We start from the raw sequence: 70,226 nt of genomic DNA, 5'->3' as shown, positions 1-70,226 counted from the left end.
ATCCTGCATACTTCTATCCTGAGGACACTTTAAATAGGATTCCCCATGGTACCCCTTGAAGAGGATTTTTGATGGAGAGGTGTCCTGGTCTTACCTTTGGAGTTAGCAATGCTGGCCGACGTGTTGAGATCTTCTTCACTGGAGTTTAAACTGCTCCCAGGAGACGTGCTGGTACCTGCAGACAGAACAAGATCAGTCCCGGCATCATCTAGCTCCAAGAGCCACAGGGGCATTATAAATATGCCAGCAGGGGACAGGGGCCAACATGAAGCAACATGGATTCCCAAATCTAACTGCTGGGTCCCACTTTCTGCCAGCTGAGTTGCTGAACTGCATCACTCTTGCTACAAGTCTCAGCTACAGAAGGGAACAACGCTCTTTTACCAGCCCAGCAGAGGCCAAATTCAATTCAATCTAACAGCATCTTCTGTAGTCTGGGTGTGATGGTGGAACACCGTGATCTGGAACTTCAGTGGAATTATCCCAGGCACATGAGGGCAGAGAAAGATCAGAGAGGTGGGTTTTGGCCCAAGACCCTGGCATGTTATGCATCAGTGAAGCCATTAAATCCCTTCTCGCATGGGGGATACAATGCAGAGGCTGACAAACCCTTGACTTTAAAGATGCACCTGTCAGGCACACAGATACCACAGCCCCTCAAAGCACAGATGCTATCAAACAAAGCCCTAGAGGGAAGAGACCCATGAATGTGTGGCCAACATGGGGATGCTCAAAGACTGAATGACCTGGAAGTTTAATCACTGAACAAACCAGAGGTGCAGCCACAGACCAAATTGCAGGAGCCCTGCAGCCATGTTCAAGGGATCTCCAGCAATATAGTAAGCAGTTGGGTGGGGATGGAGGTGGCAGACATGTTCCCCTTGTCCCTCCCAGTGGGGTTTTCCCCAGTGATGAAACCTCCGCCCCAGGTGAACACCATGACTCCTTTTATTCTGCATCGATAACCCCTAAAACTCACTTTCTAGCTCATCGATGCCGCTGTCATAGACACTGGGGAGGGTCCTTCTCTTCAGCTCTTCCAGATGCTGCTCATACTGACAGATTTCACCCTTGTCAAAGTCTTCAATCACCTCGTCAAACTCCCTCAGGAGGTCATGGAGGTCATCTGGCAGCACTGAAGAGTCAATAGATCAGCTTGGTGAGTCATTCGGAGGCAAAGGCAAACAGACACACAGACACAGAACCCTGGAGTACTTCTGGGCAGGGTGGGAAGGGGGATCAGGATATCAGAAGGAGAGGGAAATTATGGGGAAAAGGAGGAAAAAGGTTTGCTGTGAAGCTTGAAAAATCAGATGACATGGGGAGAAGACAGTAGTTGTCCTGGGTGGTGGGAGCTGCATGGGGGGAAGGCTCTCACATCAACATTGGCCAGATTTTGGGGGAGAACTGGGAATTCAGTGCCCTGAGGAGAGCAAACAGACTAGGAGCCTGAGGTCAGTGATGTTACCCCAGTGTAGAGCCCATGCAAGAGTAATCAGAGTCAGGCCCTGGATCTGAGTAATGGGAAGAAACTAGAAAAGCAACTTTAAAGTGATCTGTAGAACAGAACAGCATTCCCATAGGATGGCCATCTTTAGCCACGTACATAATGGAACACAGGAGGAGCTGCTGCCTGGGTGTGCCTTTATCCACCCCCAGCATTCCCCGCCATGTACACTCCAGCAGCTAATCCCAGTTATGCTCTCAGCATCATGGGCTCATGGGTCAGATATGAGCATCAACCCCTTGCTCTCAGTTATCCATGTGATTGACTGGCCATCATGTCCTAATCAGCCAATGACTGTGCAGCCACTCATTTGCAGTAGTGCTCATGAGTGTGACCTGAGGACACCAGGGCTCTGTCTACAGAATGATTGAAACTGTGCCAGCAACAGCACGGATGCAGTTGTGAAGCAGAGAATCTGAGACAGATGCTGGGCCTGATTCTGATCTCACTTACTGCCTTAGCCTAGTGTAATGTCACCAATTTCAATAGTTACTGCCAGTTTACACCAATGCGAGATAGGAATCAGATCACGCCAGTTCATTGGATTCCTCCAAGTGGTTTTTAATGGGCATGGGAGGGGGAAAACCAAGGGATGTAAATTTGTAGAGGAAACTGTCAGGATTTTAGAGGAGCCCTGTATTTACTCCTTGGGAGCTGAGTGAGTTTCCAGGACCAGCCCTCCAGCTAAGTGCAAATCAAGCAATATAAATACAATTGGCAGAGTCTCCTCTATAATTTGACTTCCTTGTTGCAAAGCTATGAGCTGAGACTGTAAGCTTTGGCAATTCTGTAGGAGGAAAAAAAACCATCTGAAATGCAGCAGGGAGTGCTGGGAAAGCTGTGCAGTAATCCCAGCCTGGGGTAGAGCAGCAGATGTACTCCAGGATGTGTCTGAGCAGACCCCAGGCCACCAGCTTCAGCACTTGGACAGACAACTCTTCCTCACCCCCCTCAGAACTTTTTCAGCCTCACTCCACCCAACTGCTATGGTCATCAGCTTTCTAGCGAAGGAGGGCTGTAAGAGAGCCAGCAATTCTAGCCAGCTAAGGAGTAGCAGGGTTGCTGATGGATGGTGCAAGGTTCTTCTTCCCCCTTGAGGAGTAAGCATGTCCCTTCTGCAGCTCTACCACCAAGAATGTGCCAAATGCAGCTGGGAGCAAATAAAAGCTACTTCCATTGAAGTCAATGGACATCCCACCAGCTGGTGCATCAGCACTTTGTGGCTTGTAGCCAAACAAATTGTCACAATCAGTCACATCACCACTGACTTTGACCCATTGAGCCAAAGTTCTCCCTGATTTAACTCCATTGCCTTCAGGAGAGTAACAGCAGGGAAGACACTAACCCACTGCCATTTCCCCCCCACAAAGCTGGCCTTGAGAAACTTACAGAGTAGCCTCGGAGTGTAATAAAGAAACAACATTACAGACTTGCAGAAAGAAGAGCTGAGCTGATGCACTACAGGACCGCAAGAGAGTCTTCAGCACATTTACAAACCACCTCTCTACACTACACAGAGCCAGATTCTGCTCTCCCTCAGAGTGGGGTAAGTCAGAAGTCCCTCCACTGGGAAGCTGGTGTCTGAGCAGAAACAGGCCTGTCAGCTGGGTCTCTCTAGCCACCTGTATACAGGCCCATCACCATAGTAGATGGCTGGCTCACTAACATTAAGAGGCCAGATCCTCAACTGCTGGAAACCTGTGTAGCTAATTGCCCAACAGATTTGTCCTCACAACACCCCATGACAGCACTGACACCCCCATTTTACATATGGAGAACTAAGGCACGGAGAGACCAAGAGACTTCTCACAGGAAGCTTGTGGCAGAGTCTGGAACAGGACTCAGATCTCCCAAATCCCAGGTCCATGCCTTGACCCCAAAAAACCACCTTGCCTCATCATTTCCCTCCAGAAGAGGCAAATTATCTCCAGAAGGCATGTAATGTTCTTGGGATCACATCAGCACACACTGCAGAGAGCTTAAAATAAGATCTTAGCTTCAAAGTGTTTACAGTATAAACATTTGCTCTGTGAGCTCTGAAAGACTATTGAAAGCTTCTTCTGTTCACACACACTCCCTCCTCAACTCACAATAGAATATGTTTATGAGACTCAAAGGTTTTGATGCAAGTCAACCTGAGCAAGGAAAAGTTTGTCATGATTAGATTTTGTATGGAATATACTCTCCTCTGTGAGCTGGAGACCCCCTGCAATACTCATGAAGATTAGGGCAAGTTTAAAATGGAAAGCCATCCTGCTCCTTTACCCATCAACCTCCTTGCTTTGCTGGCTTCAAGTTCAATCACATCCTTAGCATCACATACAAGAGCCTATTGTCTATGTGTTCATTTCCTCTGAGGTTTTCTTGACAGTAGACTTTAAAAACAAAACAAAAACAAAAAAAAACCACAATCAAAAAACCTTTCTGACCTGTATGATAACTGATGTACTCAACTGAAATGGATCCTGGTGAGCTACTGGGATCCACAAGCTGGGTTCTGATTTCATCTATGCTGGTATAAGTCAGGTTTAAGTCCACTGAGTTACTCTGGATTTAGCTTAGCTGCAATCCAGCCCTATATGTGTAAATTCATGGCTATTTATTGAGAGTACCACTCTCAGAGGAAGATCTCATCGGTCATCCATGAGTAACAGCTTTCAGAAAGATCAGAAAATTCTCCTGCTGCATTTACAGCTTATAATTATAACCACTTACAAACACAAGCACAGACAAGATAATTGAGAATGTAATGAAGCCCGACTTCTGTGTGGGTGTGCACAGGCACGTGCGGGTGTGTGCGTATGAGTGAGAGATAACGGCTACTGCCCCGATCCTTGTGCCATTTCAAGAATGAGGCTAACGGTACACAGGTTATCTGCAGATGGCAGGAAACATACACAATGCAACTTCTATCAACCAGCAACTGTTTTTAGTTACAGATTATGGCAAGAGGAGGTAGAATTGTGCTGCAAGAGTGCCTTCTGAGTGACATATCTTGGCTCTCTGAAAGTCCCTAATAAATAACTTGTTTTGTGGTTCTTACCACAGTTTAGAGGGGAAAACCCTTATCATATTTCCCTAGTCTTCAGTAAAGCAGTCCACCTTTTTTCCCTTCCATTGTACAACATGCATTTACTCTTTTGGGCAGAAATGCAATGCAGATAGGCTTCATGGGGAGAAAGCTGCCGAAGAGAAGTTGCTGCTTGGAATAATTAATGGCTAGTAAACAGTTTACAGGAGTGTGATTCCAGGATGGGGTTTTTCCCCCCCACAGCCTTGGAAGGAATCAGGATTAACACTGGAGACAGCTGACTTGCCTGCTCATGAGAGAGGCGCTACAGGCTTTGAGGTTCAATGCTGCAGCCGCTGCTCTGTACCCTTTAAGTCTGGCAGCTGGAGCTGCCTCTCATGATCAGTGCCTATCAGTAGATGATCAAGAAAAAAAATTGGGGCAGGGGGGATTTTTATCAAAACGTGGCTGTGTTTGGATACTGCTCCCTGCATGCAGGGACACATATCCACAAGAGCATGGATTATAGCTCACGAAAGCTTATGCCCAAATAAATTGGTTAGTCTCTAAGGTGCCACAAGGACTCTTCATTGTTTTTACCCATCCTTTAACATTCATGAGAAGAAGGAAGAAATATAACAACATAATCCGATCCTGGAACCCTTAATCCATTGAAGCCAGTGCAATGAGCTGAGGATCAGACCATAAAATTCTATCCAAAGGATGAAAACAGTTCCACATGGAAGTTTACTCTTTAGAAATGTTAAACAACTCACACTAGCTTTGTAGAACAGCATAATAGGTTGCAGAAGGGGAGGAAAGCTTGCCGGGCTTTGGGGTTGTTGGTTTTATTTATTGATTGCGATCCCACAAAAAGTAATGTTAATTGAACCCAAGTTGCAGTTATCTGTAAACATAATAAAGCACTATAGGATTCGTGACATTTTGGATGGCTGGTTACTGATGGTTTTTTGAAACCAGACAGATTTTTATTATTAATGCCAGTTGATTTTTTGTTCACATTGTTATTATTTCAATAAGAGAAAAGGAATGTCTCTTCACGACACAAACCTGTGACCTGGACTTTTAGGAACACATCTATTTCTTTCTTCTTTTCTTTTGAAGTTTGGTCTGAAGTACATTTGTTTTCTAGGGCTGAGAGATGCTGGGAAGGCACTGTTGCAAGATCATAAAGATCAGAGATATATATTTTAGTTACTGTGTGATGATTTATGTTAATTATTGGGGAAAGAGTCTATTTGTGTAACTTTATTTTTAAAATATGTCAAGGATTACTTAAGGCAAAAGGTAGGCACTCCTTTTTTATTGACTGTGTACACAAACAAAGTAAATACACATACAACATGTATATCTAAGATAACACCTTTCCCTCTTTAGTATGAGTGAAGAGACGAAAGAGCAAGCTCACTGTACTTGGTTTAAAAATAAATGAGCAAGTCTGGCATTTTTCCTCCAATGAGGTTTTAGGTTAAGGGCAAATAATCAAAAATACACACCGCATATTGGATTTTTTAAAATAGCATGTGGAAATAATTCTTGTGATATGAATTGTTTTCAATAAATTTTTTTTTCAGTTATTTAACACCATTTATGATGATGCTTTATTGTGATTTTAAATCAATCTAGAGCAACAAATTATATTGAATAGAGAGAAGTTCTATAAGCGAGGGTGAGGAGAGATCTTTTAAAAATACAAAAAAGACACACTGAACAATTATTTCTCCCCACTCAGAAGATCAGAGGTAGCGATGCAGGCAATTCATACTATAGCATTCAAACCGATGCACCAACCTCTTCGATATTATCCCTTTTTAAAAACTGGATTTTCCAAGGATGACAGGCAAGGTTAAACATATAAAGCGCTACAAGGTTTTTAAACAAAACAGAAAAGGTCAATAAGAGTTTTCAAATACATTAATGAATAGAAACTCATTTGCATTTCAATGATCAAACCTTGGGGGGCGGGGGGGAGGGATAGCTCAGTGGTTTGAGCATTGGCTTGCTAAACCCAGGTTTGTGAGTTCAATCCTTGAGGGGGCCATTTAGGGATTGGTCCTGCTTTGAGCAGGGGGTTGGACTAGATGACCTCCCGAGGTCCCTTCCAACCCTGATAGTCTATGATTCTATAATTGTAGGTTTCAGAGTAGCAGCCGTGTTCGTCTGTATTCGCAAAAAGAAAAAAGGGGGACTTGTGGCACCTTAGAGACTAACACATTTATTCGAGCATAAGCTTTCGTGAGCTCCAGCTCGCTTCATCGGATGCATTTAATGGTAATAACTCACAGGAGAAGGGGGAAAGTTAATAGAGAAGGAGGCAGCACCAACCTGCATGGCTCGTGTTCCCTGGGGGGCTGGCCATGGTCAGCTGGGAAAAGGCTCCGCTCTTCTGCGCGGGGAGACAATCGCTCACGCTATGAACGCGCCTAAATGCCAAGAGCTGTTTTCACACAGGCGCGGCAAGCTTTGCGCTTTCGGCCCCGCCCCCCTCCTTCGCGCTAAGCCAATCAGAGGGCCGCCCGCAGCCTGTCACGCGGCGGCGGCGGCAAGAAGGGGCTTTTCTGTGAATGGCGTGGAACGCGCGCCGCGGAAAGAACGCCGGGGTGTCCGGCCCAAACCCCATAGCGCCGCGGCCCCGAGCGATCGCTCACGAGCCTGCCGACGGGGCAGTGCAGGCCACCGGGGGGCTCCTAGGCCGGAGGCGCAGGAGTATTGAATCCGTGTGCGTGGAGGAATTTGCAGAAGAGAATCAAGTCGTGCAGGGCGTGGGGTATGGCAGACAGGATGAGCACCTCGATGACTCGCCAGTGGAGGTGTTTGCAGAGAGGACTGACATCTGGGGGCGGTGCCTGGGTGTAATAATGCCTTGGTGAGGCAGTGATGTCTCTGGGGGGGTATGAGGAGAAGGCGGAGCCATTGTTGGCGGTGATTCGCAGGGTATCTGGACAGAGCGAGGACGAAACATTTACGGGAGGGAGGGGAAGAAAGGTGTCCAGGACTGTTTGCAAGGGATGGGAGACTAAAACGTGTGTATGCACGAGAAAGAGTGCTCAGTCCGGGCGCTAGCAGAGGGGATGGATACATCCCTTAGCGGTATGCGGAGGCATCTGAGAGCAGGAGCTGGGGGACGGGCCCTTTTCAGCATTACACAGCGTGGATGAGTCGTGAAAAGTACCCAAAATGTGTTACATAATTTATGGACGGCCCCATAACATCCTCCTACAGTTGAGAGCCCATGTAAAGAGGGCTTAAAGTGTTCCGGGCAGAAATGGCATATCCAGACAGGTGAGGGGGTGGGGGACTTCACCAGTCAGTAAAATCACCCTTTTCTCAGTGCCTTCTTTGGTCCCAAGTCTCCAATTAACAATGTCAAAAACAAACTAAAAAGCAAAATCACTTGTCAAAGAGCTGAGTTTAACATGCTTACTTCGTTAGGTTTCATGTTTCCCGTAGTTCTTGTTTCTACCAGTAAATCCCAAATTGTTCTGTTTGAAAACACTGGCTTCCTTCTGTGTCTGTTCATTGAGGGTGTAAGTTCACAATTAAGACACAGATCTGAGTATTTAGGATACATTCCTAATCTGATTACATGAGCTGTAACTACTGCTGGTACAATGCTATGCATTTCTTGTAATTAAATCAAACTCAAAAATTCAGGACTTGGGGGAAGGTGCAAAGAAAAACAATTCACTCAGTTTCTAAGTGGAAACTTGCCATTAATGTCACTGAGGACCAAGGGTCTGGCTTGGTCTGGAAAAAAAGGAGCCACATTTTAAAATGATTCATGCTTGGTGTGCCTTGATTTTAAGGAGTCCAGTCTCAGCACTATAAATGATTCTGATTTTCAGAAGATGAGTGCCCAACTCTGTCTGAAAATCAGGCTCTTTAAAGTCTCTCCAGTTGGGCACCCAAAAATCACTAGTTTCAGAGTAGCAGTCGTGTTAGTCTGTATTCGCAAAAAGAAAAGGAGTACTTGTGGCACCTTAGAGACTAACAAATTTAGTGATTTTTGAAAATATAAGCCCTGGTTTGTATTTAGCAAAGACAAGAAAGTCTGAAACCCACACACAATGGGCTTTTCTATATGGGGAAGCTATTGCAAAATAAGCAAGGGTGTGAATTTAAAGAGCAATAACTTTTCCACATTAGCTATTCCAGGCTATTTCCCTGTGTAGACAAACCCTTAACATAAACGGTGGAACATGTCCTAAAATCTACCCTGCTCCTGCAATCAGTTACACATGAGCAGATGTTTATGCCCACACAGAGCTCTATGCATGAGCAAGTGATTGCAACATAGATCTCAATTCAGGATCGAGGTGTTAACCATATGGGTGCTGAGTGAGTGACCTCAACACTCTTGGTGCTCAGCACTAAGCAGAACTGAGTCCTAAGAACACACCAGCTGGTTCAAAGAAGTTAAAAACTCTGTTGGCAAAATGGAGAAAGCCTGTAAGTTCTGCAAGTCAAGTAGAGCTCTAAATTAAAGAATTTACAAGTTTTACTGATAAAACCAATGAATTTGTTAGCTCCATGAGCTGAACAGCTATAGAGATGGGAGTTCATATGTGCTGCAAGACTGGGAGCTCCATATTTTTCTTCTTTAAAGAAACAAAAAACCTAATAAATCAAGCCAGCATTTATGCAACATTAGGTTACAGAGTTAAAATCACACACAATGAAGGCATCTGATTCACCATTGCTGCAGTTTTATGCTGACATAACTCCATTACTTTCAGTGCAGTACCACTGGCAATGTTGCCAGCTGTGATGATTTGATCTCAAGTCTCATGATACCTAGTGTTTTGCTTCAGACCCCAGCAGCTGGAGTCATGTGATGGCAGGAGATTCTCAGCTTCCATTTAAAAAGCTCTGCTTGTGGAGAAAAGCTTGAAAATGTGACCTGAATGCTCTCTGAAGACTCAGAAGGCAAAGAAAAAGAACCAAAAAGTTAAGTTTTTATTAAAGAAATCTTGTGATTTTTTAAGGCAGTTTTATGATTTTGGGGAGAGCTGACTCTTCACTTTTTGAAAATTTGGGATTGGCCATCCTGCTCTGGTGTAATGTAGAGCAGCATGATGAGATGCCAGAGATGGAAAATGCAAGCTCCCAATATGCGGGTGTTTCACATATGCTATTTTCTATTCCTGCTGGCTACTCTTGCTGCTGCAGAATGCACAGAAGATGTGCAATGCGGGTGAGCACCTGGTGTTGCTGGCTTAGGGCTTTTGTAGTTCCTGGCTATCTGTAATTTTGCTGTGCAGCCTCACAGCTGCCTTCACACAGCTCTTTGGCTCCCATTCAGAGAGACAAGTCCATGCTTACCTCACCAGGAGAGGGAGAAGATGAGCTCGAGTTAGTCCTAGGCTCAGTCAGAAGAGCTGTTGTAGCAATTCAATCCCCTCCAGCTTGTGTGCAGGTCCTAGTAGATCGTGGGACATTGACAATACTGAGTGCACCCTGATTGGCAGCCTCAGCAAAGAGGCCCAGGGCAGAATGGGCCATAAAGACCACAGAACTCCTGTCTCAGACCAACAGGCCCTGCCCACCTCCACATTTGCTGCTGAGGCACATTGGTGTGGGGGAAACTTGTCTGTCTGCTGACCTTGTTTGGTGTTTAAACTGCAGCAGTATCTACAATGTGCTGGGCGGAGCCCCTGCCCACTAACCTAGCAGTGGGAAGAGACAAATGAACAGACAAAGGAGGTGGGAATGAGATACAACATATAGCAGCGGTTCGTGGGGATAATTGGCATGAGTGGTGACTGGCACGGGTCTGGGGCCAACCAAGTGACATGGGTGGTGGCTGGCACAGGGGCCTGGGGCCAGTTGAATGACACCAATGGTGACTGGTACAGGGGCCTGGGGCCTGTCCCCCCTCACTGGATACTTGGCGCATTAAATCCTGACTGTAGAATTGGAGTTTTATGAAGACCCAGAAAAGAAGTGAAAGGGGTCGTTTGCACCCTTTGCAAGCCTATTAATTGTAATATTTATAGAGCACCTTTCATTTGGAAGGATCCCAAAGTGATTTACATGCTGCGTATGTAGGGATCACTCACTAAGCTCTTAAGTGCAGCACCCTTTGGGGTGGAATGCAGCAGCTGACATAACTCCATTATTTTCGATGCAGTACCAAGGGCAGTGTTTCCAGCTGCAATGATTTGCCAGAAGCCCCATGCAACAGTTTTCAGGAGAGGAAGTGAAGAATTTGGACATTAGGAAAAACTTCCTAACCATCAGAGTGGTTAAGCACTGGAATAAATTGCCCTAGGGAGGTTGTGGAATCTCCATCATTGAGGATTTTTAAGAGCAGGTTGGACAAACACCTGCCAGGGATGGTCTAGATCAGTGCTTCTCAAGCTATCTGATTTGGGGAACCGGCAATTTTTTTTTCCAATGTGCGCACAGACCGGTAGCTGATGGCTCACGGACTGCCCTGGTCCGCGGACCACCACTTCGAGTAGCACTGGTCTAGATAATACTTAGTCTGCCTTGAGTGCAGGGGACTGGACTAAATGATCTCTCAAGGTCCCTTCCGTCCTATGATTCTATGATTCGATCTCTGATTGAAATGACATGGCGATGTCCACATGGACATGTTCCCCAAGACAGAATTGTGGTTGATGCCCCCATTAAATGGTTCCTGGGCTTTTTAACTTTCACGAGGTCAGAGCCTTGGTTTTATATCTCATCTGAAAGATGTGAGTTATCACTCTTTTGCCAGATTGGATCTATGCCTTGGAATACTAGCAGCTCAGCTGTTATTTCTGAAGGAAGCAGCCTTTCCTTCAAGGCAGGACAAGTTGTCCAGAGCATTAGCATGCTCAGAAATAAGGCCTATGTACACAGATTGCTTCATTAAATCCTTTGGTTCACATCCGTCCTGAGTATTGCTGGATGCTCCAGATGTTCGCTGCTCTCTCCTGTGCCAGAGGCAAAAACAAAACATCCTGGAATGTGGAAAACCCCCTACCTGCAGCATGACCTGACAACACTGAGGCCCTAACACAAGGTGACAATGTGACAATATCCCTTTCCTTTGAAATGAAACTCAACTCCCTGACTCCTGAGCTGCCTAGCCCAATTCTGTCCAACTCTGACACCCTGTGGCAGGAGGAGTGTATGACTCCTCTTTGTGACTGAGTTTTCTCTAAAAAAGAAAAGGAGTACTTGTGGCACCTTAGAGCCTAACAAATTTATTTGAGCATAAGCTTTTGTGAGCTCACGAAAGCTTATGCTCAAATAAATTTGTTAGTCTCTAAGGTGCCACAAGTACTCCATATCTTTTTTGCGAATACAGACTAACACGGCTTCTACTCTGAAACCTGAGTTTTCTCTGGGGCTCTAAAGCAGCCTGTGGTTGAAAAAAATCAAACGAGCAGGTGCTATTCTCCCGCAAACACAAGAGTTCCCAGTTCAACGTGTGAAGTGTCACTAAACAACTCCTGTCTCATCCAATGTTGCTTGCAGTATCCACATTTCACCTCTGTGCATTGGGATATTAAAGCACCACAACAGAAGCCACTGAGCTAAATTCTCTATGGAGTGAAGTCAGCTCCATTGATCCCAATGGAGTTTAGCAGAGGATTTGGCCCCCTATATTTAGGAGAGAGTTGTTTATCCCACTTCCAGCCCATATTTTCAGCTGGACTGGTGGCTTTAACTATGGGCTGGATGGGCCAAGGCTAAAGACAAACAGAAATGAGGGGGGAAAGAGAGGAAAAGGTATCCATTTCATTTGGTTTTCTCATGGCTGGAGTGTATGGGGGATATTTTTAGTCTTGTCCCTCAGTGACAAAAAGGGTTCATTCATCACTGCTAAGAGTACATGTGGTGGGCTCTTAGAGGCACCATCTCTCAGAGCAGACATTGCATCACAGTCCTTTATGGTGTCAATTAAAGTCCCCAGGGCTCTGAGAAGAGAACAGGAGTTAACCTTAGTGTCTCGGATTCTCTCACTAACAAGGATTCAAGGTCGAAGGCCAGGTGGGAGCCATGGCTGAGCCTGGGCTGGTGGCAACGTTTGCCTGAACCATGACTGTGCTCTCAGCATTTAGCTCACCACTGTATTAAGAGCTTTTGGGAGACCATGGATATGAAATGCAAAACCTATTATAGAAGCCGAACACAGAACTCCCATTAAGAAATGGGATTAGCACAGGCTCACAGGCGGACTATGAAATCAGTTCTAGATGCTCAAAGCACATGCCCTTAACCCGGTTTTGTGTCAGCTGTCCCAGGGGATTATGGGACCACAACGATCTCCCTTCCACGCCACAGACCAGGACTTTAAAATAATCAAAGAAGAATGAAGAATCCAGCCTGGGTTTTACACCAGATCTAGTGCATGCTAGGACAGGACACTTTGGAAGGGATTGGTTAATTTCACATAGATAATTGGCCGTGCTTGGTGCGATCCATATCCTAACTTGTTCTTTAATCCAGAATCAGTGTATGAAAGAAAGGCTCCCAGTGCCTTCGAGAGTTTAGCACCACACAATCCAGCCTTAGGATGATTTCATTTTTAGTGGACTGCTTCAGGGTCTATACATGAAACTGTATGAGACTGCACCTTAACATTTTCAGGGGTAACCTTTCCCACTGCAAGGAAAGGTCTCTAACCTCTCTGCCCCAAGCACACCCTTAGTCTTAGCTTGTTAGCTGGTTGCTATACTAGCTATCAACATGCATCTAGACTCCAGCCAGGGGTCTGAAAAATCATGTTGCTGGAAGGTAGAGGGGGGTGAGGGTTTCCCCAGGACATCCTGGTAAGTTTTGAAGAGCCCCGGGACAATGAGGAGCAGAGGTGAATGGAGCGTCATTATTCCTACCCGCTTACTTTAGTGGGTTGCAAGCTGCAGGCCAGAACAGGAACTGGCCCAGACTGGATGTGCCTCATGGGAGATGTAACTGCCCAGCCTCCAGCTAACACTCTCCTCACAAATGTGTTTGTATGTCTTCAGGCAGAAACTGACCTTAGTCAGGAGGAGATTTTTGATGTTTTAACAACACTGAGCTTTTCACTCCCACATAACCTGAATTTTGAGTAAACTCCCATCTAACGTTGTTGGTTTGTCTCCCCCAGCCCAGGAAGGACCAACTCCATGTTCAGGTTTCTTTCAGGCCCTTCCCTCAGGGCACGGTTTACTGGACTCCAGGACCCAGGGGCCTTTCCCTTTAGAATGCTCTCTGCTCCAGCGATGAATCACAGGACACAGCCTCCCTTCCATCTTTAAAGGCATCACCTGATCCCTTCCTAGATGGGTCTCATCATTGAACAAGGTTGGCTAGCACCAAGCCCCAAGCTGGCCCTTAAAAGGACAGACCGCCCTGTTACACTCCCTTGAATGCTGACTTTCTGGGGATGAAATCAGATCATTTTGATGAAATCGCAATGAAATGCCAACACCTCCTATTCAGAGGGGTTCAGATTTTGGGGTGACTATTTCACACAACCCTACATCAGTCAAAGAAAACACAAACATTGTTGCATTTAAGAGAACATGGATGCAGAGACCATCTAAATATTTCAAATCTAATAGAGTTTAGTCTTTAGAAAGGACTTGTCTAGATTAGGGTTTGAAGGTATGATGGTAGAACCTTAGCTAACACATTCTAACTAACACATTTGAAAGATCTGATGTAGATTGCCTTTACCATGTGCTAAACTGGTCAAATTGAAGCCAAGGAAGGAGCCTAGGCTTTCACTGGATCAGTTTAACATGTATTAAAGGCTACATGGCTTTGTCTACACTAGACTTTTCAACTGTTAGAACATGTTCTGACGTCCCTCCTTTAAATCTTAGCCTAGACTAGGCCTTCGGGCCCAGTCCTGCAAACCTTCCAGACATGGAACTCCCCTGTTGACAATGGGAGTTGTAAACAGACGGATTTTGCCTGGATGTGTGGCCCCAGGCTAACCACCCTGCTTGAAAGAAGTTGTGACAGCCCCACGTCCAGCAGCAGGGAGGAGGGAAGGAAATAACAACAGCCACTCCTCTAATTCAGATCTAGCCAGAAGGCGAAATTTATGGGGGCTCTTCAGCCATAACTCACAATGCCAGAAATTAGTTAAATTAACAACTTCCTCTTCCATATCTTTCTTTCTCATATACTTTGTGCTGCTGTAAGGCTTGAAGACACAGAGCACAATCCCCTAGTGTAGGTACAGCTATATGGATATTAAGACGTAACTATCACTTTTAAAAGATATACAGGAGGCACCTTGCCACTGACTGACCAGCACAAGACCAGTCTGCAATATGTTACCAACCATCCCCGCAGTGGATGCGGCCACACTGTGGCAAGCAGAATGGGAACCAGCAGCTCCCTCTGTAAGAAATTCCTTCCTCATCACTCAGCCTGATGAGAGACTGCCTGGTTTTGAGCTGCCACGCTAGCTCAGCTATGTCAGAGGTGTGGTGGTCAGGCTAGTTTATCATAAGGACTTCCTAGATGCCACACTGCTGACCCCAATGCTTTTAAACAGTGACAATGTCTGTGATTCCTACTTATGTCCTTTTGACACCTATTATATTTTCTTCTTGACTTATACACTTGTTTTAGTTTCCTACTTTATACTTTGTTGTTTGAACTATTCTCCATCTTTATTATACCACTTGTGCATTTGCAAAATAATAAGGTGCTTATACTGGCATAGCACTTTACGGTCATGGTGAGACAAAGTGCACATTTTTTGTAATATTTTTAAGAAACCTGTGTGTGCCTCAGTTTCCCCTTTGTGCTGCATTATTACCTGGCAGGTGAGAAAGGACACAGCTAAGAGACATAGATATGGGTATCACCTAGCTAGGTGGGCCTTAATCCCCATATCACTGGAGCATCTGAGAAGACAATGGCAAATCCAATTGCCCAGACACTGATACCTAACAATTGACTCAGAGAGATATAGACTTCCCCGCCGGCGGGGGGGGGGGGGGGAAAGCGGGTCTGAGCCACATCTCCCCAGTTCAGGAACAAAGGACTGGAGAGAGGTGAGGTGTGGGATAAGTGTTGGCTGCTGGAGGCAGTTGGGAGGCTCTGACCTGGGGTTCAGCCCAAGGAGATCAAACTGACGGACTCACGGAGCTTGCACAATGGGTTACAGCTTGGCTGGGTGCTGGGCTCCCCAGATTGGACTTTGCTTTAACCTACATTCCTCTATGCTAACCTAAGGACTTCCTATGCTCTGTTCCAGATGACTAATAAACCCAACTAGTTTGACAACGCTGTGTAAGTGTCACTGCAAATGCTTGGTGAGGTGCGTTAGTCTCTGAAGAGTGAACAAATCTCCACCGGGGTCTGTCTCAGTCGGATTTCCTGACTGGCACTCACAGTGTGAAGCAAGAGTGCTGCAGGCTCAGAGCTCCAGTCAAAGGAGGCAGTGAAGATGCATGGCTTACCTTGGAGGACGTGAGAGACCCCACAGGGGACCTGGCACATGGAAGGAGTTCCCCCCAGAGACTGTTCCAAAGCCAAGGCCATAGCACCAACGACCTTGGTGATGGGACACTAGATGGGGATGGCTCTGAGTTACTATAGAGAGTTCTTTCCCAGGTGTCTTGCTCAGAGCCGGCTCTAGGCAGCAGCTAAGCAAGCAGGTGCCTGGGACGATCCTGCTAAAAGTGCGGCACTCCGGCTGTTCTTGGGGTGGCACTCCGGCAGCAGCCCCGGTGGCAATTCGGCTGTGGCTCCTCTCCATTGTTTCTCGTCTGTGGCAATTCGGTGGCAGCTCCCTCTGACGTTCCTGTTCTTTCCGGAGGTGGTATATTCAGCAGGTTGGGTTATTTGGTTTTTTTTTTGCTGCTTGGAGAGGGAAAAAACATAGAGCCGGCCCTGATCTTGCTGTCTGGTGGGTCTTGTCCACATGTTCAGGGTCTAACTGATTGCCATATTTGGGATTGAGAAGGAATTTTCCTCCAGGTCAGACTGGCAGAGAAACGTAGGGGGTTTTAGCCTTCCTCTGCAACATTCAGCATGGGTCAGTTGCAAGTTTAAACTAATGTAAATGGTGGATTCTCTGTAACTTGAAGTCTTTAAATCATGATTTGCAGACTTCAGTAACTCAGCCAGTGGTTATGGGTCTATTACAGGAGTGGGTGGGTGAAATTCAATGGCCTACAACTGCAGGAGGTCAGACTGATCATGATGGTCCCTACTGGCTTTACAGCCTATGAGTCTGAGCACCAATCCTGTGGATCTGTGACACATGACTACACTCAAAAGTGGTACCAATATAATTAAAGTGGTACAACCGTGTAGTGTAGACACAGTTATACTGGTATAAAGATGCTAATGCCAGTCTAGCTTTTTCCCACAAATTTCTATTAGGTACCTTTACACCAGTATACCAGCAGCCACACTAGGGCCAGGCCTACATTACTAGCTTTGCTGGCATAGCTTTGTCAGTCAGAGGTGTGATTTGTGCCCAACGTAGCTGTGCCAGTAGCAGCCCTAGTGGAGATGCAGTTATAGTGGAGATGCAGTTATACTGGCACTTTTACTGGTATTGTTCATTTTGCTAGCGGGGTCTGGAATAAGCTACTGTATATGACCAAAAGTGCATTTTTGCCAGTACAAGTTGTGTCCATACTAGGAGCCTCTGCTGGTGTGGCAAAGCAGCATAGCTATGTTGGCAAAACTCTCCTAGAGTAGACCAGGTCTACAGGTTATAATGATTAACTATTTTGGTAGAAAATCACACCCTTAATTGAAATAATTAAGTAGGTGCAAAAACTGTGTATGGACCAGGCCTTGTTACCATAAATTTACAGTATCAGACACCTTTCTCTCAGTCTAACTGTATCCACACTAGGGGTTGTACTAGTATAACTCTACTGGTATAAAATCACACCCCCAGCCTACACCGATAAATCAGTACAAAAACTGTATGTAGACCAGACCAAAGTGTTTGTGAAGCACTCAACAAATGTAAAGACGTGCTAAGTATTGTTGCATTTAAAGTCAAGAAATACAAAGGGCCGAAATGCTCTCTCTCCATTGTCAGTGATGCAGGAGCTCAGGCAGTAGAGCAGTGTTCACAGCTCGGAAGGACGTCTGCCCTGTGGATGGCCAAGATTCTTCTTCCTTTTTATTTATGTATGTATTTTACTACGGATTCTTCTTTATGTATGTAGATTTTAAGCCCTGGGGGGGGGGGGGGGAAGAGAGACTGCCTTTTGGTTCTGTATCTGTACAGCGCCTAGCACAACGAGGTTCTCTTCCTTGACCTTGGCTCCTCCTGGGCACTACTGCAAAGAGCTACAGTGCAGGTTCTGCATGGATCCAAAGAAGACAGGGCTGAGAAACTGTTTCTGCTTTCCAACACAACCTGTGCTGGAGGTCACGTGAAAGCAGCCAGGATTTCCAGATGCAGCACCTCGACCTGGGATGGATTTTTGCAGCTGGGGAAAAGTTGGGAACTGGTCTCCTGATCCCTGCCCATATCCCTCCTGGGGGAGCTGTACCAAGGAGGAGGAAAGCACCCCAAATCTACCCGAGCTGGTTTCCTTAAATCCCGTATGGGCAGTTTGCCAAATAAAGTGAAATCATTTATCCCAAATCCACCAGTACTAAGAGGAAATCAGCGCAGGTATTTGGTATTACCTGCATCTCAGGTTGCAAAGTCAGAGCGCTGAAGAGTCTCTTCCTATTCCAGCAAATACGGACGAGCAGGGAGCGGCGCCCCAGCAGGCCCTTGCGTGGCTCGGGCTGTGCAGCTAGCCGCCTGCATGGACCGCCGCACCAGCGCCATCTAGTGGCCACGTGCCGCCAGCGTCCCAGCTATGCCCCTTGTTTCCAAGCCCGCGTCGCGCGGGTTTTACCTGCTTAAAGCACCGTGGTTCGCCCTTTGAAACGCGGAGTATTTGTTTGCGGGGTTAGTGAACCCGCTTAAACATAATTTTGTAAACTGCGCAATTATTGGGGGGGGGAAAAGTGAAACTTCCCATACCGGGAGTCGAACCCGGGCCGCCTGGGTGAAAACCAGGAATCCTAACCGCTAGACCATATGGGAGGCGTTGAAGCACGTTCTCTATCCGCCTCTCTCATAGCTTTCTGCTGTTTCATTTGTCCTACTTGTACTTGATCCGCTAGGTCCCTTTCTACTTGCATTTGGCTCTTGCAAACAAGCCTATTATATGACTGTAGCACTTCCTTATAGTGGCGATAGGCATTAGGACTAATCATATCATCCCAGGTAAAATTGTCCTCTGTATCTAAACTGAGGAAAAGTGATCAGATGGGGAAAAATAGATGCCTCTTGAATCATACTGAGTTTTTCGTAAATGCAAACCTGCAACATTCCTGTTGTGTGCATGCACAAACCATGTCTAACCAGTTTGACTTGCCCTAATGCACACCATCTAGACATGCCCATATGGGATTATAACAAGCATGGTTCTACATTGGCCTGTATTCACCCCAGCCATAGGTTACATTGTATTAGCTGTGGTATTGGATGGAATAATCAATATGCTCCCAGGTTGGGTGTGAACTAAAGTCCCGGATTGAGACACCCATAAACTTGGATCCAAATTTTGCAACTGGACTGGTCCAGTCTCTGTCATGGGCCAAATCAAAATCTTGGAGCCAAATACCCCCAAATGGTGCTAATGTTTGGAAATGTTTGTTTAATGGCTGAGACAAATCCTGTTTCCAAACAAAATCTTGGGAAAATTTGGATCCAAACTTTGCAGCTAAGGCCCATCTCTAATATGTATACTTGGGGCCTGATTCTGCAAGGCTCCCCTCTCCCACAATGATCTTACACCTGAGGCCTGATATCCCATATGTGAAAATCCTACACTCTGAGCCTAATTCTGCACTTTGTACATGTGCCTATCCTATGTGTGGGACTTGCTTCTATGCCCTAAGCAGGTGAGAGTCATGAACATGGAACTGGATCCTGCACATCACACACTATGCCCCCACAAATGCACCAGTCATACCCCTGGGAACTGATCATACAGCACCAGGTGCATGCACCAATCATACACACAGTGCCCAACCCTTCACTCCATGTGCTATTTATTCCATGCATGTTCCAATCATTCCCACAGGGCCCAATCCTGTACCCCATCAGCTACAACCCATGCATGCTAATCATACATATGACCTGATGCTGCACCCCATACATGAATCCATCAAGACACAATATCCACTGCATATGCCACACCCCAGATATCCCCCAATCAAACATTGGGGCCCAATCCCGCACCATATACACAGTCATATAGATGGGGCTTGAGTCCGCATGCTACACACAGTTCACCACAGGTGCCCCAGTCATGCAGACAGGGCCCATGTCTGTACCCTACATGCACCCCAGGCTCTCTGCAGTCGTACACTTGAGCCCAGACTTGCAAGGTGCTGAGCACCCATGACCCCCATTGACAACAGCGGGCTTGGTGGTGCCCCCCACTCCTCCGGGCCAGGCCGCCAGTGATCGTGCCTGCTACTGAAGCAATGCCTCGCTTATGGGCACTTTGCCCCTACGCAAGATGGCCGCCCTGGCTTCACCCACCCTTCGCGGCCCTGCGGCAGTTTTCGCCCTTCCGCCTTCAGTCACCTGACGGGCGGGGGAGGAGAGGGCTGGGCGGCTGTTCACGTGACCGGCTGAGGCAGCCTAGTCCCGAGTCTCGTGAGCCAGGGGCGCAGGGGTGTCCCGGGGGCCGCGTCCGAAGGAGGCGAGATCCCGCCGGGCGGCCGGCTCAGGCAAGGCCGAGGCCTCGGGGCCTAGCGGGGGGGATTGGCTCTCTGTGCGCGCCGAGCCCTGCCCCCCAGGACCCCCCGCTGGGCGCTTGCCGGGAGAGACCCCCGCGCCCCGCCCCCGCTCGGCAGGGACGCGGCCTGGGGCGCAAAGCAGGGACCCCCCGCCCCAGCGCGGGGTCGGCCCAGGAGGCGCCGCGCTCAGAGCCAGAGGTAACGGGGGCGAGGGGCCGGGGTAGCAGGGTATGGGGTTGCTGTGGGGAGGCAGTGACTGGGAGGGGGTCAGTGTGGCGGGGGTAATGGGGGGTATGAGTAACTGGGTTTAAAAGGCGTGGGGTCGAGCAGGGTCACTGACATGAACGGGGAGTTACGATGGGCAGGGCTCAGTATGTGAATGGCTGTGTGATAACCTGGGGTGCGGGGAACGCTGTCTAGGGGGTTTGTATAGGGCTAAAGAGTCATTTGTTTCGGGTGTAATGTCAGAGTTTGTGGGGCGGTTAGAGGCTAATGGGGGATATTGGGGTATGGGGGAGCATGTGACTACTTTGGCTTGGGGTGGTTAGTGTGTACGTGAGTGACGAATGGTGAACGGGAAGGGTCGTGGGGGTTTGTGCGTTTGGTTGGAACTACTTACTGTTGGGGTTTAGAGAATGGGTAATATGTGGAACAGTAATGTGGGGGTTAATTTAAATGTGGGAATAGAAGTGTTGCCAATTGACAGTGCTGCAGGGGAATGGAGAGAGAGAGAGAGTGTGTGGGTATTCAGAGTTTGACGTGCTGGCGGAGGGTGTCCGGTTATTTTCCACTACACACTGAATTTATCTTGCTTATGTCTAATTTAACTACATCAAGAGAGGTGTAAGCATGGGTGTTTTTAAGGATCTCTTTATGATAGGATGCTTTTCCTAAAGATCCCTTCAGTTCTTTTGCCTGGGACAAAAGTTGTAAAGTGCCTTCTGTAACTGGCACTGTTATCCGGGTTGTGATGAAGTGGTTAACTGGAGCAGAGGAAAGTACAGCAGTGTAACAGGGATGCTTGTCTTTGTCTTAAATCTGTAGGTGGGTGATGCCAAGCACAGCCATGAAGAAAAAGGTAAGAACTGGATTACACACGCTCTACTTCTTTGCTACCTATGTTGGCAAATGCTGATCAAGTTTCTCTTTGAATCTAGCAAAATACCTTTGAGATCCCAAAGTGCTCATCAGATACCTTCTGGTGTGGGAGCCCATTTGGTGTGAGTGCTTGCACTAGTCTCATGATATGATCTTCATGATTGTCAAGTGACCATTAATACTCAACGACCCCTTTCGCATCCTGTGGTAGTGATGGCTGCTGTGTCCTTCACTTAACATGATAGGACTTGAAAATTAGTATTTCTCAAATATTCTGATAATCAGAGCAGCTGGGCTTGTGCAAAGTGGAACCCGCCATAGTAACCACTAATTGAATACACCTCACTCATGGCAAATACTTGGGTAAAAATTTAGTGTTAAGGAGAGAAAATGTGTTATGCTTTAGTTTATATGTATATATGTATTGAAATACTCCTGATCTCTGTCAGAGAAATGTGCTTTGGAAGGTTATATTTGCATTGAGAGGTTCAAGTGATATCTTATCTGGAGAGGGAAGTTTGGTTGTCTTGGATAGTGATTGGAAGCCAATGGTGGAAGTATAGCTCCTCTACTCAGAATTAGGAGTGTAGATATTACAGTGATAACTGTATTAGAAATGCCTAAGATTGCTAAGTAAAGAATGTGACTACTCTTGTATGCTTTACTTGGATCAGATTTCTCTTCTTCCCCCACATATTGGGGTCTAGTCCCTTTGAAAAGCCACCAGAGGGATTGGAGGTAGAATCTCACACCTTTGAATTTAGATTTGATTTTAAATTGGATAGCGCTATGTCTAACTATTACAACAGGCTGACGCTCATACAGACATTACTTCACCAATTTTGTTGTGAAACAAGATCAGATATCTCTCCTTCTTTTGGCCTCTTATATGCAATCACCAGAGAACACTATACTTGGGGGTTAGCTTCAAAGAGTCTGAGACACATTACAGGACCTGTCTGCCTCTTTGCAGAAGAGTATGTTGCCATTCTTCTGCTGCAAAGTCCACCAAAGCCTGTTATCCTGAACTCTGTTATGCTGTGGGAGCACTTCAACTAGTTTGTACCTTAACAATGTGGTGAGCTGCTTTTGGAAGGGAACTAGTTAGCCTATAAATGTGATTCTTCTCAGAAAAGTGACTAAAAATGGCAAGGTGGGATTCCATGTCAATTGGTTAAGTCTGAAATTTGTTTTCTAGTTGTAAACCATGCTCTGAGACTTGTAAACTCTGGGATCTGAGAATCAAGAGTCTTCCTGACTCATTGCCGGTCAAAGGTTCTGTAGAACAGCTTCAGCCTAGAGTTGCATATATATATATATATATATATATATATATATATATATATATATATATATATATATATATATATTTAAACTCTGCTGTTTATAATAGGATTTCAGAGGTGTTGCCAAAGGCAGAACTTTGTTTTGGGACTGGAACTTGGCTAATGATTCTTTTGATAGTGTGAGCCAATCCCTGTGCTGTAAAATCATTTAGGGTTGCTACAGAGCCATTCAGATTATTTTTCCCACAAAAAAACAAAAACCTAATCACAACGTCTCTCCTGCTCTTTCATGGCCTGCTGACCTGGGAAGCAAGAGATTGGGATTGCATCTGTGCCTCCTGCGTAGCAGTACTGGGTAGTAAAATTATACTGGTCTGTCTGCTTTTTAAACTTCTTTCTGCCTTCCAGCATGTTCACATCTAAAAGCCAGATGTGGATTTCATTTCATAGTCAGGGAGGAGAATCTGATTCTTGTATTGTGAGGTGGACTGTACAAAACATAAGAAGAGTGGTGGGGGAGGACAGAGGACATTGAATGGTCAAGTGCTTTTTTAAAATGTTTGGGATTAAATGTTTTTGGCTCATCAAATCCTTGTTCTCTGATGAATCAGGAAGAGCAAGCTTTCATCTTAAGGCCAGTGTGTTTGGAGAACATGTGTGGAGGCTGGGGAAGTGAAAGATTAAAAATTACTTCAAAAATAAATCTAGCTCTTCACTGGATGTCTGAAATCCAGCTGTGAACTCTGCAGAGTGCCTTCTCAATGTATGTAGCAGAAATGATCTTGAGCTGACTTTCTCTGTGACACATTCATGCATTGTGATTGGTTTTTATTGGCATGGGGGTCAAGATGAGGAGAATGAATAAGCTTCAAGAAGCACAGTAACGTTTCTTCTGGATTTTAGGAAACTATACAATCAATACTAGGGACAGGGTATGCAGCTCCCAGAGAGTGATCTGACTGTGGGGAAGGAAGAAAGCAAAAGCCAAGGCGAAGAGGAATGGTCCTTCTGTGTGTTGAGTAAATGGAAGGCATGTAAAGTGACAGTGAGAGTTTTATAGTGTGTAATGCTGGTTAATTGACCATGAATATCAAGGAATTAAGAACACGTCTTCCAGTCATTCAGGTTTAAGACTTTTGTTTGCTAGCCTTTTCTGAGGCGGCCAAATCACGATATGCACAAGTCAAGTCCTCTGTGCATGGGGCTACTGAAACCTTTTGTCTTTACGCCATTAGTATTTAGGTATTAAAGAGCCATGGAGAAGCCAGTGTTCACTGTAGTTTAACTCTTCTCTCTTGCCTTTCCTTACCAGGTGCTGTTGATGGGTAAAAGTGGGTCTGGAAAGACCAGCATGAGATCCATTATCTTTGCAAACTACATCGCCAGAGACACACGGCGCCTTGGTGCCACAAGTAAGATCTTGGTCTCTTATTGACTCCTTATTGATGCCTGTGCTCTTGAACTTGAGTTAACATTTAAGACCATCGTCATAGAGATGCAAGGTAGTTACCCACTGAGTCTCTCCCCTTTCCTCTGTGGATGGAGTAATAGGGTGTCTCCTTTGTCTGCTGGGCCCCTCCATGAGGGGTCTGGCTGAAAATCTGAGCCAGAGTACCTTGGATGTGGGTGAGGTAGACTGATCCCTCTCCTTTAAGCTGTGGGCCAGAAGGTGACTTTAAATGTTGATGCAAATAGTTTGGAAGCTAATGCTTTTCCATTGACCCTGCCTGCCCACGAGGAAGTATTCAGAATTGCTGATAAGCCCTCCAGAGAAGACCTGACTTCTCTATGCCAACACAATGATTTTGGGCAGTAATAAACTTGCTAGAGAATGGGGCTCAGTGGTCTTAGCAGAAAGACCTCTGCGTAGATGATTCTGCAATACGCAATACTCCATATCCATTGAAGGTAGGACGTGGAGTCTTAATCTGCAGCAAGGGAGATTTAGGACAGATATTAGGAAAAAGTTTCTAAATATAAGGGTAGTTAAGCTCTGGAATAGGTTTCCAAGGGAGATCCCATAACTGGAAGTTTTTAAGAACATGTTGGATAAACATCTATCAGGGATGGTCTGTTTACTTAGTCCTGCCACAGCACAGCGGGCTGGACTTAATGACATCGAGGTCCCTTCCAGCCCTACATTTCTGATTCTATATTCATCCATGGCAGAATATACCTAGTAAAGCTGAGTAGCTGGAATTCCACACTTACAGCTCTGGGCTTCAAAGAGTCACCATAAATCATGTTTTCAACTGTGTTGGATGGTAACTTTCCAGTAGTCCTCCTTTTCAGTTGATCTGTGTTTCATGTACATGTGGTATCAGATTACAGAGCCTGAGTGTTGGTCTCTGTTGGTGAGGTGTTCGCCCCACACCGGGGTTACCAGATGTCCCAATTTTATAGGGACAACATAAGAACAGTTACTAGACTTCTCTTGTCTCTTTCCAGTTGACGTGGAGCACTCCCATGTTCGATTTCTGGGAAACCTGGTGCTGAACCTGTGGGACTGTGGAGGGTAGGTGTTGTCTGTTCTTTTGCTTGTGAAACCCATGGAGGTAGCTGTGGCAACTAGGATGGTGGCCTGATACATTAGGAGGCTGTCCTTTTAGCTACAGTGGGGTAGGAATGCTTTCTGTGTATTAAGTGAACTGTTGATGAAGGCTTATAGAACTGTAGATGGTACCATATAATTAATAAACCACATCATAAACTCGGACATGGGGGCTGGGTGAAGGGGGCTGACTTGATGATCATGGAGCCCAAAGGAACCTCTCCATGGGATAGGGGGAGTAAACTGCCGCTCCTTTCCCTCACTGCTTCTTTATCCTGTCAGGACAATGTCTCTGAGCCTTGCAACATAGATGAGCTACCTCTAGGGCTGCAGAAATTGTTGTTGGAAATGGATTCTAGAACTTTTTGTTTTGGGGTCATTGTTTCAGATTAGACCAGACTGGTAGTGTTGACCCACTGGCTTTTGTTAAATGAATTGGGGGTGGCACTATGGTTTCTGATGGGTAGCTGTTCATAGAAGAAGCCCTCTCGTTGGCACACAGCAGAGATGGGAAAGGCATAAAGGCTGAACAGCCTTCTGATGAATGGACTTGGTTTCCTATAAAAAGTTGATATACTCAAGTGGGGCAAGGATGGGGCTCATTTGAAAGAGTAAGCTTACACCTCCCATACTGTACCTGTTCTGTGGCTAAGTAGAGGACGTCAGTTTCTACAGTTGCTGTATTAATAGCTCAGTCCTCATACATAATAGACTTTCTTGGCAATGCAGACAAATGGGTAAATGAAGCTGGTCTGATTGATCTAACTGGAGTCCCTTTGCCTTGCTGCTATGCCCCTTCTCAGACAAGACACCTTCATGGAGAACTACTTCACCAGCCAGAGGGATAACATCTTCCGCAATGTGGAAGTCCTGATCTACGTCTTCGACGTGGAGAGTCGTGAGTTGGAGAAGGATATGCACTACTACCAGTCATGTCTGGAGGCTATCCTGCAGAACTCTCCTGATGCCAAGATCTTCTGCCTAGTGCACAAGATGGATCTAGTGCAGGAGGACCAGCGTGATCTGGTAAGGAGCTAAGCATTGCCTTATCAGTGTGGACTCTGTAACAGAGAGCATGCATAATGTTGTTTCCATCTTTCACTTTAAACATAGTCACACCAGCACTTTCTGGAGAAAGTTTTTTTTTTCAGGTTTGTGTGTGGGGAAAAATCTCTGAAAAGTTGAGTTGCTCCCAACCTCCAAACCTGTAGTCTCCATGCTGCTACTGGCCCATTTTGTATAATGCCTGTCTAATGACCTACATAAAGAAGGTTTCAGAGTAGCAGCCGTGTTAGTCTGTATTCGCAAAAAGAAAAGGAGTACTTGTGGCACCTTAGAGACTAACAAATTTATTAGAGCATAAGCTTTCGTGAGCTACAGCTCACTTCATCGGATGCATTTGGTGGAAAAAACAGAAATCTCTCCTCTGTTTTTTCCACCAAATGCATCCGATGAAGTGAGCTGTAGCTCACGAAAGCTTATGCTCTAATAAATTCGTTAGTCTCTAAGGTGCCACAAGTACTCCTTTTCTTTCTACATAAAGAAGAGACTCTCCATGCCAAATTACCTGTAATCTTCTCCTTTAGGGTGTCAGTTTTAGCATCATTATCAATTTTTGGGATATGTGGCACAAAGAAAAACTCAAAAGGCTTAACCTCCCTGTTGTACTTCCAAGGTTTAGGTGATCGACTCTATCACCACTATGCTGCTGGTTCAAATTCAGCTTAGCTGTGTATTGAATAAAAATAGTTACCATGTGTCAGCTGTTTAGCTTGTGTTGTAAATTGGGGAAGTCTCAATCTCAATCCTAGTGCACAGATGTCCACATCACAGTTGGCACTAGCCAACACAGAGACTGACAGTTGTAAGCAAAGGGGCCACGGACTATGAACTGGCATTGAGTCTGACCTGCCTTCTTGCTCAGGGGTATGGGCTGGCTGAAGTACAGCCAAGTATTTTCAGCACTCAGTGCAAAACCTGCAGAGACACTTAAGGATGGAGTTCCAAAGTGCCCAGCAGCTCCTGTTATTCCTAGGACAGGAGTGAGATTCCCACTATTCTCAGTGGGAGCTGTTGCATGCTAAGCTCTCTCTTCAGTCTGGGCCATGGTAATCTTTCAGCGAGAAAGCTATACCCAACTCCTGGTGTTAGATGAGAAATTAACTTTGTGGGTTAGATACATTTCTTTATGACACATGCACACCCCTAGCTCTGCGGTTGATCATCAACCTGGTTCAGACCTGGAGATCACTTCTTTGGTCTAGTGCAGCAGTTCTCAAACTTTAGTAACCTGAGGACTCCCATTTTGATTTAAAATTTTTGCCACTGACCCCTAAGCCTGCTGCTCAGCCCCGGCCCCATTCCCACCTCTTCCTGCCCCCACTCCACCCTTGCCCCTCCTCTTCCCTGCCTCTTTCTGCCACCTCCCCCAAGTGCCCCCATCCCCCTCCTCACCCTCCCAGCACCTCCTGCACGCTGGGGAGTTCCCCAGCGTGCAGGAGGCGCTGGGAGGGAGCAGGAGGAGTTTCGGGAGGGAGGGGGAGGAGTTGATCAGTGGGGTCAGTAGCCCTGGACATGATTCTTCCCACTCCCTCCCAGCGCCTGCTGAACGCCGGGCGGGGGAGGAGTTGATCAGCAGGGCCTATGGACCCCCTGGCGGACCCCAGTTTGAGAAACGCTGGTCTAGCGTACTCAACACACTGAACTCTTTGTCACTTCCAGCTTGATGCATCTCTGTCCAGATGTGCAACGAAGGGCTCAGAAAAAAGCAAGTTGGCCACGTGAGTGAAGCCACAGGCTGATCTTCCCTGGGTAGATAAACTTCTTCAGTGAAACAAATTGGCTCACAACTCAGCAGATACTGGCTAGTTTTTTGAGCCTCATGTTGTCACTCTAGCTCGACCTCGCTGTAATTTAAAGCATTTTCCTTCTGGAGCTTGTTTGAATGTTACCTTCCATTCTCCCTAGCAAGGAGTCAGGAATGTCCTGGACTCTGCATAAGTTAAATGAAAGCTGGTTCCATAGGGCTGTGATGCTTGATATTTCAGTTTGCTGTCCAGTAATTATTAACATCAGTATCCATATGTAGTTGGTTAGTGTGAATTCTAACCATTCTCTGAAATAAGGAAGGGCATGGGGGGTGAAATCGTGCAGTGACACAGCTTGAAAGCATTGCAACCCCTCTAGTAGGAACTGCTTTGAGGTATTGTGTGTATTGGGTTACGTAGTCGATCAGGAAGTTTCTGGATGTTCCCTGCTTTCACGTTCCTGAAAACAGATTAAAAATAGCTTGTGGAAATCAGGACAATAAATCCTGTGACATGGGTCAGCTTTCAGGTTGGGGCCTTCTTGAGCGTACGAATCTCAAATGTCTTACAGTTGGGGTGTCTTGTGGATTGGAATATCCAAGAAAGAGAGGAGAAACCTCAAAGAAATCAAAATGCTGTTGATCTTCAGCATGTTAACACACTGGGCTGGGATAGAAATGATTTTTTCCTTATCCCTGTTCATTCCTAATGTTCACTTCTGAGACTTCCTGCCTCATAGATGTGGGTGGAACAGACAGTCTGGATTTTGCCAGTGAATTTACTATGAATAATTTACTTTTTCCACACCGGGGGCTCATTGCTAGCTGTTTACCTTGCTTTTGTAATGATTTCTTAAGTTCTGATGTCTTGGAAAGTCTTATTTTGACCCATCTCAGCTATTTTTAAACATAATCTGTAAGAGCAGAGTAAGGAGTGGGACAGTGGAGTTTATGCAGTGACTACTTAACCCATGGTAACTTAGTTAATGCAGCATACTTCATTGTAAGGGTTTTCTCCCCTTCTCTTTTAACCTGAACGCTTATTAAGTCCTTGTTCACATTTGTAAGCCTATGAGTAGGGCTCTACCAAATTCATGGTCCATTTTCACAAATTTCACAGTCATAGCATTTTAAAAACCTTGAATTTCACAGTTTCAGATATTTAAACCTTAAATTTCACAGTGTTTTTCACAATAGGGTAGGGCCCTATCTATGAGTAAATTTGGAATTCATGAAATATAACATGACTAATGATCATTGCTGGAGCCAGGCATGTACAAGCAGCAATTGTGCACACTTCTCCTGCGCGGCTCTGCCAATTCACCTGGTTCCTAACCTGTAGCACGCACAATTTTCCAGTCCTGGGTCCCTCCCAGCTCTGCTGAAGTAACTCAGTCTTGATCTGCAGCCCCCTGTTTTTCCAGTCATGGATCCCTCAGACAGCTCTGCTAGTGCACCTCCATCCTGGCCTGAAGCATCCTCAGCTGCTCTGGCATTGGAAAATATTGTGCGCCCTTGAGTTCTGTTTTGAAATGCAAAGTTCTTACTATAAAGGTGGTAAAATAACCACAGCAGAAGCATTCACCAAAAATAGGAATGTGTGTGTTCTTCTAGGACACTGGTGCTCAGACAGAGGCTCGGGAGCTGCAAGTGGCTCTTCAATGTGTCTTTTGTGGCTCTTTGCAGCATATATTAAAAAAAACTGTGATTTTAATTATTAATCAATCAGGATGCTTTCACTATGTTAACCAATTGTTGATAAAATAATACTTGGTCAAAATAACCAAGAAAAAAAACATGTATATAAAAATAGTAAATGAAACCATGAATTAACACTGCTGTTGCTCTTTTGGGTAATGTTAATTGCTGATTTGGCTCCTGAACCACTAAGGTCTGAGTATCACTGATCTAAAAATATAAAACTTCTGTCTTCCAGATTTTTAAAGAGAGGGAGGAAGACCTGAGGCGACTGTCCCGCCCCCTGGAGTGTGCATGCTTTAGAACGTCCATTTGGGATGAAACACTTTATAAGGTTTGAATGGCTGCTTCTCATGTGTGGCATTTCCCTTCATCTTCCTCCTGCTCTACTGTTGTGTAAGCTGCATTGTCAGTTGCTACAGAGTTCCATAGCTTGACGGGACTCCCCTAACCCTTTAACTTCTAAATGTTTGCTGAAACAAGTGGTTCCATTCTGGCTGTTCAAGGGGTGGGGCTCATCACAGTTAAATTGCTGGCTTCATAAAATCCACCTTTCCCTTCTCCCATCAGTATTATGGTTCATAGTCCTGTTTCTTCCTGTTAATACTGCCCACATACTCTCTGCCCAATTCATTTAGAAGGAACCTCCACCCCACTTAACACAATAATGTGTTCAGCCAGTGCAGAATTGTTTCCATGTTATATTTTCTAGGACATTGTCAAGTATTCGATGACTCAAGTGACTGGGCTTCCACACATCTGCCTGGGAGACTACTTCATAATCTGGAAGCTTATCTTGATATCTAGCCTAAACTTTCCTTACCTTCATGCTTCCCAGTTACCTATTAAGATCTCCCTCCAGATATTGGGGTCATGGATGTTAAATGGATCAGACTGAGAGAAAATTATGGTTCTCCAAATGTCACAAATGTGCCACAACCCCATCTCAATGGGCAAAGGTAGCAAGAGCCCATTATCCTTCTTGATACTCTGATGTTCATAGGAGTCGATTTTCTGGCAGTCCCTTTGACTTCCGTGGGAGGTGAAGCTGGGCACCTTCTAAAATCTATGAGTACAAAGAATGCCCCAGCCCACAGTATGTGGCATCAGCCTGAATGAAGCTGGTCCAGGCTGCACCCTCCTGAAATTAGTTTTTCTGTGTCTTTAGTGTGTACACTGGTCCCATACTGTAGGCAGTTAGCACATTTCCCTTTTGAGAGCCAACTAGGTACAGACTGGCTAACCTTTCTTCTTAAATGGATCCCTGCAGCCAGCCAGTCAGTCATTGTGGATGCTCTTATTTATACTTCATATTGAAGTGCCCAGAGGCAGAACTGCATCATTCTAGGTACAGTCCCATAAGAGCTCTTTATTGAAAATGAATATTTTGGACCTTCTGCCTTCAGACAAGGTGAAAACTCAACTGTTCCCTTGAGCACCAGAGACATGCCAATTAAATGTATAAAAGCTTTGGTTTTGCCCAATTTGCTTGTATGTTGGAATTCTAATACACAAGCAAATCACTGTCTGTATACTATGCTTGGCATAGGCAGTGAGGTGAAGCCCTCACAGACTGAGGGCCTGATCCTGAGATGTGCTGAGCACCTGTAACTCCACTGGAGCCAACTGTAATTGAGTGCTTGGCACCTCTGAGGATCAGTCCCTTAGTTAATGCAGTGGTTCAGAGCCTTCTGCTGTTAATTCTGTGTGTACACAGCAGAGATCTGCTTATTTCCAAGCAAGAAAACAGAAACCTGTGAGGCTTTAGCTGGGAGCAGTAAACAAATGCTTCTCCTCTGGAAACATGGGTTCAAATTCAGCCCAGACATCACCTGGCAAATAGATGGTATCAGACTAGTCCCTGCAAGATTTTTGCCTGTGTCACAATTTGATGTGGCTGGTTGGTAGATCAAGAAAGTGTGGGACTGGAACACCAGTAGGGGCCATAACCATAATTGAAGTGTGTGGGCACAGAGAGATGGGGGAAGCTTGCATAACTCATATCTCTGCTATCATTGACTGTAGCCTGAATTCGCTGACTCTTAGAAGCACTTTGCATAACAAGAGAGGGAGGATGGGGACACCCTTATGCAGTCCTCATAGCACTCACTGTACATTTTTGTCTTCTGACAGGCTTGGTCCAGTATAGTCTATCAGCTGATTCCTAATGTCCAGCAACTAGAAATGAACCTGAGGAACTTTGCTCAGATTATTGAAGCAGATGAAGTTCTTTTGTTTGAGAGAGCCACTTTCCTGGTGAGAACTGCCATCCCTGCTCTTTGCTGTGTCCATTTGCTCCTTGGCCCTGTCCCTTAAGGAGGCAGATTCATGATTATCAAATGCATAGGGTTCCTTGTATGAAAAGCACTGTAGAGTGCAAACAACTCAGGTGGGGTTGATGACCATAACACATGCTAGGTGGAAGTTCCGAGTTGCAGAACTTTTCATTCAGTGCCTTTATGACAGAGGGAGTAAGGGCTTGCCTACACAGGGAAGCTATTCTGAAATAAGGTAGGATGTGAATTTAAAGCACAAGAGCTATTTATGTGGATTAAGCCAAACCAAACAAAGGCACACTCTGTGTGGAATAAATGTGTCCACGTGAAGAGTTATGGTGCAGATTTTCACTTCCTCCCAGGTGGTACTTTAACCGTTCAGGGTCCCTCTGTTGCTGAGTACCTGATCCAATATAAACCTAATCCTGAGAGCTGGTTGAAAACTTTCCTCAAAACTTTCTTCCGACCAATGTCCTACTTTCTAAATGAAAACTTTTGTATAAGTTATTTTGTTTGGAACTTTCCACTTAAACAACAAAACACTTTTTGGTTTTGTTTTTTTATGGAAAATGTAGGGAACCACATCTCTCTTAAAATTGCCATCTTTTCAATATGCTCTACTAGTTTCTGAGGGGTTTTGTAAATTAGTATGGCATTAATGATCAACGTGATTGACAGCATTTGTAATAACGCCTATTTTCACATAACTCTTGAAAACTGCTATTTTTGGGACAGAAGCTTCTCATGCTCACAGCTTAAAAGTGACTTTTTTACAGAAAATATAAATTTCTGGATTTTTCTGCACTCATATATCTTTGTAACTTTGCCATGGACTTAGTCCTCCTCGAGGAGAAATCTGTTTGACACACTTGAAGAAACTCTGTTCAAAACATCGTTATGCATATTTGGTAATCGTAGTGGACATGCTCTCTCAGATCTTGGGAGACAGACCAGTCCTTGCTTACAGACAGCCCCCCAATCTTGAAGCAAATACTCACCAGCAACCACACACCACACAACAGAACCACTAAACCAGGAAACTATCCTTGCAACAAAAGCCCGTTGCCAACTCTGTCCACATATTATTCAGGGTATACCATCATAGGGCCTAATCACATCAGCACACTATCAGAGGCTCCTTCACCTGCGCATCTACCAATGTGATATATGCCATCATGTGCCAGCAATGCCCCTCTGCCATGTACATTGGCCAACTGGACAGTCCTCTACGTAAAAGAATGAATGGACACAAATCAGACGTCAAGAATTATAACCTTCAAAACCAGTTGGAGAAACACTTCAATCTCTCTGGTCACTCGATCACAGACCTAAGAGTGGCTATCCTTCAACAAAAAGCTCAAAAACAGACTCCAACGAGAGACTGCTGAATTGGAATTAATTTGCAACTGGATACAATTAACTTAGGCTTGAATAGAGACTGGGAATGGATGATCATTACACAAAGTAAACTATTCCCCATGGTATTTCTCCCTCCCCCCCACCCCCCACTGTTCCTCTGATATTCTTGTTAACTGCTGGAATTAGCCTACCTGCTTGTCACCATGAAGTTTTTCCTCCTCCTCCCCCCCCCCCCCCCCCCCCGTTGGTGATGGCTTATCTTAAGTATCACTCTCCTTACAGTGTGTATGATAAACCCATTGTTTCATGTTCTCTGTGTGTGTGTATAAATCTCTCCTCTGTTTTTTCCACACCAAATGCATCCGATGAAGTGAGCTGTAGCTCACGAAAGCTTATGCTCTAATAAATTTGTTAGTCTCTTAAGGGTGCCACAAGTACTCCTTTTCTTTTTGGCGAATACAGACTAACACGGCTGCTACTCTGAAACATGCATACAGTGTGAGGATTTGGTGCGTCCAGATACATGCACATTTGTTTGAATATGCAATCAGATTTTTTTTAAAAATTAAATTTAAACTATTTAATGCATTCTTGACAGCTTTCTAAAAGACATTCTGCCTGTTCTTGTCTCAGTATGGGGGCATGTTGAAGCATGGGCAATTGCAGGGCGAGGAAGAGGAGATCCTCAGGACTCATTAGGAGATGTGCTGGTGGGTGGGAACTTCTGCTTTGATTGCTGAGTTAGTGATTTTTCCTTGCAGGTTATTTCCCATTATCAGTGCAAAGAACAGCGCGATATCCACAGATTTGAGAAAATCAGCAATATTATTAAACAGTTCAAGCTGAGCTGCAGGTGAGATGAATTATCTGTGTATTCACGTTACTAAGAACTGGAAATCTTTAGACTCTGGGTGAGTGCCATCAGCCCGACTTGGCTGTGTTGATGTCCATCTACCCTGGCTAGACATAAATGATAACTGTGTCAACCAGACATGCCTTGTAAATTCTCTGCAGCACATCCTGTCCTTGAATTGAGTAATGGTTCTATGGATAATAGGCCACCAGAGAAGTTCTCTTATTCAGAAAGGTATTAGAATGTATCCTATTAATCATGACTCAGTTTTCATGCCTTTCATCTTTTTGGGGGGTGGGTGTTCATTGAAAGAGGTTTGTTCTGAAACAGTTTTGCTCCCATCCTTTTTCTTTGGGTTCTGCAGAGAAGTTATAGTACTGAACTTGTGACCTAATGGCAGTTAATGATGACACGTAGAGGCATTGCAAATCTAAGAAAAGCACTTAGTTATGGGCGCAAGAACCAAAAAGCTGGTTTGAGAGAGGAAGCACTTGCTCAAACAAATTTAGCAACAGTCACAAAAGGAAAGCAGAAGACTTAAGACACAGTTAAACTTTGAAATAGGGGTTTGTTTTTTGTTTTTTTTTTCAAAATTGCTCCACTTTTGCCCTTCCATCCCTAGTACTTGAAAAGATTTAGAACGCTAATAGGGTAGGAGCAGCTGAATAGCTATATGCATGCTTTAGTAGGCTGTTTCCAGAGTCTTCAGTTTACTACCCTTCTCTTGCTGGTCCACAAAGTCATTCTGCTATTGTTGACTTTTGGTCTGTGCTGAATGGTTCCAGCATGCACTGGTCAGGAGGCACTGACTGTTGGGGGTATAGCAAACTCAAACAGGTGTCAGTCACTACTGTGCAGTGCAAAAGCTTTTTTTATTAAGTGTAAAAAGAGAACACTAACCCACCGTGGCTAGTCAGTACTGAACAGAGGGCCTTGCTTAAATTGTGTTCAAGTTTTGTAACCATGAAGTAAATATAGCCACAGATTTTGTATCTGTCAAAAAACAAAAAACCTAGTGTCACCTACAGGCTCAGTTCTTATTTTACAAAGAAAGCTGTGAAGTTATGAACACATGATGTGACTAAAGTGATCTCTAGATGTGGGGTGCTTTGTAAATAAAGTGGTTGCTTTTGAAATGGTCACATAACAGGAGTTAACTCTCTTTTCTTTCCTCCTCACAGTAAGCTGGCTGCTTCTTTCCAGAGCATGGAAGTCAGGAACTCTAACTTTGCTGCTTTCATTGACATCTTCACATCGAATACATATGTGATGGTGGTCATGTCTGATCCTTCCATACGTAAGTTTAATAGAGCATAGGCATCTATTGTGTCACTTTTACAGGGATCAAGAGCTAGTTAAACTTACATTTGGCTCTTGGTACCATAAATGAGCACCCACCTACACTGTACAATCAGCAAAGCCCCCAAGACAGTTAAAACAGTTTAATTTTGGAATTGTGGATAGGACTTGCATGTTAAGTGTGCTGCACCATGGTTTGGGAACATTGGTTAAAAGATGGCTTGATCATGCAGTGCAAACAGCACCAGACTTTGCAAATCAAGTTCTTTTCTGCTGTTTCTCAACATGGTGATTAATACAGGTAGGAGTTTATTCAGGCAATGTCAGTTAACATGTCTGTTCTAGTAGAGCTGCACACAGTAGATATTCTTTGCCAGATCTATTCTGGCAGCTGGGCTGTGAGTTTTAGGCCTAAACTTGAATGAAGGCATTTTCTAGGTGAATTGTTGTGCTTTGTTAGTGCTCCAATTATGGATGCATTTTCCTTTCTAACTCAAGAAGAAAGTGTTAGATAAAATTACCATTGCTTACAGTCAAAGAGTACAGGCCCTTGTATGTTCTTTGGTAACATGTTTTCCTGTTGCGCACTATGAAACTGCTTTTTGTATTACACTATTTGAGGATTTTAAGTGAGACAGCCATACGGCACATGGGCCTAGTGCTGTGATTCCCTGAGAGCAGAAAATACCTTTTAAAAACTACTTTACTGATTTGGTTAGCCCCATGCATTTAATCCTACCAGATTGGGGGCTTACTACCAGCTGTGACATTATCCTTTGAAAGCCCACAGATGGGAAGCTAAGAAAAAGCTAAAGCAACTTCCTTCCATATTCACAATTCCTGTTAACAAACCTTGCATCAATACAGTATACCTTCACTAGGGGCTCCCTTTGGGTCTCAGACAGCACCACTCTGGGATCATCCAGCAGGGCAACCCAATCTTGCCTGCTGTACCCCTTATATTACATCCTCAGTGGCCTGGGAGTAGCAGAACAGACCTGGTAGAACTCACTATTTAGATTAGTGGTACTTTTTCATAAACACTAGGCCCTTTAGAGGTCCTGTTTCCGTATGTTAGTTTTCCTCTCAAGTTTGATCAGTGAAATCTGACATTGGTCAATGTAAAATATTCCCTTTTCAGTGCTAAACAAGGTGGCAACTTGCCTTGTTTGTTTCACTCCTGATGAAACCTATAGCTATGGAGCTTTAGGGGAAATATGAACCAAAACCATACAGAGCTTCATGGCTTCAGTCCTGCTGCTGTGAACCAAAACTCCTGCGTTTTACACTACAGGGAGCCTTCCTACCTAACCTTTCCAGGCAGCTTTAAACTCCTGGTGATCTAATTACTTACTTCCTTTCTGGTTTTTCCTCTCTTGCCCCTTCTTCCCACTAGCTTCTGCAGCTACACTGATCAACATCCGCAACGCTAGGAAACACTTTGAGAAGCTGGAGAGAGTGGATGGACCAAAGCACAGTCTGCTCATGCGCTGAACACTGGCCAAGCCACATGGTCTTTGGGGGAGAAAAGTTGGAACTGCAGTTTTTTTAGGAGAATCTAACAATGTGGGTGTCTTTGTGGGCTTTGAAATGAGTGTGCTGCTTACCACCGCAATCTTCTTTATTTTTTTCTCCTTTTAACATTGGACACTAGTCACTTGGATGATGTCTGGATACACAGTGGACCTTTAAGAGAGACTTCCTGGCACACTAGGGGTTGGGGAAGATGCAAGGGCAGGTGATTTGCACTTGGCCTGATAAGCCTAGTTGCCATAGTCACGCACATTGAAGCCTTTATGGATGTTTTCCTGTATTCCAGATGATCGTATAAATCACAAGGATGGAATATTACTATTTTATCAGCAAGTTGCTAGGATACATTTATAAATTTCTCCTTGTCTTCAGTCATGAAAATAAATTTTTGCTACCAGGGACTTTGATTCCCAGAGCTCTGGAAGTGGTTATTTTTCCTTTTAAAATGTTGTGAAGCTTTGCCATTGGACAGGCAAACAGGTACATAGCTGCATTTCTCCTTTCTTATTACCTGGGCCTTTTTTAACCAGATCCTCATTTGAGAGAGAGTTTCTACTGTGTCAAAATTCATTTAATCCAGAAAAGGCATAGTCAGAATGACTATTTATTAGTCATCTTAATCTTTTTGTTTGTGTGTTTTGGGGTGTTTTTTGCTATGATTTTAGGCTTGCCAGAATGAAGATCATCCTTGTTATATGAAAGGAGCTGAAAGTAATACTCCCACTTAACAAGATAGTAATCCTTGCCTTCAGGTCTTCCTCCTCCTGAGCAGGGAGATGCTGAGAAGGGCAAGGGAAAAGTGTATAGAAGTCAGATGAGATAACAGATCTCATTGCCCTGCTGAAAATGTTGCATTCAGTCATTTGTGATCTCAAAAAGGCAGTCTGACAATATTAGACACCAATATGACTCTACATTAAGGTCTAATTTGTTTTACTGGACTTGAGCTTGATTCTCCATTAAACGCAGGAAAACTAAAGCACTGTGAATTAGGAAAATCTATAACCTCTAAGAGTTGTTGAATGAGCTAATGTTCCTTTGAGCAATTATTTCTACATACACAGTGATGTTACTCTAGGAAAAAAAGGACATATTGAATCTAAAACAGGTGTGGCACTTATTTTATATAATCCTTCACTCTATCATGTTGCCTCAAAGACAAGCTAGTAAACAGTAAATTTTTCATGATGTGAGCACTGAAATGTGAAGTGCGTATCTTAGCTTGACACAAGCTAATAGGATGCCCCAAAATTTTTATCATCTCTAAATCTTTGCATTATTTTATACTAGTGCCCCAAACAGCCTACTCAACAGGCATGTTTATATAAAGATTCTGTATGACTAGCATGATCTTCAATCAAATAGCTGTCAAGCCAGCATCCCAGCAAGAGTGGAATTCTCTATTACCCATGTGTATATTGAAGTCAGACATTTGAGTACCTGGGAGACTTATGACTGGACTATAAAAGTACAAGAAGGTTTAGTTGTCTGTAGTGCTTCCAGGAAGAAGGATATGGAGGACAGAGGCAGGTCGTGGAATGTGAAGTGTTGGTGTGGCATATACCAGCCACTAGTAGCTTAATCTGGTCCCTACTTCTAGCAGCAAGCAGTGAAATTGCCACGCCTCTTTCCATCTTAGTGACTACTATCTCTAAGTTCAATTGATGGAGTTCTTCCTGCTTTTTTTTTTTCCACCCAAGAACTATCCTCGGGGCTCTTCTGACAAAGCAGATGGACTCGGTGCTTATCTGCTATGCTAACATGCTGGCTGAGTTCAAGGAACTTCAACTCGTGAAACCTGCAAACAATTAGCAAGAAGGGTTTTGAGCCTGTACTTGAGAGCCTTCCTCCTGCAAACTTCAAACATTGCTGAGGAAGCAGAAAATGGCCTGTAGCTACAAATTCTGAACATTCTCCTCTGAAGGCTGAGACCTCTGTCGTTCTGCTTTATATTTAATCTCACCATCCCCTGATGCAGCTAAACAGTACTCTCTTCTGGTTAGAGCAGGTTGGAGTTGTGTGTTGGGGGAAATGTTTGAATGCTGGACCTCTGAGGATGAAATATGATGAGTTGGCTGTGGGAATAGAAAGCCCCACAGTTACTTTCCCATGATTATTAAAATGAATGCTAAAAAATGGAAAAGTAGCTCTGAGTTTGAAAACTGTATCTCTGGTTCCCTCACAGGAAAGTTTAATGTGGCTGTGGCTAGCATGTGAAAGCAGAACAATATTGAAAACGTTATCTGCCCTGGAAGGGTCGTCTTCCTCATTCCACATACCTGTTTACTGTACAGATCAATGTGAGTCTGAAGTGAAGCCTAATGCTCAGCTTTGCACGCTGTAAACTCCTCAGGGCAAGTGTTACGATAGAAACCCACAGTGGTGTTAGCTGGGGCACTGTAAGTTGTCCGAGGTGCATTTGTGCTTAGTGAGGGTCCTTTCAAGCAGGCCCCTGGCTGCTGTCCTGTGGCTGGCATACCAGTATGAAAAGTGCATGTGTCAAAGCAGCAGCATTTGGATATGGATCCTTCAGCTGGAAGGGCTTTTATGTCAGTTTAACAGGTGCGAATTGCATACTAAATTGTGATGAAAGTGACTAAACTGGTGGTTTTTCCTTTTCTGAATGTTGTCATCCCCCAGCTGCTCCAAAGGCTGAATTGCTACTGGATTACTTTACCTATCTGTCAGTACATTGGCTGGTATTTATTTCTGCATTTAGTCCAATAGCAACCATTAGTTTAAAATCTGTTGGCACCCTTACAATTAGAGCTAGAAGTGCTGCTGGCAGGGGGCAGTGTTTAGCTTTGCCATCTGAGGCCCTGCCACGTGATGGCTGAAATTCCGAAACAGCAGCAATTACAGGAGCAGTGTTTCACAGACCCGGATCAGCTCTTCACACAAAGTTGTTCTAACAGCATTAAATCACCATTTCAGTACCTCTGTGGCTAGCCTGGCTCCACCTCGTGGATGGAACGGAAGTCTTGGTGAAGGATGTAAATGCAACTCATATGTTGCAGGAACTAAATTTTACAGGGCTCTCTGCTGCCTTTGAGTGTCTCAGGTATATGCAGGATTTAACATTACTCTGTGATGCCTGCATGCTAAGGGAACAGGTTAAAGATGAATACCATGCTACAATGGCATTTTGGGATGTATAAGTAGGGGCATAGCGAGCAGATCGAGGGACGTGATCGTTCCCCTCTATTCGACACTGGTGAGGCCTCATCTGGAGTACTGTGTCCAGTTTTGGGCCCCACACTACAAGAAGGATGTGGATAAATTGGAAAGAGTACAGCGAAGGGCAACAAAAATGATTAGGGGTCTAGAGCACATGACTTATGAGGAGAGGCTGAGGGAGCTGGGATTGTTTAGTCTGCAGAAGAGAAGAATGAGGGGGGATTTGATAGCTGCTTTCAACTACCTGAAAGGGGGTTTCAAAGAGGATGGCTCTAGACTGTTCTCAATGGTAGCAGATGACAGAACGAGGAGTAATGGTCTCAAGTTGCAATGGGGGAGGTTTAGATTGGATATTAGGAAAAACTTTTTCACTAAGAGGGTGGTGAAACACTGGAATGCGTTACCTAGGGAGGTGGTAGAATCTCCTTCCTTAGAGGTTTTTAAGGTCAGGCTTGACAAAGCCCTGGCTAGGATGATTTAACTGGGACTTGGTCCTGCTTTGAGCAGGGGGTTGGACTAGATGACCTTCTGGGGTCCCTTCCAACCCTGATATTCTATGATTCTATGATTCTATGATTGGGTTAACCACTCAGATACAGGCTATATAAAAACACTCTTAATCCTCATTGTAAAACCCCAGTGTACCTGGATAGCTAATAACTTTTTCCTTCTAAGCTGCTCCTCCTCCTGACCCTTTCTTCCCATGTTATCTCATCTCTATGCTCATGTGCAGCCTGTCTTTAATCTAGATAGTTTTGCCAGGGCTGCGGCTGGGGCAGGTGTTGTAGGCTCAGCTGTTCCCTTCTAAATTTAAAAGTACAGGTTATAATAGTCTTTTGGTACAATTCTTAGTGCTACCACTTTTTTTGTGTTTGTACTGTAACCACTTGCTTCCCCCTGCTGTCTGAATTAGGCTACAGCATAGAGGAAAAGACTTACTATCCAAAGTAGAACTCTTACCCTTCTTTAAATATGGCTTATAAAAATTAATCTTCATTTCCTATCAGAATTTTGCGAGATCAGCTGATGTGGTGATCATGAAGGTGTCTATGGTGATTCTCAGATAACCCCTTTTATTTTATAAAGCTGGTCCTGCAGCCCCTTATCCTTGTATGGCATGAGATTCTGGGCATTTAATGGATGTCAAAGGCTGGGCATTGTCCTTGAAATGCGGCAAACACAGTTTGCAACTTCTTTTCCCATTAGTGGGTAAGATGCTTAAAATTCTCGCTTGGTTTTTGTTCCCTGCCGCCTCTGATGATCAGAAATACAAAACACTGAAAGCAGCATCTCTGGTTGGGTGATAGTGCCTTGTTTCTGATTCAAGGCACCCTTTCCACGGTCTCATTGAAAAGTTGTCATCTCCTCCTCTTCCCCACTGAGTGTACGTGGAGATTAGCAAGTCCTGTATGGGTTGGCCTCTCGCTGTACCATTAGAACTAGCATTGAGTTTGCTGATGATTCTGGATGTGTAGATGTGGGCCATCCAAAGACTTACTGGCCCAGGACACACACTCTGCTGAGCTATCAAATGGTCACTATCGTAGCAATAAACCACATTCAGACTTTCACTAGCAACTGTTGGGCCTAAACTAGTACCTGGCTAGACATCTTACTTCAGGGCATTACATGCAGTAGACTCTGGGTGTGTAGAAAAGAACAAGCTACTATTCAGTGGTGCTGCAGAAGGGCAAATGAACTAATGGATGTTTGATGTAAAAAGTTATAGGACTCAAAGAATCTGCAAGTACTCTATGTAAAAAACATTATCATTGTCAGCAGCATTGATTCAGCCCTTGTCCTTCCTGGAGTCTCATGCTGCAGTGGTTTGTGACTTTAACCGAGGACTCATCTATTCCACATAGTTCTGCAGAGGTTTCCTGCAGTATCCTTGCCCCAAATTCCTCCCATGTCCCTCTGTTTTACAGTGTGCTCTGTGTTGATGGATTACTGCGCTCTATCCCAGAGGTGCCTGCATTTCTGTCTGTGTATGAAGTTTGTGAAGCATATTTTGATTGAAAGATCTTGTATAATTAGTGTAAGGAGGAAATGTACAACCTCCTTGAAAGTCAAATCAGGATTTCCATGTAGGGAACAATCCCATAGCAAACTAAGAGGCTTTCAGTAAAATGGGGCAGGAGGTGGGGAATCCTAGTGAAAGTGTGGCCGTAACTTTTGTACCTGGGATGGTTATGCAAATAGTAGGATGCTGTCTCCAACAGAACTGAAGGGTGGCATGTAAGCAATGTTATCAGGAAGGCTGTATTTGTGCTGATTTTACGACTTGCATACTTGCTCAGCACACCAAGAGTTATTAGCAACAATGTGCTGCATTTGGCTGGGCTAGAAGGGTCTCTGACCTGCAGAAGGATCCAGTTGGAAGGGCTGAGTGGCTGTACCATAAACTGAGATTCAAATGGCCAAAAGTGATGGCCAAATCACAACTTCAATACACAGGTTTGGGGGTGGGGGAGTAATTTATGGCTAATGTGCCGACCCTCCCCCATCCTGGTCATTGCCTGGTCTCCTGCTGCAATCCTGTGTGGTGCCTTGCTGAGTTGTCCTTTTGCTGTATGTTCAGTGATGATCAGATCTGTAGTTGATGTTGAAACTGGAGGCATGGCAAATGGACGTGAGGCTAGAACTAACTTGACTGGGGGGGATTAGATCAGTGAGGGCTGTAGGTAATGGAGGTTTGGCCCTATTAAGTCTGAAGCTCTATGCCACAGGAGCGGCCATTAGCAGGTGCTCCCGTTGTGGGATGACTTGATTGTATTCACTTACACAGCAAAGAGGAATAATTCTCTCCACTGCAGCAAATACTACGGGGGAATTCTTTGGCCTGTGTACTGCAGAGGGTCACAATGATGCCTTTATTGTCTTTTCAGCCTGGGCTCTTTTAATACCCTCCCAGTGTTACTACCTCATAACAATGCACTCTTTTCCTCAACAATAGTGTGCAGTCCGAGCTGTGGGAAGGAGTTGTCCAGTGGAGCACAGATGTAAAAGTTGTTGGACATTTTGGTTTAGGAATTGGGAGACCTGAGTTCCATTCCCAGCTCTGACACTGCCTCTTTGTGTGACCTTGGGCAGGTCAGATTGTCTCTTTATGCCTCAGTTTCCCCATCTGTAACATCAGATAAGGACAGCTCTCTCCCAGCAGTTTTGTGAGTGTGAATGAATTTCTGTGAAGCACTCTGCCCTCTATGTCCTTCTGCAGGAGGATCGCAAAGTGGTGCTGGGTTTGGCATAAAATGGAGTGAGGGAATTGAGTTGAGATGGCCCCTGAAGGAGAAGCTTAGCTGTAACTATGAATCTTTCTTTTGGGTTTGTGTTGCCGCCATATGTGGCATTTGAACAAACTTAATTGAGAAAATACATCTTTCTAAAAGGCTACAGGAACTGTGCCAAGAGGCAGGGTGGTAGTACAGGTGGGGGCTGGGAAGGAGAGGACACATGCTCTTCTACTTAATAAAGCTTTTCTACTTAATAAACAATACTGAGATACTTGTCATGCTGATATTCAATTGCCAAGATACAATTTTGAGGGCAAAAAATCATTTAGGAAAGGCTCCTCTAGTTATTTAAATAAAAAAAAAAAATTAGGAAGCAACCATGCTGACACCACCTTTATGCTGCCAAGGCAACTGGGCAGAGTGGAGTATTGAGGTATCAGTGCAAAATGATATATGCTCTGCAGAGATGGGAATTGGAGTATAGATGGCTCTGCTCTGGGAACAAAAAAAAAATCAAGCTCAATCCAGTTTGGTGTTGCTAGGTCCATCAATGGCTATTAGTCAGGATCGGCAGGAATGTAAAACCATGCTCTGAAGTATGCCTAGCCTCTGTTGCCAGAAGCTGCGAATGGGCGACAGGGTAAGGATTACTTGATTACCTGTTCTGTTCATTCGCTCTGGGGCACCTGGCAGTGGCTACAGTCAGAAAACTGGATACTGGGCTAGATGGACTATTGGTCTGACCCAGCATGGCTGTTCTTATGTTGCTGACTAGCAAAGGAAGATGGCATTCAGGAAAACTGAACCTTGCCAACCGTTAACGGAAAGTGCTAGGCTATGATGCAACTCAGTTGAGATTCACACTTGCCATTAAGGTCAATGATACTTTATTTGGCGACTTCCCTACACAAGCCCAAAGGTTTGCCCATAGGACCTTCCCCCTCTGTCTGGTAAGCAGAACTTTAGACAGTTTAACAAGCATGGTCCTAGTTTGCTGAACCAGAATGACCCATACATCACTTTTTGGATGTTTTCCACACAGCTAGACCTTCTTGATGCACAAGCTGGATTTTCTGAAGTGCTTGTCGCCCTGAGACAATGGCTCTGATCTGACTATCTACACTCTAAGTAGTTATACCACCTTTATCACTGAGGTATTTGAGTAGAGATCTGTTTCATCTCATAAGCATATGCGTATCACAAATAACATTGCATAAAATTATCCTGGTATTGCTTTGGAAAGCAGGTAACCTGGCCCAGTCAGTGGTTGCCATTCAAAGTTAACTGGTTCAGCTGTTAGCAGTACCTAGGATCATGAGAGCCTGATCTGCCTCAAACAAGTTTTTAGTGGAATTAGGGGCTTTTAGCTTTAGGTCAGTGGTCTGGACCTAGCCAACCAGAGTCTGTAACTAGTTGTTCAGTGCAGTTCCTAATGGACAACAGTCTACATCACAAACAGTCTAGTGTGGCCACAACCAGCTGCCTGCTGACCACTTCTTTAGGAGTCGGAGAGAGGCCACCCACACAGAATTCTCCCCTAGCAGGGGACTGTTCAGGACAATCTTGGGGAAGTTTGCCCTGCTGCTGGCCATGCTTTGCTTCCATTGTATGTAAATAGCGTCCATCTCCAGTGCTGTGAAGCTGGTTCCTAAATCCACAGCTGTTGGTTTTTAATGAAAGGAAGAACATGGATTTGCTCTTGAGTCTTATAAGCACATAGAAAGCAGAAGAAACAAGGGGATTTGTATTTATTTTTAATCACTTGTATAAAAGTACCAACCCTATGGGATCCAGGAAGTTGGTTTAAAATAAATAAAGGTAACAGTTGTCCCCAGTCCTCGCTGGCTGAGTTTGAGGCTGGAGTGGGGAGCTGCTGAAATCCCTTTGTTGGAGCAGCAGTTGCACTGGGAGGCACTGCTAGAATATAGGATGACTTACAGCTAAGGACTCCAGGTGGGGGGAAAGGGGAGGATGAGCCCTTTCCAGACACTAGCATCACCCCACATTGTCCAAGGGCCTTTTGTTCTCGACACTCTTCTTGATGTGGGGGGCAACGTACATGCTTCTTGTCAAGCGTTCCCTGCCCCAGAATTACTTGCAAGGTGGATTTAAGCTGGTGATGCCCTGGTACAAGGTGAAGGTGCTTGGATGGCTCTAAGAGATGAGCTCCAATCTAGGCACAAACCTTCCATTCTTATTTCAGTAGCTTGGAGAAAAATAGGGAGGAAGCAAGTAAATTAACTTGGGCTTCTGCTCTACGGGGCTGCCAAAACCTCAAGCCCTGATTGGTTTGAGCTATAACCAATGGAAGGTGTGGCTGCTGAAAGCATCTACGGTGTTGAAAGAATCTCCTGATGGCCTCTGCAGGAGAGCAGTGCTGGTTCCTGTGGCTGGAGACATGCACCCAGCAGCAGGTGACTGCTGGAGCGACGGTGTGGGTTAGCTTAAGAAGTGCTACCTGGAAGATCCATGACTCTCCTTCCTAGTAGTCTCTGCTAAATGGGGATGCCTGTGCCTCAGCATCCCGCGAAGGGTGCTTGGCACGCTCCCCCTGCTTGGGGCTGTGCTTCTCACAGTGCTTGCTGCAGTTGCCTCTCTTGGATGTGGTGGCAGTGGAGTGCGCAGGCGAGGCGGGTACCACTGGCCTCTCTTGGCTGTTGCAGCGATGAACCAGGATGGGCTCCTTGGGGCTGGCCTTGCTCTTCAGGAGGCGCTGAAGCAGCTGCTTGTCCGACCGCTCCTTTCTGAAGTCATCCTCAAAGATCTTAAGCTGCAGGGAAGTCAAAGGAAAAACAAAACTGAGCAGGGAGAGGCAGGTGAGCCCAAAGGTGGCTCTGGCCAGATCTGTGCAACTTGAGGCACTAGCTATTGTGCGGCTAAAACCATGAACCACTTTTGAAGACACTTTAAATTCAGTCCACACTGATTTTGGGAGGGAATAATTCCCATCTCCTATTTTCTGATCTGCTTTTCCCAAGTGGCCAATACTTTCCAAAGATCAGAATAACAATTGCAGCTATTCAGCTACCTAGCACTTGGCATGGTGATTGGGTACTATATAAATACATAGGCCAGACCTGACCCCAGCTCATTCCCCTGTAGTTGTGTTAGCCCACAAAACTGGGTGACTGGGCACCTAAATCGCAGATGAAATTCAATGTTGATAAATGCAAAGTAATGCACATTGGAAAACATAGTCCAGACTACATATACAAAATGATGGGGTCTAAATTAGCTGTTGCCACTCAAGAAAGAGATCTTGGAGTCATGGAGCAAATGTTTTCAGAGAACTATCCACGATATGCAGCGGAAGTCAAAAAAGCTAACAATGTTAGGAACCATTAGGAAAGGAATAGATAGTAAGATAGAAAATATCATAATTCCATTATGTAAATCCATGGTACACCAATGCCTGGAATACTGTGTACAGTTCTGGTTGCCTCATCTCAAAAAAGATACATTAGAAATGGAAAAGGCACCGAGAAGGACAAGGCAACAAAAATGACTCCAACTATAGAACAGCTTCCACACGAGGAGAGATTAAAAAGATTGGGACTTTTCAGCTTGGAAAAGAGTTGACCAGGGGGGAATATGATGGAGGTCTATAAAATCAGGAATGGTGTGGAGAAGGTGAATAAGGAAGTGTTATTTACTCTGTCACAACACAAGAACTAGGGGTCACCCAATGAAATTAATAGGCGGCAGGTTTAAAACAAACAAAAGGAAGTATTTCTTCACACAATGCACAGTCAACCTGTGGAACTCATTGGCAGGGATGTTGTGAAGGCTGAAGCTATAACTGGATTAAAAAAAGAACTAAAGTTCATGGAGGATAGGTCCATCAATGGCTATTACCCAAGATGATCAGGGACGCAACCCCATGCTCTGGGTGTCCCTAAACCTCTGACTACCCGATGCTAGGACTGGGCGACAGGGAATGGGTCACTTGATAATTGCCCTGTTCTGTTTACTCCCTTTGAAGCATTTGGCATTGGCTGCTGTCGAAAGACAAGGATACTGGGCTAGATGGACTACTGGTCTAACCCAGTATGGCTGCTCTTATGTTCTAGATATCTAGATCATCAGGGATTAGGAAATAGTCCCCTTGTAGCATCTGCATCCCTGACTAGTCGGAATCCTTCGGCTTCAAGAGTGTGTTTCAGGAGAAGTGGGACAGACAGCCTTGTGTCATTAAACTGCATGGAGCCTGGCAGTGCACTGCAGCGATGGACGGTTGGTACAGACTCGCTAAGACCTGAAGATCAGGGAAAGTTGCAGATGGTAAGGAGAGACTGGCTGGAATGGGTTTCTTACGTCACTTTCAAAAAGCAACCCTCTTCATTTTTTAAGTAGCCCGCGGCTGAAAGGACACTGCGACTGTGGCTGCTTCATCCATTTGACTGCTCACAAGGAAAGGGATGTCTTTCTAACTGCCAGTTCAGCCTCCTGCTGGGATTGGAAAGTCAAGCAGCATTCTCCTCTGCACCTGTTGTATTTACTGGGAATATTCAACTCTAAACTGAGGGCAGAGCATGTCACTTTAGAGGGACCTTAGCTAACAAAGTTGGTGATCCATAAGCCAGACCCCACCACAGCTCATTCCCCAGTAGCTGTGTTGGCTCCACAGAGCCAGCAGTAAAGTTTTGTCATCAAAAGCAGCAGACCTAATCTCTCAGCATTTCTACAGCATCAATCACCATAATATCTCAGTGCTGGCTCTAAATACCCATCAGGAACAGATCTCTTGAGTGGGAAGGTGATCTTCTATCTTCACTACACTATACGAAAATGGGACCTGCTAACAGTTGTAACTTGCAGACCAAGAGATAATATGGAGAATCACATCTCATGCTTAGGGTGGTCCCTTCAGGGTTCAGAAAGGATTCCCCCTGCACATACAACTACATTAACTGGAGGCAGAAAAACTTGCAAGGTATATCAGGGAGGGTCTTTCACATTTTCTCACGCTTCAGGCACTGGTCAATGTCAGAGACAGGAGGCTAAATCAGCAGGATCAGTGATCTGATTCAGTATGGCAAGCCCCATGTTCCTAAATCCATTCTGCCCTCATTAGGAAAGCCTCAAATACAGCCTAGTTGCTGGCTGTTGCTGTTCCTTCCCTGCAGCTGATTTGCATTAACAGGCTGACCAGTGCACTTGGGGGGACTCACCTGCTCTCTCAGAAGTGCCATCTGCTGCCTCATCTCCTCCTCCTTCTTCCGTAGCTTCTCGTTCTCTGCTTTGATTCGCTCCCGGTCTTTGTGTTCTGTCCTGTAATCCGCCTCATAAATTTCTGTCTGTGAAAGCAGGAAGAGATGCCTGTCGGTAGGGGCTTGGAAGCCCTGTCACTGCCGGGTAACTGGCCAGTACACTAGGGAGGGATGATCATTCTACAGCAGGGGTGAGCAGACTTTTTGGCCCAAGGGCCAGATGGGGGTTGTGAAACTGTATGGAGGGCCAGGTAGGGAAGGCTGTGCCTTCCCAGACAGCCTGGCCCCCTGACCCATCCAACCCCCCCCCCGCTCCTTGTCCCTTGACTGCCCCCCTCCTGGGACCCCCCTGCCCTTAACCACCCCCCGGGACCCTGCTCCCTGTCCCCTGAGTGCCCCGACCCCTTCCACACCCATGTCTCCTGACAGCCCCACCCCCCCCCGGCACTCCCACACCTATCCAATCCCCCGTCCCCTGACTGCCTCCCCGAAACTCCACCTCATCCAACCACCCCCTGCTCCCTATCCCCTGACTGCTTCCCAGGACCCCCTGCTCCTTATCCAACCCTCCCCCCCACCCACCTGTCCCCTTACCATGCTGCTCATAGCAGCAGGAGCTCGCAGCCCCACCGGAACCAGCCACGCCGCATGCTGCCCAGTAGGAGCAGCGGGCCAGAGCACTGGCAGCGGCACTGCGGGGTAGGGGCCGGGGGTTAGTCTCCCCGTCTGGGAACTCAGGGGCCAGGCAGGACCGTCCCGCGGGCCATAGTTTGCCCACCTCTGTTCTACAGTCTTATGCCCGTTGTCATGCAAAGGTCACTGCCACCTTTTGGGGACTGGTCATGCCAAAGTCTTCCCCTTGCTAATCCAATAATACTACTTAGTTCTTATATAGCCATCTCAAAGCACTTCGGGATCATTATCCCCAATTTACAGATGGGGAAAGTGAGGCAAGGAGACACAGTGACATGCCCAAGGTTACCCAGCAGCCCAGTCGCAGAACTGGGACTAAAATCCAGGTCTCCGAGTCCTGATCCAGTGCGCTAGCAATGAAGCAACACTGTTTGAACTCTAACAAGGTGGTGCTGGAAGAATGCTTCCAGGGTCACTCCAAGCTGGGAGGATAGGGGATTAAATTGATACAGAGGGGTGGTGTGAACTGGTGAAGGAGCAAAGCACAGAGCCAATACTCCAGTTCTTCCTGCAAAAGGTTGGAGAGGAGTACTGCCCCGCTCTTGGATGTTCGCCTGAGACTAGCTCCCTCTCCCACCTGCCTTACCAAACATTTCAGTGAGGTTCTCTTTTCTTCCCCCCATAGCAGTCCCTTTCCCCATAAGCACCCATCCGTCATGACTGATGCTGAGTTACATGCAGGGGTCGGCACCACCATGTTGCGTGATGGACACTTGACAAAATTATCCTACTTAGTGACGGATGCTGTTGGGGGGTTAGGTCATTCAGTTTTTTGAAAAATTACCACAGACCTCAACATTTTTACCACAAACACATTGCTGACCCCTAGTTACCTGGCATTTCAAAGCCTCCAGCTGGTCCTTCAAGTCAGTCACCTCTTTCACAGGATCTGAGCTATTATTCACGTGGGCCAAGTGCTTGCACTTCCTGGGCTTGTAGGTCTCACCCCCTTGCACTTTCTGACTGGCCTCTTCATGCTTTTTGGATGAATTCTCCTTCAAGCTCTTCCTGGGAAGCAGGAACTGAGCATCTACAAATTCCTCCCAGGGCACAGATGCCAATACCTCAGAGCCCTAAGGAAGGAAAGGCTTAAAGGTCAGTTGTTGGCATCATCCAGCACATTGGTGACCAGCTTCTTAGAAATGCTAAATGGTCACATGTACGTTGGGCCCTGGGTGTTTCATTCTCTTCCTGGTCACAGTACATTAGGATAAGGGACAGTAGTTTGGTCTCTAGGTGACAGTAGGGGGAGGGGCTGAGTGGGGTTGTGTTTGACACTGAATGTTGCTTATAGCAAAGTCATTCTTGGGTAGCAGACCCTCGCAAGCCAACCTCGCATTGAGCCAGCCTACAGCCTTCAGGGAGCCAGCAAGACAGGCCAGTTCAGAGTGGCTGCATGTGGCATCGTGATATGGAAACAGCTGAGAAGCCCTAAATCAGGTCATGCCCATGGTAGGAGATGGTACCGTGCATGAGTCAGAAAAGCATGGAGGTAAAGCTAAGGTCTCCGGGTGCCCAGCCTAACAAAGAGGTTCTCTGCTATCAGAGAAGCTTGCTCCTGAAGACCTGCATTTACTGTCAGTCTCTCCGGGGAGATTTGAATCTCCTCTGCATTTTTCGGTTTGTTTCAGATATAATTTAAGAGAGCAACTGAACTGTTCAAGACCACATCTCTCTGCTACCAGCAACTCCATCGAAGAGCCACCTGAAACAATGGGCTTAGCAAAATAAGGCTATTGTATGATATAAGGAAACAGGTGGTCCAGTGGATAGGTGGGGCCTGGAAGTTGGGAGAAGTAGATTCTAGTCTCAGTTCTGGCACTGACCATGGACAAGTCACTTCCCACTCTGCCTCAGTTTCCCCTCCTATTCAGAATGTAAAATCTGTTGTGTATGGCCAGGGCTTAGCAGAACAGGGACACAACCTGGGGCCTGTAGACATTACTCTAATACAAGTATAACAAAATAAGATGTCTGCACTGGCTTTCAAGCGGTGTTTGAAAGCTTCAGCATGGCTGTAGCTGAAATAATCTAGTACAGTTTGGCTGGCCAGTGTGTATGGGGCCAAGCTATAGGGGAGCCTTGATCTAGCCTTGATTCCTAGCCAGGTTTGTTGTTTTAACACAGTTGGATCCCCATCCATGCTCGCCAGCCAAATTCTGGAGCACATTTGGGTGCAATTGTATTTCAAAGCCAGGATAGATGGAATCGGAGTCCTTTGGAAAGTCAGGGGAAGAAAGAGAAATTATAGGTGCTGACTGGCTGGTGGGGTCACATGATGAGGCATATACATTGTCAATAATTCTCCCACTTTTGTTCTAGCCCCACTGAGAAAATGCTGGTGTAGACTGGGTGTGCTGATCTCCCTGTCCTCTAAACCCGCTCTGAGCACCAGGCCATCCCCAGCTGTTAGAGGACAGGGCTGTGGTGGGAGATGGACTCTTTGTGCTGCTGAGAATATTTCTTTGCTTCTTTCATTCTGATTTTTGCATCCTGAACCTCAGTAATTACAGCTGAGTCAAACTTACTTAATGCATTTTTGTTAATAGAGTTGGCTACATGCTCTGGCAACTTGCACGGCCCTGGGACATTGTAAATGGCTGTGCATCATCACTGACCAAGTATCTTTCACTCCTAGCAGTATGACAAATGCCAAGCAGAGGTGGCCTTTGAGTCTACAGCTAGGAGCTGGTCTAAAGACTGTGTGGTTCCCTGCCCTCCCTGAGTGAAAATGGAGGTGGTGGCTGTTTTCAGTGCAATAACAAAGCTGGGCTCTTCCAACCCAATGAATCACTGTCAGTTGTGTTTGTAATACTGCAGCTTTGGTACAGTCCCCGTTCTTAGAATCCTTTATGGGAGGAGGAGGAGGGTTTACAATGAACTTACAGCCGAGGTCCTCTTCTCCCTGCCGTGGTGCTGTCTGCCTTCTAGCTGCCTCACATACTCCTGTAAATGCTGGTTCTTCTTGAGCTCCTGGATGAGGGTTTGTTCGTAGTACTCCCTCTTGTTCTGCAATGGGGATGGACACAGTCAGAACAGCATCTAACAGTCAAAGGAAGCAGACAGGCCCTGGATGCTGCTTGCAGCATCCTAAACTCACATGTGGTAGGAGAGGGGTTTCTGTTCTGACCTTTCTCTACCTAGCCTTATAGCACCATTTCCTGGAAATCTATGCAAAGAAGGGAGTTGCAGTGTGTCTTCTGCAAGCAGCAAACCTATGTCCTTTACCTCCCCAACTCCCTCACAGTCAGCTAAATCATTGGTGTCTTCAGTGTCACCACAGGGGTAGTACACTGGATGAGGCTCTAGCAGTGGCCAGCTTGGTGACCTTAGGCAAGTTGCTCTGCTTTTTTGTACCTCAGTTTCCCTAACAAGGAGATAATGATACTGACTTCCTTTGTAAAGTGCTAAATAAAAAGTAAAGGAGTACTTGTGGCACCTTAGAGACTAACAAATTTATTAGAGCATAAGCTTTCGTGAGCTACTGCTCACTTCATCGGATGCATTTCCGATAAAAATAAAAAAGTGTCTTCAGTGGTCTCTGAATCAGGCTCGTTGGGCTTTGCTCTGTCCCCGTACAGTTCCTCTAGATGGTATGACTCCCTGATGAATTTGGTGTTAGAGATGAGGAGAGTAGGTTTGGAAAACAAGCTGGGAATTATGTATCCCTTCCTCCTGCCACCAGTATTTTTAGGACTAGGCCCAGATTCACATCTCTTGTCATCTAAGACAGATTTGAATCAGGGCTTTTCCCAGTGCAAGAGAAGTAACCTAGGGGCTCACCAACCACTGTAGCTCTGACTGCAGGGGAGGCTGGTGCCTCTACCCCTGGTGCTTCATTTCTACACCACGCAGTCTCTCTGGATGAACACAGCATGGCACTGCTCTGCTTTTAGGGGGAGAAGGGAAGAGCCCTGAGGGAGGCAAGAGAATGTTGCTACACAACTGAAAAACTGACCTGCCAAATAAGACTCAAGGGGAGGAGATTGGCTGACCTGGAACTCTACACAGAGCCACCGTCTCAGGATTTGCTGCCTTAGTCCCTCCCCTGTGCTGTCATGTGCTCTCAACACAAGCCTAGCCCTAGGTGCTCTGCTGCATGCCCAGAAAGTAGCAGGGGCTCCTTTGCTCACCTGTTCATGCTCAAGCTTCATGGAGAGCCTCTCCGTCTGCTGCTTGAGGATGACCACCTCCTGCTGCAGGGCCCCCATCTTCTGCTGCAGCCCCAGGGTAGTGGTATGGTAAATTTGGTCCCACTCCTGATTTAGCTTCATGAGCTGCAAGAGTGGGGCAGAAAAGCCACTGTTGAGTTCAATTGCTCTTCTTCTTTCCACACAGGGAGTGAGTGTTCTCTGTGCCGGACTAACCCCCAACAGGTTATGTGCGCGCTCGCCCAACACAGGTGAATATCACTCAGCCATTCTGGGCCGAGTGAGAAACAGCTTATACTGTTGTACTTTCTAGGGAGATGATGGGGACAGAAGGGATTGGGGAAAGGACCTGCCCAGGACACTTGTCTTAACAAGTCTGCTCTGGCTATGGGCTATTTAATTATTATAGATTCTAGCCCCAGGGCACTTCCTAGGCATGTAACAATGGAAAGTCCTGGCTCCAAGGGGCTTCTGTGGTAGCAGGAGTGAGCTGGGGGAGCGGGGGGGGGGTAAGTCTAGGGACTTGTCTTCACTAGAACATCGGCTCTTGTTGGTACATGACGTTGGGGAGTCATGGTAGCAAACACAATGGTACCCAGTGTAGACTAGGGCGAGCTGTGCTCAGCATTAATTCTGGGGGTTGTGGTTAAGCTCGTGCAATTGTAACCCACACACCTCCTGGGTGTGGTGCTCTGTCCCCTCTAGTGGCTCCGAGACCACTTAGAGACTAATGAGTCTGCTACAGCCTTAGCTAAGAGCCATGTGGCTTTTAATTCATGCAGTAGAGGCTCAAGCATTTAGCTCTGGAGGTCCCAGGTTGGATCCCGCCCGCCAACGACGACAATGACCCAGCTGGCAGACAAGATCCAGCAGGATCACAGCCTGATTTGATACACAGGAGCTCACCCTCTGCTGGTGCTGCTGCCTCGGACTCTGTACCCTAAGTCCAGTATGTGACTGCATAGTCAGCTGCATGGTCCCATGGGAGGGAAGAGACTAAAGATGAAGACCTGGCTTCTATGGTGATGTAACTGCACCCACTACTGTGATATGCGTGGGGCAGGACTTGGAGAACAGATCACAGCCGGACCCACACAGTGCTATTGGGAAGAGGGGCAGATCTGGAAGAGCTCTTAGTGCATGAGGAGGACTGTACACTTGCATGCAGGAACTATTCTGCCCCTACTCACTCCCTCCACCCCCACCCCTGCTAGCCAAGGAGATAATGAGGGAGCTGTTCGTTGGATTGGAAGGGACCTTTTGAGTCATCGAGTCTGGTCCTCGCTATCATGGACAAACCCTGGAAGGACCAACAGTTTCCCTTTGGCTGGCCCTGATTGACGTAGCATAGCTCAGTACAGGGCGCTGGAGAGGAGGGTGTGAGGGCTGAGCATACTGCAGGGAACAGATGGGGTTTGCGTGTGCACCAGCCACAGAGAGGCAGCTCAGGGCATGCCTGTAGCTTGCGTGAGGCGGTCTATGGCCCAGGGAGCTGAGACGGGGGCGCCTGTGCTTTGTTCACCTCCTTGTTGATGCGCCGCAGCTCCGTGTTCTTGTTGAGCAGTAGCAGTTTCTCCTCGTCAGCCGAGGTCACCGTCATGCTCTCCGAGATGTAGGTGACTATCTCCTCCGAGTCGTGCCGGTTGGAGATGACAGGCTCGCTGAGCACTCGGGGGGCGCCCTCCCTGCCAGCATCACCAAGAGAGGAGGAAAGTTAATGAGGGGAAAAGGAAGGAATGGGCACAACTCCCATTCTTCACTGAGGTGTCTGGCTCCAGGATAGGGGCCCCAGCATCAGCATCCACTCCTCTCTGGGGCCCTCACCCCAGGGTGCCCCTCCCCACCCATTCCCTGTGCAGGCACCCTGCCAGCACTGCCCTGATGCTCATATCAGCGTCCTCTCCTGGGAGTGACATGAGGGCCCCAGCTTACGCCCTGCTCTTCCCCCACCCTGGCTTCCCAGGAGCAGCACCCGAGAAACACAACAGGGCTAGATCTGTGCACAGAAAGCTCTCCCCTTACCCGGGTGTCAACATAGGGGGCTGTGACCCAGCCTAGCTTAGCAGGCTCCTCAAAGCCTCCAGCTGGAGAACAAGTTCTCTCTGATGCATTCCCTGTCCATTACGAGCACAGTCACATACTGAGGAGGGCTCAGAAGAGTAGGGTTACACTGATCTCACACAGAAATTGGGGAAGTTCTTGGTAAGTGGTATTTGCATATCCTAGATTTGCATAAACAGCTTCATTGAAAAGGGGTTTTGAAGGGGAATTTAGCTAAAGAGAAGTGTGTGTGAGACTGAGGCACTATGAACCTAGGTTCGTTCCTGCCGGCCTCATTCTTCAAACTGCTGAGCCCTCACATCTCCCAGGGCCGCCCCTCGGCACCTCACCCAGGCAGGCCCTCGCATACAACAGGGGACAGTGTGGCACGAGAAACTGTCCCTTGGAAGGTTTGCGAGTGGAGTCGTGAGAAAGATCCAACAGATCACCTCTAATGAGTATGCCCTGCCCACTGTCATCCTGTACAGTAATTCTCAGTGTGTTAACATCACGCTGGGTTTGCAGGTTATCTGATTAAACTATGACTATGTAGATCGTTGTTGCTACCACTGTTATCTAATTGAAACAAATCTTGTACAAAATGTGGCATGTAAGATGTCTGTGGAAAGGCTATAGATTGCTGAATATGATTGTGCTATTTGTATGCATGTATCAGTTTTGTAGCTGAAGTTAGGAATATTAACTATGTACCTGTATTTTTAAGGTGTTTGCTTCTGGGTATTTAGCCAACAAGGAGTTTAGCCAGCACATTATGAAGGAACTATTCAAGTAGAATGGCCCATTAAAGAACGCTTAACTTACAATGGAAGATGCCTATCTACTCTTAATGGACTTTCCTGCTATGACTAAGCCAAGTTATGCTTGGACATGTGACTTGCCTACGTGACTCCAAACGCCATCTTTTACCTGTAATTTTCCACAGTAAGAACAATAGGATTCCCTTCCCTTGAGAGAAGCTATAAAAGGCGCTGGAAACATTTCCATCAAACTTCTGGACTTATACTAATGGAAGCATTATAACCAAAGGACTGAGGACCTTCCAATGTGTTGGAAGCAACCAGAAACTTGTCAAGCCAGCAGTTTATTCCATCACTGCTAAAAGCCTGATCCAAGAACTTTGCATTTATTGTATGTATTTGATTCCTTTAACCAGTTTTAACTCTCACCTTTCTTTCTTTCTTTCTTTCTTTCTTTCTTTCTTTCTTTCTTTCTATAAATAAAGCTTTCGATTTTAGATACTAAAGGATTGGCAACAGCATAATTTTTGGTAAGATCTGACTTATATATTGACTTGGGTGTGTGGCTGGTCCTTTGGGATCAGAAGAACTTTTTATCTGATTAAATTGGTTTTAAAGAACCACTCATCTATAAGTCTAGTGTTTTTGGTGGTGATACAAGGACTGGATTACCTAAGGAAACTCCTTTTCTGACTTCTTGGTAGCAAGTGTGGTGAAACAGAAAGTTGCTGGTTTGGTATATCTCATGGAAGAATAATCACCAGTATTGGAGAGTGTCTGCCCTATTTTTTTTCCACAGTTTGTCCTGAATTTGGTATTCTTAGTTGTGACCTACTAAGGCATGGTTACATGCAGTCTACCTGCCCCACGGCCCAGCACAGTGCTGTAGTGAAATGTCCTCTCACTGACTCCATGTGACTTTCATAACCTAGACAGCACCACCGTCCCTTTGCTGTTATGCTATGGGGGCACTGTAAACAACCATAGCTAGAGTGCACATGTTAAGTTAAGTGACCCTCGTTTATTTATCAGGCTACATCTGGGTGTCAATGGGTCTGAGTGAGGTATTGTTCAAATCTCTGTTAGCAGATCTATGGTGTTAAAAAATAAGCCCAGAAGGTCAGAAATCTACCACACACACACACACACACACACACCTTACAATTTCAAAGGCTCCTAAATAGTTTTACTTGTAGCCTTCCAAAAAGCAACCCATCTGCTTATGAGTAAGTAAGCGGTTCTGACCAAGAGGTGTTGTCATGTCTAACAAAGGGATTTAAACCTCTCTGTCACTGAGCACAAACCTTAACAAAGGATCCATGACCAATGCCTCCAGAATAGCTGTCTCCTTTCCCCACGGGCTTCCAAAAGCAGAACTAAGAGTGGATCTGTCTGCAATTTTACCTCTAAGTGGGGAGGGGAACAGTCACAAAGTCATGAATCAAAGCCAAATCCCTTCTCAGTGCCAGCAGGGCAGCCCCATGGAGTCCTTGTCATGAGCTAAGCTAGCTGGGGACCATCAGCAATGGGAGAAATCACAGTGGAAATCACAGTGTGACCTCTTTTTTCCACTTTATTGAGTTATTTGAGCTCCCCTTGATGATTGATACTGGAACTGCTTAGGACAGCAACAGCAGCTGCCTCGTGGGACTCAAACAGCCCCTTGCAGTTCACTGGAAGGGAGAATTGGAACAGAAGTACAAATATTAACATATATTTGCATTTTGTGGAAACACCGAGAGGTTTGAATTTCAGTAATGGGCCAGGGCTTGAGATCATGGCACTAAAACCAGGTCTGAGGGGGAAAGCAAGATGGGAATCAGAAGAATTTTATGGGCTTCTATCTCTTGGCCTGCCAGGTCTGGAAAGGATTGCTTGGTACCAGCAGGGAGCTGGAAATCCCAACAGCTTGCCAGGCAGATTCACCAATTTTTCCCCCCCAGTCCTTCTGGTTTATGTATTGTGGGATCTTGCAACCTTCATTTGTCCCTTGGACTACTGGCCAAATATAGCAAGTGCTAGACCATATTCCAGTGTAATCCTTTTGGGATTCATTCAGGTGTTGATGGAAGAATCCCTTAAATTGCAACAGTGTTTTCACTAGGCACAGCTTCCCTGATGGTCACTAATGATGGATGCTCTATCAAATGAAACACACCTACTAATATCCAGCACAGTGTGTCATCCCAATTACTGATCTGGAATGCCCAGACCTTGGGGCACTGCCAAGCTTGTGTGTCTTCCCAGGGAGAAAACTCAGCTCTTGCATTTCTGACATGTGTTGTGCCTAGCAAAATTGTCCTAACACCAAATCGGTATTTCCACCATTGATGCTCATGCTACAGACAGGAATCTCTACTGTAGGCTTTTGCCTTCCAGAGGTAGGTGCATTGTGGGCTTGCCAAAGGCAATAGCCCATTGGTGCAGTGAGCCCATGACTCTACTAATGTTTCTGGGTTTGTTTCTCACATGTACTGACACAAATCCTCCCTCCTTTGCTTGCAGCCCAGTGAAACCTACATTGCTTCCTTGGCCTAGGCACTATGCCATGCATAAAGACCAGGCGTGTTCATAGATACTAAGGTCAGAAGGGACCATTCTGATCATCTAGTCCGACCTCCTGCACAGCACAGGCCACAGAATCTCACCCACCCACTCCTATGAAAAACCTCACCCATGTCTGAGCTATTGAAGTCCTTAAATCATGGTTCAAAGACTTCAAGGAGCAGAGAAGCCTGTGTTGCAAGTGGACAGCATCGTGACTCTTTCCCTTCATGTCCCTGGGACGGGGATGTCTTGAAAAGTCTGTGTTCCATTCCCAACTACCCTTCAAACTAGCCCAGTCTTACCCAGGTATCGTCACTGGAATAAATCAGGAGCATGGATGAAGTCTCTCCCCCTCCAGGTACCAGATGCACTTGTGTATTGGATGCCAGATCCGTCCACGTAACCAAGCTCCAGGGCATGAAACCCACCTTACCCATCACTGAATTTCTGCATTTGCTACGAGGCCACGTGGCTGGACAGGATGGGCTATGTGTGTGTTACACCTAAACACAGATGTGCAGGCTCAACTCCAGGATCTTTACCACCTTGTTTATGTTGGATCTCAGGTCCAAAGTCTCCAATTCTTCATTAGATCGACGATGGGGATGCTTTGCCGGATCTCTCTGAAGCGTTTCTGGTACTGACTTTTCCATCGAGGAGGTGCTCAGTGCGAGCAGCATTTGTTTCATACACTTGGCAACTCTTAGAAATGAGCCAGGCCTTTCACTTCTTTCCAGGATGATCCTTATGACCACACACCAGCCAGTCATTAGAGCCTGGGCCAGATCTACCTGAAGACAGGGAAGCTGGGTTTTGGAACTGGAGCTGATCATAACTGTGATCCTGCAGGTGTGCTGAGGGGTAGCACTGAAGCAGATTCCCCCCACATACACACCCTGTTCTCAAACTGAGGAGGCCCTCTGCAAGCAGGTACTCGGATACCTCTCGGACTCCCTCGCATGCCCTGTGCCTCCAGGCACCCCTAAAACTCAGAGGTTCCACTGGGGTGGCACAGCTTCCTCTGCCCAAGAATCTGTTTCTGAGGCAGCAGCTTCACCAGGCCAGTCTCATGGCGGAAGGAAGTGGTGATGCTGATACAGGATGCACAGGCCCCGGTGACAGGAAACTCTGACACGAGACAGGACTTGAAAACCCCACCCTGCTCCCAGTTACTTGAGCAATGATGGAGTTCCCCCTGCTGGGTGGAAAGCCCTCCTACCCATCATACTTCCAGTAAGACGCACTCACGACAAATCTTGCCAACGAGCCCAGTAAATGGGCAGGAAAAGTCCACTGGGGTGGAAAGGTTCCTGTGTAAGGGGCCAACCTTAGCCAATGCAGCCTTTACCGTCTGGCTTCTAAGCTAACTCAGTGCTGGAGGAAGAGATCCTTTTATCTCCATGGGGACTGCAGACCTCTCCTTATCTGCACAGCAATCTTCTCCCATGCTGCCCTGCCATGACGCCTGCGCCCTGGGATGCTGTCACCTGGTGTGACAATACTGAAATAATAGTGCTGTTAAGAAAAAGCAGCCTGTTTGCTGTTAACAGCATGGGACTTCAAACACAGGGCAGCCCCTGGGCTTGGATCACTTGCCAGATTATCCCTTGGTGTTACAAACTTTGGCCAGTTCGTGGCCTATGTGGAGTCCTGCATGGGGAGAATCCTTGGCAGTAATGATCGGAGGAGATCTTCCAGCAGGGGATCTCAAAGCATTTTACAGAGGAGGCTTGATATCGTGACTTCAGTGGGAAACAGAAAGGCACAGAGAGTGGCAGGGCCTGACCTCATGCAGGGAGCTGCGGATAGAAGCCGTGATGCCCGGCCCTCTGCCCTGCCCACAGTAGCATCAGCAGAGTCAGTTCTCCTGCAGGGATGGAGACATTCCAGGAGGCAGAAGAACAGAGCTGTGTTTTGGTTTATTTTGGAGCTGGTGGGCGCTGTCTGTTTTTTCACCCCACTCGCTGATGTGAGGAGCCTGTCATCAGCTGGTACGTTCTCATACTCAGGCTTTCAAACCATGGCAATGGGAGAGCATGGGAATCTGTTCCCAGCAGGTGTAGCAGGCAGAGTCCAGGCAGTTGGGCACTGATATCCAGTGCTGGTTTTCCAAGTCCTTATTCCCAGTGGCTGAACCCCATCCTTCCTTTGTCACTTACGCAGAGCTGCTGTGCCAGCATGGCTGGCTGGAGGGAGGCAGCTCAAGGGAAGAAGCAGAAAATGGGGGGGGAAGGGGGAGCGAGGGGAATACAGCAAGAAAGGCCAGCAGGGGTACTCCAGAGACAGGGGAAGGAGGCCAGTAATACAAGAAAAGACACTTTGTTTTTGGAAACATGGAATGTGAAATCCAGGCCCCATTTCCACCTTTTTATCAAAACTCAAAGGCTCAGCGCTGGTTCTCATGTTGTCCAAACCAGCTCTCCCATCCCTACTAATAGCCTCTCTGCTTGAGTCCATGGAGGGAGTATCACGGTAACAGTGTTAGTGACAATACTTTGACTGGGTATCTGACTGTGTTGTGCTACAACAACCTGTTGTGCGAGGGAGCTTCCAAAGTGCATCTATATTGATCTCCAGCACCCAGGGCATTGTGAAGCCAGTATGTACATAAGTTAGAGCTCGATCTTCATTGTATGACCTGTTCTCACGCAGCCTGCTGCCAGTTCCCTAATCAGTGGCATACCTGGTGGGAGGAGGTGTGTTACTAACAGGGAACTGGCTATATATATATGTAGCTTGGTGATCCTACTATCAAACCTGATTGACCAGGGGAATTTCACTCTCTCACTAGCTCTGCATTGTTCCTGGCTATCTCACTCCAGATACAATGAGGTTGAGTGCTTGCCTAAGAAAATCTATTTAAAATTTGAGCCAGTTAAATGTGTGCAAACCCCTAGTACAGACACTCACAAACTAGTTTAACCCTTGCTTATATCGATTTTAACTTAAATAGGTAATTTAAGCAGGAGTGAAACTGATTTATGCACCTACATTAGGGGGTTGCCCTAGTTTGTCTAGATTGAATTTTAAATCCTACATATCTCACTGTCCTAGTACAGACAAGGCCGCCCGGTTTGTTTCCACTCAGGGCTGACTGTTGTCACTCCTGGCATGTGTGTTCTGGGCCCATTAGTTCAGATGTTTAGAGGGTTGGCAGATTTAGCCCATCTCTAGCCAGAAGCTGTCATGAAACCGCTGTGTATAGGGAGATGTAACCATGTGTAGCTATCTCCCTTTCCTAGGAGCTGCACATGAGCATTCAAGGTGGGTACGATGGGATAATATGATTTTGGTAATTAATTGATCTTTAAATATTCATGGTAAATAGGCCCAATGGCTTGTGATGGGATGTTAGATGGGGTGGGATCTGAGTTACTACTGAGAATTCTTTCATAGGTATCTGGCTGATGAATCTTGCCCACATGCTCAGGGTTCAGCTGATCGCCACATTTGGGGTCGGGAAGGAATTTTCCTCCAGGGCAGATTGGAAGAGGCCCTGGAGGTTTTTCACCTTCCTCTGTAGCATGGGGCATGGGTCACTTGCTGGAGGATTCTCTGCTTCTTGAAGTCTTTAAACCATGATTTCAGGACTTCAATAGCTCAGACATAGGTGAGAGGTTTATCGCAGGAGTGGGTGGGTGAGATTCAGTGGCCTGCATAGTGCAGGAGATCAGACTAGATGATCATAATGGTCCCTTCTGATCTTAATATCTATGAATCTATTAATCTAGGGCTAGGGCGAGCTAGGTGCTGGCTCTGAACTGAGGAGCAGATAGAGGCCTAGTGAGTTAGTGACTTTCAATGGGAGTTAGGTGCCACACCTATTACCTGCACCTTGAGGCCCCTAAATCCCTTTGGAAATCTGTCTCTTAGGCCCCATAGACACTACTGTAAGCAACCACACTTTAAAAGGATTTAAACTCCAATGTGGTCAAGTGAGGTTGTAAATGGAGATGGGCCTGAACCAAAACCCATACCCAAATATGCCCAAACGTAGGGGGTATAATGGAATCTGGGTGCAGCTTTGGCCCATCTCCCACTCTAATGACAATTTGGCTAGTGTGTTACAAAGTGAGAGGCATCATCTGTAGGCTTGGGATGAGATAAGCAGAGGAAATGAAGGGTAGGTACAGTTTAGCACTATCCATGCTGTCTGAGCCAATTGTTTCAGAATAGCAGCCGTGTTAGTCTGTATTCGCAAAAAGAAAAGGAGTACTTGTGGCACCTTAGAGACTAACAAATTTATTAGAGCATAAGCTTTCGTGAGCTACAGCTCACTTCATCGGATGCATTGTATGTCCCCTAGTGACTGGCTGAATAGAGGATAGTGGCCTACTACTATTACTAACTAGTGGAGTTATTCCTGTAGCGCAAGTGATAGAAGCTTGTGCTTTTGGCAATGACGATCCCTGAGGATGATCCATAGTGGTGGGGTTCTTATATGTATTAGACACATAAGGCTTCAACCTGAGGGAGGGTTTAGGATTCTTGAATGATACTCACATAGGATTAGCCCTTCACACACTACTCTGCCAACGTGTGATCAAGTCCCATTGAGCCACAACTGTGTTTAAATTGGTGTTCAACTCAGGCTTATAGTTTGAGACACCTTGGGCTTAATGTTCAACAGTGCGGAGCATCTTCAGCCCCTACTGACTTTAGGTAGAGTTATGGGTGCTCAGCACTTCTTTGGATCAGGCCACAGTGTCTCATGTTGAGCACCCAAAATCATGGACTCCATTTTTTAAAATTTGGGCTTAATTCTGTCTGCCCTGTAAAAGCAGCCTGGGTCTCTGCTTGGAAATAGCACACAGCATTTGCCCCATAAGTTCCTTAAATATCAGCTACTACTAGCATGATGTAATGGGACCAGTCCTGCACACCCTGATTCTTGTGAGTAACCGTCACTCACACAAATAGACCCACTAAAATAATGCCAGCTCATATGTATGAGAGTTTGCAGGATATCTGTCTGTCTGTCTGTCTCTCTCTCTCTCTCTCTGTGTAAGTGAAACAGGATGCTAATCAGAATGATGTGATTTTATCATCTGGCATCTTGTGATCTACTAGGATCAGAGTCACCTTGGTGCTTTGAAGATGTGCAGTAAAAGCACGGTGTCAGTGCTGAGCAGTGTTAATACTACCCATGATTTCAGGAACAGTCAAGTCCTTCAAGTATCAGCCCTGGAACCTGTGATAAGAAAGAACTAAATAATTGCTGGTTGCAGGTAAGATTTCACCTGTGCAAATGAATCTCTGTTGTTGTTCATGAGCAAATAGCCTTGGAGACCAGAGCTGGGAAATCCCCCTTGACAGGTGCCAGAGCTTTAATTGCAATGATGTCACATGTCTGTTTGTAACTCTGTATATTCCCAGAAGTGCTCCAGCTAGCTAGCTCCCCCCCAGCATACCCTGCATGGGGTAGCACGGACTACATCTCTAACTAGATTAGCATAGCTGTGGGTTATTTGCCCAGGCATAAACCAGTCCAATCTGAGAACTAGGACCCACGTGAGGGCCTTTGATTTTTGGATTGGGCTGTGACGTTCAGTCCCTGCTATGGGCAGGAGACTTAGACAATGACTCCCATGTCCACAGGGTTCAGCAAAAAGCTGGAAGGTAAGAAATGTCAATGTGTATTAAACAGATCAGTGAATGCATGTTCAGTGAGCCCTATGATTATGCACTGTCACAGGAGAGGCCTAGATGTGGGGTTTTTTTGGGGGGAGAATGGGGGGTCTCACCACAATTAGCACTGACCCTCTCACACACACACCACATACATGCCTTATAAGTAGTCCCAGCAAGGAGAGCAAAGATCGAACTGTCTATGAAGACAGAATTCCCCTGTCATTCTCAAAGGGTCTGTCCACACCAGGATAAAAGGTGTTTTTAAAATGAGTAGGCTGTTGGCAATAGGGAAAGAACCTAGCACCTCTGGATGTACACGCATGAGCCTCTACTTGCCTGAGCTAAAAGGCCTTGCTGGGCAAGTCAGGGTGTAGCAGGAGATCACCCTCTATGTGACACAGCCACCACTAGGGGTGACACACACAGTGCCACCTTGAGTGGGAGTGGTTTACACTAATAGTAGCTCTTGTGTTCAAATCCCAGTGTAAACTGGGTAAGTAGCAGTTTAGCAGGGTCACAATCTGGGTGTCCCCTAAATCCCTTTGCCTCGCCTGGGCACCAACTACCCACTAGGATTTTATGATGTGTTAGCTATCAGGTTTTACAAACACACCTAGTGTGGAGAGGCCTAATGGTGCCGTTAGGGCAGGAACGATGCACACTAGTGGGGAATCTTAGACACTGCCTGTCTTTGCTGCCCCTGTTCTTGGGATCAATAGGACATCAGTCTCCAGTCGTGCAGCACCTTTTACGAGCATTGCAGTCACTCCCATGTCATCTCTTCCAGGCAAGGGGCCATTTTTTGTTATGTGTTTGCACAGCACCCAGTACAATGGGGTGGGAGCCTCCAACCATGGCTGCAGCACAAACAGTAACAATAAATACAAATAGGGCATGCATTAGGCAGCCCTGTCACACATTCCTGCATCTCAGCTGACACCTCTCACATTCTTCTGGGAGTATTTTTTGGCCACTATAGGCTGCTGTAGCACTCACTGAGCAGTCCGCCCATCCCTCCTCCTTCACTGGTAGCTTTGCTGCCCCCCAGACCTCTCTAGCCCCCACACCCCCAGTAGCAACCCATCCAGCTCCTCACTCGGATTCCCACTCCCCTACATCCTCAAGCCCCTACCCCAGCCACTGCTCAGGGCAGGGTGTGTTGACCATAAAAGCTTATGCATATTCAAATTCTTTTCAGCTACACACGTGACATGATCTTGTTAAACCATTTGCATGAAATGTCACAGGTGGAGAACAAAACTTGGCAGGCAAGCTGGCTGGAGACTGAGCACCTTGGAACTGGGAATGTGTCACCATGCTGACCTGAGACAAGAACCAGCCTTCCTTCCCAACCCAATTCCCAGGGTTTTCCAATTCCCAGGGCCTCCTTGAAACTGTAGAGTGGTGAGGAGCCAGCGGCTCCATTTCCTCTCCCCTTCAGTAACAGCTCCCACTGGCATCCCAGACTGGAGGGGCTGTGGGAGAAATCCTGGCGGTGGAATTAATGGGAAACTTCCCATTGAAGTCAATGGAGCCAAGATTTCACCCCATATTTTCTTTTTCGTTCTCCCATTACCTCAGCCTCTTCTAAATTTCTTCTTAATGTCTGCCTTTGCTGATCCCTACAAATCATGCCCAGCTGGCACTGCTTAGGCTAGTGGTCACTTGTGATTACTGAGACCTCCCTGACTACTAGCTTATACATACTCACCTGTCTCTAGTGGAATCTTATTCTCCCAACCTGCCCTCCATGACTGCCCATTTACCTGTTACCGTCTGTCTAAATCCCAGATTGTGAGCTGCCTGGGGCAGAGGCTGCTTTTGTGTTATTTGTCTGTCCGGTGCAATTGTGATTTGTATTGTGATAGCACCAAGGAATCCCAAGCATGGCCCAGGACCCCATCGTGTCAGGTGCTGTACACACATACAGGTCTATTGAGGCCCTTGTCCTGCTTTCATCACCGCAGTATCTGACCTTCCAGCAGGACTGGCTCTAGGCACCAGCGAAACAAGCAGGTGCTTGGGGCGGCACATTTCTAGGGGTGGCATTCCGGCGCCTGCCATGCCGCTCCTAAAAATGTGCCCCCAGCTCGCCTCCGCCTACTCCCCTGAGCGCACCACCGCCACTCGGCTTCTCCCCCCTCCCTCCCAGGCTTGCCGCGTGCAAATCAGCTGTTTCGCGCAGTAAGCCTAGGAGGAAGGGGGGAGAAGCCAAGTGGCGGAGTGCTTGGGGGAGGTGGCAGTGGTGGAGCGGAGGTGAGCTGGGGTGGGGAGCGGTTCCTCTACCCCCCCATTACTTCCTGAGCTCCCCCCCATGCTCACCTCTGCTCCGCCTGCTCCCCTGAAGGCGCTGCCGCTCCCTCGCCTGAGAGGGAGGGGGGAGAAGCAGAGCGGCATGTTCAGGGGAGCAGGCAGAGCGGAGGTGAGCTAGAGTGGAGGGTTGTGGGGGGGAGCCACAGGAAGCAATGGGGGCGGGAAATGTGGCACACCAGGGGGAGGAGGTGGGGCCGGGGATTTGGGGAAGAGGTTGGGAAGGGGCGGAGCCAGGGGAGGCACACAAAAAAAGCAGGGCGGCCAAAAATTTTTTTGCTTGGGGTGGCAAAAATCCTAGAGCCGGCCCTGCCTTCCAGTCATGCATTAAGCATGTAGTTCATTCTCTCTTGCATCCTCTCCCCAGGGGGAGAACTGTGGGCGCAATGGAATGGTTGGTTTTGGGAGGGGTTTGGTTTCGGTTTTATTTTTTTAAATGCTGATGCTGCTCTCTGGGTTTCAGAGAGGGCAGGTAGGAGTAGTCCAAGTCCCGACTCCGCCTGGCACTTGGAGTGGAACGTAGCTTGTGATGGCCCTGAGTTAGACTAGCCTCTGAGAAAAGTCAGTCTCCTGCATAAACAAGATGGTCCCTGCCCACTGGGGCCCTGATCCCTGCCTGGGAGCCTTAAGTGCTATTGCAATCGAAATAATGATAATGTAAATCTCTGGTGATTGTGTGGTATCTTGTCTATTAAAGAAAACAGGGCAATATGTGAATACGGGGCCTGCCAGAGTCTATGAGAACAATGAGCCACCTAAACAATGCTTGTAGGTGACCACACTCACCAATCATTGGCTCTGTATACTTCACAGAGGGCTTATGCAAATTACTTGCTCATTGATATGCAGAATGTACAGGCTCCATCTGCCCAGAGGCATGTAGCTGGTCAATTTTGTTTGAGTTTCAGGTCAGTAACAAACATTGCATGTGGCAGAAAGCTGCTATTTACTATCTTCAAATATCTGAACAAAAGCATGTGTGTGTGAGAGAGAGAGAAAGAGTAAAATTTTATGGGCCAAATCCTTAGCTGCTGTAAATTGACACAGTTCCATTGGAATAATTCCATTGGACACCGATATATAGAAAATTAGGAACTGGCTCTATCAATCTGTCTAGTGGTGCTTGTTGTAAAGTAAACTAAAAGGTGAATCTTGGTGTATCTAGTGCAGTACAATGGCCATCCCGGGTTATTCCAATGCATTGTGATGTGCTGCTTGTTATGGGGCCAGATTCTCAAGCTGTCAGTTCCCATTCTGGCTCCTAAATAAGCATCAGTTCAGAGCTAGCAACTCCCAGTGTGACTTTAAGGCCAGATTTTCAGACTGAGATTTTCAGCACTCAATGTCCACCCAACATGCCGAGTTCTTGAAAAATCTGGCCCTAACTGTGGCCCTAAAATTCCAGCTATAGTGGTTTTGACCTAGATTCTCAAAGGTATTTAGGTGCCTCATTCCCATGTAAATCACTGGGCACCTAAATTCCTTTGGGGATCTGGGTCATTGTGCTCAGAGTGAAGCTGTTCATCAAAAAGAATTTACTTCCCTGAAATTTTATCCCAATTTCCAGCAAGCTCCTATCCATGCTGCATTTGAAGCTATGCTAGGTAGAAGAGTGTTTGATGGGTAGTTATGAGCAGGAAAATGACTATATAGAAAAGTTACCCTCTGATCCCACAGCATTGTCCCTTGTGTGTACTGAGAATCAGATCTGAATACAGTAATAAATACCTAGATAGATGCCTTTCCTGCAACTGACAATGCTCTGCTTCTGTTAGCTCAGCCAAGCCACCACAGTGATGGGAAGCTGAGCTAGGTTCTAGTCTGGCTCATCTGTTGCTATTGTTATTAATAACTAAGTTTCGCTCCAAGAATCCTTATTACGGATTATGATGATGCACAATTTAGAAAGAGCCCAAGGTGATTCCCAGGTTTCTAAGACTGTCAAACAGATAGTCATCTCTTGCCTGAGAGACCAAGCCTACTGAGACGATCAGGGAAGCGTGCAGAGCCACTGGTTCAGTCACTGGTTCAAAGCTGGGCTGCCCTTTAAAAATGGTTGCCGGAAACAGGGACCTAGCACAATCTTCCTGACAGATTCATAGGACTGGTTTTCCTTCAAAGGCTGGTCTCCAGCCTACCCCAGCAACGTGGATTTATGTTGCGATTCTTGGGGAGGTGTGTGTGTTGGGGGCACAGGCACCGCTGGGGTTCAGCAATGAGGCGGGAAGCTGCCAAGCCATCCAGAATTGGATTCGGGCTCCCCCCAGAACAGAACTCTCAGTCCACACCTGTTTCATAGCAGCAGGGATGTCACAGCTTCGGCCACAAGCACCAGCCGGTGCCTGTTGGCCTGGTTACATGCCCCTGTGTATCTATGTACATACACCCCCTCCCCCCTTCTGCTCTTTATATACCACCTGGCAGCCTAACGCCTATGTCTCCCCTTCACACACAGCCACCAGCCTCAGCGCTTCTCTCAAACTTCCTGCTGCTCTCAAGGCCCCACGAAGCACTCCTTTACACAGCCCCCTGGAGGGGCTCTCTGGTGCCCCGCGCAGAAGAACAGGGCAGGGCGTTAGGAGGTGGTAAAGGCAGCTCCTGGGGCTTGTTTCACTTCCCAGCTCCCTTGCCCGCTCCCCGCTCCAGCACCTGGGGGTCACAGCTGATGCCTCTCACTCCCTGCCAGCTGAAGCCCTGATGGGACCTTAGACCCGCCGCCGCGCTCGCCACACGCCCCCTCCCAATAGCCCCCGGCCCCGCCGGAGCTTTACCTACCTGTTGAGAGCCAGATCATCCTGCGGTCTGGCCAGCCGGGGGCCCTGCTCTAGGCAGAAATCCAGCGTGGGGGCCCCTCTCTGCAGCTCCGGCAGGAGTTCCGCGTTATCGTGCGGCAGGGCGAGGAGGGGGCCCGTCTCCATGCTCGGGGCTGGGGCTGGGCTGTCCGGCACGCTGGAGGGACGAAGCCGAGTGGCAGGCAAGGAGCCGCCGCGGGGCACGCCCCTGATGTCACGCCCCTAGCGCCCCGGTCTCCGTGTCGGTGGGTGTGACACATGGGTCCCGCTGTGGATCGCAACCAGGAAGCGGCGCGGCTCGTCCTCGTCAGCCATTGGGTGAGCAGAGAAAGTTACTCACGCCCGCAGCGCCGGTGACTTTCTCAATGGCCGGTTCCATCCCCCGCGCACACACAAAGGGCAGAGGGTGCCGGCCCACGCCCTCAGTGTCGCAACCGTGGGAAGTTTGCAAAGCAACTTAAGGTCCCCGAGAGGCGCGCACATCCCACCTCTGGCCTTTCCAGGGGTCTGCGAGGGGGGACCCTTGTTACAGTTTCCAGGGACGTCACTTCTGGGCTATATTTGTCCCCTGAATATTTTCATTGAGAATTTCCAGACACAACAGTTCACACAGGATGCAGCCACATTCGCCCAATGCAGACGTACACATGTGCGGTAATAC

The 70,226-nt window shown here is 46.5% G+C and overlaps 3 protein-coding genes and 1 non-coding gene across 7 annotated transcripts in view; 1 reads left to right on the top strand and 3 right to left on the bottom strand.

Moving 5' to 3' along the window:
- The window catches only part of LOC119861327 (regulator of cell cycle RGCC-like), a 12,327-nt gene extending 5,068 nt beyond the window's left edge, over positions 1-7,259 (bottom strand). Inside the window, exons 1-3 of the mRNA XM_038416347.2 lie at positions 6,864-7,259; positions 980-1,135; positions 95-175 (exon numbers count right to left, since the gene is read on the bottom strand). Of these exons, the coding sequence (XP_038272275.1) occupies positions 95-175; positions 980-1,135; positions 6,864-6,897 (271 nt within the window). The 5' untranslated portion in view covers positions 6,898-7,259. The remainder of the gene's footprint in view (positions 1-94; positions 176-979; positions 1,136-6,863) is intronic.
- An 11,221-nt stretch (positions 7,260-18,480) lies between these two features.
- On the bottom strand, positions 18,481-18,552 carry TRNAE-UUC. The gene has a single exon. It is a non-coding gene; the product is annotated as a tRNA-Glu (tRNA).
- Positions 18,553-20,119: 1,567 nt separating this feature from the next.
- Positions 20,120-37,427, top strand: LOC119861162 (ras-related GTP-binding protein A). Of its 2 annotated transcripts, XM_038415828.2 has the most exons (10): positions 20,120-20,459; positions 21,306-21,339; positions 23,958-24,057; positions 25,094-25,160; positions 26,000-26,222; positions 29,939-30,034; positions 31,834-31,956; positions 34,097-34,188; positions 35,370-35,485; positions 36,884-37,427. In XM_038415828.2, the coding sequence occupies exons 2-10, from the start codon at positions 21,313-21,315 to the stop codon at positions 36,979-36,981; spliced, it is 942 nt and encodes a 313-aa protein (XP_038271756.1). In that variant the 5' UTR covers positions 20,120-20,459; positions 21,306-21,312; the 3' UTR covers positions 36,982-37,427. The 2 variants fall into 2 exon arrangements, with proteins under 2 accessions (XP_038271756.1, XP_038271754.1); XM_038415826.2 differs by lacking the exons at positions 20,120-20,459; positions 21,306-21,339 and adding an exon at positions 23,326-23,675.
- A 6,625-nt stretch (positions 37,428-44,052) lies between these two features.
- On the bottom strand, positions 44,053-69,926 carry LOC119861161 (TNFAIP3-interacting protein 3-like). 3 transcript variants are annotated; one of them, XM_038415822.2, is made up of 7 exons: positions 69,549-69,921; positions 55,010-55,172; positions 53,470-53,613; positions 52,223-52,345; positions 50,170-50,409; positions 48,605-48,730; positions 44,053-46,203 (listed from the first exon to the last, which is right to left on the bottom strand). In XM_038415822.2, exons 1-7 carry the CDS (start codon positions 69,689-69,691, stop codon positions 45,916-45,918), a joined length of 1,227 nt encoding a protein of 408 aa, XP_038271750.1. In that variant the 5' UTR covers positions 69,692-69,921; the 3' UTR covers positions 44,053-45,915. The 3 variants fall into 3 exon arrangements, with proteins under 3 accessions (XP_038271750.1, XP_038271751.1, XP_043348104.1); XM_038415823.2 differs by lacking the exon at positions 69,549-69,921 and adding an exon at positions 59,135-59,270; XM_043492169.1 differs by lacking the exon at positions 53,470-53,613 and having other exon boundaries at positions 69,549-69,926.
- Positions 69,927-70,226: the final 300 nt, after the last annotated feature.

Source organism: Dermochelys coriacea, chromosome 9 (genome assembly GCF_009764565.3).
Source record: "Dermochelys coriacea isolate rDerCor1 chromosome 9, rDerCor1.pri.v4, whole genome shotgun sequence".
NCBI lineage: Eukaryota > Metazoa > Chordata > Testudines > Dermochelyidae > Dermochelys > Dermochelys coriacea.
This window is presented reverse-complemented; position numbering and strand designations above follow the sequence as displayed.

What these genes read in the sequence shown, in the direction of transcription:
- LOC119861161 (XM_038415822.2), bottom strand. Translation starts at nt 69,691, where the DNA reads ATGGAGACGGGCCCCCTCCTCGCCCTGCCGCACGATAACGCGGAACTC. An exon ending in GGGAGAAGAGGACCTCGGCT is followed by an intron (nt 50,410 to 52,222) that starts GTAAGTTCATTG and finishes TTCCTTCCTTAG; the next exon opens with GGCTCTGAGGTATTGGCATC. An exon ending in TGGCACTTCTGAGAGAGCAG is followed by an intron (nt 46,204 to 48,604) that starts GTGAGTCCCCCC and finishes ACTTCCCTGCAG; the next exon opens with CTTAAGATCTTTGAGGATGA.
- LOC119861162 (XM_038415826.2), top strand. Translation starts at nt 23,580, where the DNA reads ATGCAGCTCCCAGAGAGTGATCTGACTGTGGGGAAGGAAGAAAGCAAA. An exon ending in ACGGCGCCTTGGTGCCACAA is followed by an intron (nt 24,058 to 25,093) that starts GTAAGATCTTGG and finishes GTCTCTTTCCAG; the next exon opens with TTGACGTGGAGCACTCCCAT. An exon ending in AGGAGGACCAGCGTGATCTG is followed by an intron (nt 26,223 to 29,938) that starts GTAAGGAGCTAA and finishes TCTGTCTTCCAG; the next exon opens with ATTTTTAAAGAGAGGGAGGA.